The sequence below is a fragment of the Solanum stenotomum genome, chromosome 6 (genome assembly GCF_019186545.1).
Source record: "Solanum stenotomum isolate F172 chromosome 6, ASM1918654v1, whole genome shotgun sequence".
NCBI lineage: Eukaryota > Viridiplantae > Streptophyta > Magnoliopsida > Solanales > Solanaceae > Solanum > Solanum stenotomum.
In genome coordinates this window covers 52,773,928-52,845,541 of record NC_064287.1, presented here as the reverse complement: position 1 = coordinate 52,845,541, position 71,614 = coordinate 52,773,928, and the positions used below count along the sequence as shown (strand labels likewise).

Here is a 71,614-nt window from a genome sequence, read left to right as displayed (position 1 = left end):
TTCTGCTTAAATTAAACGCTATGCAAGATTATTTTATTTTTTTAAATCTACGTGTCATTTCAGTAAACCAAAACAATGGGAACCCACCATATTATTCAATCTTAATTACTGTCATTGTCAAAATGCGTCTAAAAGATCCTCAAAAGATATCACAAAAGATATATAATATTTTCTTAAAATATAAACTAAAAAAGAAACAAATAAATACGATAAGTTTTTTTTTTTTCTAAAAAGACCGAAAAATCAACTCTATATTACTTTCTACATTTATAGTAGAAAATAGCAAAAAACAAAAATATATTACAAAAAAAGTTTCTACACATTTTTTTAGTAAGCTGGTGAAGCAGTAGTTGTATGAGTAGAAGAGGATGTCGCCGGAGAATTCGAATGCACACCGCCACAGTCAGAGTGACTGTGGCTGCCATCGCGCTCAGAGGAGTGCTCTGAGCGCGACGACTTCGACTTCTTGTTGTGTTGCCTTAGGGTTCCACCCGATGCATGATCATGGAGTGGACCCTTTGGATGAGTGGCAATAGGTGCATAGATTCCATTTGAGTTGGCAACTCCCGATGCTTCGCCCGAGGCCGCTGGTGCTGCAGCGGCTATCGTGGCGTATTCTGGTGGTGGGACCCATATTCCTCCGACAACCACAAATTGTGGTGGTTGTTGGTTGTTGTGAATTGATGAAGGACTAGGTCTTCTCGTGTGTAATCGATATTTCTACATGAAAAGACATCAAACGATATTTAGGTCATGCATGTATATATATATTCATGCAAAAAAGAAATTTTACAATATCAAGTCACGTAAAAAAAAATAAAAATTGTACATTTTAATTTGTAATTAGTGGTAAATAACTTGGAAAGTTGTACATCATATATGTTGCTTGATTTGGTATCCATATAAAAGTAGATTTGTACAAAGAATTTTAGAAAGCTTACTATAGTCTAAATTCAAAGTACCTTTTGATTTTTAGCTCATATAAAGATATATATACAGCTACATTTACCAAATTTAGCTAAACCAAATCTCAAAAGTAGTAGATTTTCTATAACGAAAAAAATATATTGTTATTTAGTTGCGTAACGGCAATAATAACAACAACAGTATAATTTATAATCTTACTTCAATTCTAAGAATATAGAAAAACGATTTGAATACATATGAATTTAAAAGAAAAATATAATGTATATAGGAAGTAAAGGTGTAGTTATCCAAAATTCTTGAGTCTATCTATACAAAATAATCCAAGTTTGTACTAGAATTTGTTGATGGACCCCTAATCAATTTTGCACTACCAAACAAAAAATATAAAATATCCAATTTCCAAATTTTGATATACATCAAAGTTTATCATGTTTCACATTTGCCAAAGATAAATAAATACTTTTTTTGAAAAAGAAAGGAGCACAAAAATAAATAAATAAATATAAAGACAAAATCTAGAATATTCATTAATCATTTAAACAAACCTGCAAATGACTTTTAACTTCATCATTAGTGAGTCCATCCACCTTCATTAACTCCCTAATTTGTTTTGGTGTAGCCACTGCAAAACAAAATTAAATACAAAGGATTACGACGGATAATTATTATATAGCTAAACAGTAAAATTCGTTTCAAATTAAAAAATATTACTTATTTTAAAAAAAAATTATTACCATGAGAGCCACCTAGTTGTTGTAAGGCATGTAAGAATCTTCTATGTAACTCTGGAGACCAACACCTTCTTTGTTTTCTTTGACCATCTTTATCTTCTTTTTTACTTCCACCGCCATTCTCGACGGTGGAACTACCTGTCGCCGTCAAAACAACGCCACTAGTTGGCGTTGTTTCTACGACGGCGACGGCATTTTTCTCTTTCTTGAAAGGATGAAATGCTCCTCCACTTCCATTTTTCTTCACTTCTACAACCGACACCTTTTTAGGTGTTAATTCCTAAAATACCCCCACAAAAATAAAAATTAGACAGCAAAAAAAATAATTAAAAGAAGTGTTTAAATTATTTTTTTTCTAAAATTAATTACCTCTTTTGGGGTGGGATCTGAAGTTTGATTCCAAAGCTGAACAGATCTAAGCCAATCAGATTTTTTATTTTTTGTATCCTTAGAACTAGTAGAATTACTAGTATTATTATTATTATTATTAATAATTAAAGATTTTGATTTATGAGATTGATTTTCTTCATCATCTTCATCTTCATCTTCATGAGAAAATGTGCTTTTTAATGGAATAAATTCTTCCAAAACAGGAACATCACTAGATGTATGTTCATCATCAGAACATTCAGTAGATTGTGCATTAAGGTTGTATTCTGTTGTTGTACCAGATAATTGTTGCTTGTGAGATTCAATAGCTGCACATTAAAAACAAACAAAAAATAAAATTAATATAAGATAAAAAAAAATTAACAAATTTTAGAAATGTTGTTTTGTTATTTGTTTGAAAGGCATAAAAAGGGAAAATTAATAAATAGGGTTTCATTATTTTTGTTTGAATCACTAGTAACGCTTGCTCAAGTGGTTGAACACTAATTAGTAATTGAGTATTCGAGTCATGCTAGAGGATGAGTAGAATAAAATTTTCAATAAAATCACAAAAAATGAAGAAAATTAAGAAATGGGGTTTTGTTATTTTGATAAATAGTATAGAATCTTGATGAATAAATCCTTTGGAACACTAAATTTTATCTTTACCACATTAAACAAAAAGAAAAATCACAAAAAATGAAGAAATCAAACAAATGGGGTTTTATTATTTTGCTTGAGTAGTATAGAATCTTGAAGAAAAGAATTCACAAAAAATGAAGAAATGGGGTTTCATTTTTTATTTTTTTGAATAACACAAATCTTGAAAAAAAAAATTACAAAAATAAATGGGGTTTTGTTATATTGTATGGATTAGGATAAAAATCTAAAAAAAGTGAGTTATTGAAAAAAAAAAATTACCTTGAGTAACAAGTTCAAGACAAAGTGGAAGTTCTCTAGAGAAAACTTGAATTTTTGTTCTTTCTTGTTCAAGAGCATCAATATATTGTTGACATCTCTCCATTTTCTCTGAAAAATTGTTGTTGTTCATCATCTTCTTTGTAAAGAAAAAGGGTTTTTTCTTTGAAATTTTCCAGCTTTTGTGAGATGATTTAATTGACCTAAGAAGGAAAGTATGGAAGAAAAATAATTGTTAATTTATTTAATATTATTATGCAAATGCTATAATGAGAGAAATGAGGGGACCAAGAAGGAGGATTTTAAATGAGTGAGTTGATTTGTTTTGTTATAAACATAGAGAGATCCGAAATGGGAAATTTAAAGAATAAAGGGATCTAAGAAGAATCATAAAAGGGAATAAACTTGGTATATAAGAAATAAAAAAAGATTTTAATCTTGGTACATGTAGAAACATCTAGCTAGACCATCAAGACCTTTGCTCTTGACTAATGGTTTCGAGTTTCAGTTCGAGTTCTAAAAATGAAAAATAGTTCAGATAAGCAATGTTGTTTTGATAAGAATTTTATTCTATGTCTTGCTATTATGAATTAATATAACACGTATCACTAAATTATATTATAAAAAATGTGATAAGATGAAAGAGATTTCTAATTTGAATATGAAGATGGAGAAATATTTAGTAGGAAGGAACGTTTTTCCTATTATGAGTCATGTGTAATACGAATATGAATTACTCTAACCAATATCATAAATTACAAAGAAGTGTGATTGACGGATAAAATTCATTCACGGTTTCAAGTTTAAACCTTCAAAAGAAAGAAAATTTTGGTAAGGAGCGTTTTTTCTTAGAATTGAATTAATTAGAACAAAAATATGCACTACAAAAGTCTAAAACTAATTAGCCAAGAACATCATCACTAATTCGTTACTAAATCACTCTTTCAACTTTAAATAAGATTAGTAATGAATTTTGTTGTTTAGCTACATAAGTTATTCATCATTAATTCGCATCGTTTTAATAGTTATGTAATATCAAGTGATATGAATTAAGTTATTCATTCCTTTATCTTTAATCAAAAATCTCAAAAAAAAAAAAACTTCTGAATAGAGAACGTTTGCCTTGTTATTAGACTTATTAACGTAATTTTAATTAGTCGAAATAATAAATTTCAAATACTGAATAACTCAAATATATATATATGATATTTTATATTTTTTGGAAAGGTGGTGCGTGGGGAGAAGGGTCGAGGTCGGGGCGTCGCGTACGAAACGAATCTTTGATGGGTTAGGTTTCATGCTTTTTAGAGAGTTGTGAATATTCGAAAGAGTATATTATATGATATGATAAAATAATAAAAAAAAATGTGTGCTGGCATTGACGTTACATATTACACTATCAAAGATAATATCAAACCTTTTTTACTCTTTTGTCCTTATAGATTGTAAAAGTCATATTTAACATACCTACTACTATTTCTCATTTTCCCAACTAGAATTAGTGTTGGGGAAATGAATTACACCACGAAGAATCGAACTTTCACCAATAAGGTAAAAATTTAGATAATCGATAAATTAATGAGCTATTAAGGTCTTTAGAATTGATATTGTTGTACTCCCTTCGTTCATTTTAATCTGTTACTTTTTTCTAAAATAAATTTTCATCTTTACTTGTCACTTTTGAGATTTTAAGAAAAAATAATAGGGATATTAAGAAAAAACAATTGGGATATTTGCTACATTGATATTACTGTACTCCCTTCATTCATTTTTATCTGTTACTTTTTCCTAAAATAGATTTTCATCTTTACTTGTATCTTTTGAGATATTAAGAAAAAACAATTACATATGTTTTTTCATGTATACCGCAACATTAAAGACTTTTTTTCAAATCATTTTTCAAGACTTAATGATAAACATCATTTAATAGGAATAGTTTGGTACATACTTATATCAATAATTATTTTTTTAATAGATGTGTCAAATCAAATATGACAAGTAAAAGTGAACGGAGGGAGTATTATTTTATCACTTCTTTTCTAATGTTAACTAGCACAAATTATAACACACCAAGTAATTATGGAGTCAATTATATGAGGAACATGTGTTTTTTTACATCTATCACATGTGATAGTAAATTTACTTTAGAAAATATGAATAGAGTTTCAAGACACACATAACAAGGTAATATTACGATACAATTTGATAACTCGTTACCATTTGAACATCTTAATAACAGTATACACTACACATTTGTACAACTAACAATACCTTAACCTCATGGACTTTCAAGTTCATTTCTATTGATGAAAAAACTAAGTTTGCTACATTGATTCACTAACAAAATATACAAATTGGGTAAATGTAGAGATGAAACAAAAATTGAGGGGCTTCACTAACGCTAACAAACCAAAAAAATATAAAAAACTATAAGGTCAAAAATTCAAAATGTCCAAATATGAAGGGTCAAAATGTAATTTACCAAAAGCCACTCTAGAACTTTCTTTTTTGCTTGGAATATACTCCGTTTCTTTGGCTCAGAATAATCACGACAACAAAAACTTTCAACGAATCTTTCCAGCGCGCGTGCCTACACGCGCCATCCACCTCGACTACTATATTTTTTTTTTAAAAAAATTGAGAATAGGAAAAGAGAAATAAGACGGAATTACGAGATGAAGAATCAAATACTCATTAATAAATTGAAATTTCAATAACTAACTAATCGAGCTATTAAAATTTCGTTTAAATAATGTTGGCTTTTGATATCTCAAAGGGGCAAAACAGAATAGTGTGTTGTGTGTCCGAGACGCATGGCATAATGCGTGATGGGAACGCACTAAAGTTGATCTGACACAGCTGTCGTTGATTGGGTCCCATTACATTGGAGACCGTAGTAGGTTGTGTCCGAATATTCTTCTTACTATGGACTACTTTTTTTAAAAAAAAAATATTTTCAATTCGGAATTTGAGTATTCGATACTTACATTGAAATGCGATTATTTTGGATTCATGTCATTTAAGGCTACATTCGAAAGCAAGCACTCTCCGCTAGGGGTGTTCACGGTTTGAATAAAAACCGATCCAAACCAAAAAATCGAACCAATTAACCAATTAAATGAATCGATTTTATTTAGGGTTTGATTTGGTTTGGTTTTAGATTTTTAAAAAATCGATAGTATTTGGTTTGATTATGGTTTTATTCGAAAAAAATCAAAGAAATTACCGAACCAAACCGATAAATAATATACATAAAATTTATTATTATACATACATAATATACTATTTTATAAACAATTTTAAAAATCATATATATGTATTCATCAAAATTTTATTTATAATTTATTTACGAAAGTAAAAATGACCAAGGTAAGAACATTTATCTTATTGGTTTCATGTATATGAATGTCTATGATAATTCTTTGTGGGATTGAAAATGTCAATGTCTTTTCCTTCTAGGACAAAAGTAGTGAACTTTGAAGCTTTACTCATAGTAAATTCAATGATCGAAAGTTTCGTAATGTCAGTCATTCTAACTATTTTTTGTTTTGAATGGATTATTGTCACTTTTTTTCACGTTTTGAATGAATTATTTGTTTTAATTTTATGTATATGGTTAATAACCGAACCAAACCGAACCGAAACTGATAACAACCAAACCGATAAATGTATATTAGGTTTGGTTTGGTTTTGATAATTTTAAAACCGATTAAGTTGGTTTGGTTTTGATTTTGACAAATAACCGACCCAAATCAACCCGTGAACACCCCTACTCTCCGCTACAAATTTTTTCATTTTCAAAATTATAATCCGAGACTCTAATTAAAAGAGAAACAACCTAATTTACTGCACTGTATTAGGGTTAAGCTCCGCCTTTGAATATCAACATTACTAGAAAATATGAAATTAACTCCATAATATGTCAATAATTTCTAAACGATCCATAGCTAAGCAATAACTCCTAGGTAAATGATTTTTTCCCATTTTTTATTTATCGTTCAATAGGATTAATATGAAATTTTGACCATTGCTACTTCATTCATTGTTTTTTAAAAGTGCAATCTCTCTATCATGGTTATCTTATATGATTATTTAATTGTACTTCAACCTAATTTAAAGTTGAAAAATTAGTTATAAGAGCTAGTATTTCAGATTAAAATAATGGTTTCATTTCATAAAATTCACCCCCCCCCCCCCCCTCGTTTAGTGGAATCTATCAAACGTAAAATAAGATTAAAATCTGGGCTAAATCTACACATTTCTAACGCTAACGCTAGGTAAGGGAAATATTTTTATTAATTTAATATTTCTAATTGATAGTTGGTTGAAAGATACATGATTAGATAACAAGTTACCAACAAGATTGGGATAATATTTTATATTTAATTAGTTTTCTAATTTACTTTACTATATAGTAAATAAATGTACGAATTAATGGCATTTTGACAGCTACCTCTCACCAAAATATCATTGTTATTGACTAGCAAGAGTCTTTTATTAGCAACGTAACTTAATTAACATCTTAGTCGATGAAGATATCTAGACCATTAGGCATTAGCTAACTTTGCATGCAATTACAAGACCAAGGGTTATGGAACAAAAGATTATTCTGGACCTAGATCGAGGTATTATAGTGATTTTTTAATTTTACAGAATAACATGTAATATAATGAGATAGAATACAACAGAAAGAAAAATAGATAACAGACTAATAAACCGGCAAAGCAACCCCCCACCCCCACCCCCACCCCTTATATATTCTAAAGGTGAAATTAGTTAATTGTTGAAAGTCTTATATACTCCGTAGTACCCCTAAATATATACACTACCAAGAGAAAAAAAAATGGAACTAGTTACAATTTTCCACTAAATAGCTCGCAACTAGCAATTTCCTGATAATCCATAGCTAATTTTTTGCTAATTCAACGATGGCTATTATAAAAAAAAAAAAAAAAGATTGATACAAATGGTTGAAAACAAGATAAAATAATCGTATTCCCTGTTATGTATGTTAGACCATTGATATATTGATATAGTTCTATAGAAACATATAGTATCCTTCATGATCAATAAGTAAACAGGAGATATAATAAGAGAGTGAAAATGCTCAGCGACGTCTAATTAACAGTAAAATCAGAAATTTCGTTAAGAACAATAATAACAAAAAATTTAATGTAATTCCATAGTTGAGGTTTGAAGAGGGAGTAGAATGTACACAAACTTTATCTTCTGAGAAAGAACAAAAGTGGATTTTGAATGACCATCATCTGAAACAATAATAAGATAATATATATCAAAGCGAAACAACCAGTGGCTTAGCCACCCTTATGCCAGAGTGTCCAATTGGACACCTTTCGTCAGAAAATTATACCGTATATACAAGTAAAATAATAAACAAAGTGGCTAATAAATAACATATTTTGGACACCCTTGACACAACAATATGATGTAGCCTAGTGGTTTCGGGCGCCTTGAAGAGTAAAGACACACAAACTTAAAGTGATCGTCTGTAGCAAAAAAAAAATTCACTTTTTAAGAAGAGCAGGTTCATTTTAGCAATTGAACATCCTTTGTGAAATTTCTGACTTTGCCACTGGAAACAACATGTAGTAATATGAATCTAAATATAAAGGAAGAAAAAATAATACTCTACTAGTTAAACTCAAAAAAAGGGAACGAAATATATCCAAGGACTATTATATATATAATATATGCATACAACAATTATAATTTATCGATACAATTTAATTAATTTTTCGATGAAGCATGTTTAACCACTTAACCAACCTTCACCGGTTGTTGCTCCGCCGGCCTATGTCAAGGTATTAATGATATATGAAATGGCATATTCTTTCAAAATGCCTTCTTGTTATGTGGACAACAATGGGGTTTCCATAGAACTATAATTCTTTAAATTATTTAATCTAAATATAAGTATATCTCTTATAGTTAATGGACCTCTATTAGACTATTCTATCTGTTTTTTCTTTCTACTTAATTCTCTATTATTTTTGTCACGAACACACAAGATCATAGGATTTCGTATAGAGATAAATTCAAAATTCAAAATTTGTAGATTTTTAATGATCTCAATTTTTTTTATTATAAGTGCGCAGGGGATGAAGAGTGTAACAAAGCTTTGAGTAGTTTAGTTTCTATCGTTGGATGAAAAGCTTACTTTGCTACGGAATTTATAACAATTATTTTTTTTATATTTATTAACTTTCTGAATATAAATTCACGATCTATGCGAAATTACCGAGTTCTTGAAAATCTACACCCGATCGAATACCCTAGATAGAACCATATTTCTTTTAAATAACAAGATACAAAAAAACAATATTATCCCTAAACAAAAAAAATTAAAATAAAATACAAAAGAATTTTTGCTAAGTACTAATGAAGCTAGCACACAAAAAGGCGTGCTATATTAAAATAGTGGCATCATATCCAATAATGAATCTTTGATCTGTCTGATTTATTTTTTCCAGAAGTACTAAAATGGAATTTTTTAATAAAATAAATAGGGACACCATTTTAGGAAATGACCTTAGGTCCTTTAAGAGCCAAAAAGAAACACAATTATGGAAAGACATTTCATAAGAAGGCACTTTAATTTGTTTCTTGCATGCACAAAATATTTTATTAAGTAATATTTTTTATAATATATACTATAGTGCAAAAGTCACATTGCCACCCACAAACCCATCACCTCCACCCCAAAAAAAAGATCAATATGATGAATGGCCTTTCATATGAATGTGGGGTTGGATCTTAAAACTTGTGAGTAGTTGGCATCCTTAATTCCTTATCTCATGATGAATTTTTAGGGTTTATCTTCAAAAAAGTATGTGAGTTATTCATGCACATAGCGATTAATAAAATGAGTAGAAGTTATTAATAATCAAAATTTGAAGTTTAATATAAATAAAAATAAAATAAAATAAAATAGGTGGTTTCCTTTTTGTTTATTTAATTTTGATGGATAAAATTATTCAGTAATTGGGTTGGGTGATTGATATATAAGTGTTGTTGAGGTGATGGGTCGTCTAATGTAACTGTTCCTTTTTATAAGACATTATTTAGACGTGTCTTGATTTTATATGTTGTGCAAAAATAATCTTTGAAAAAATATTAATTAGTTCAGACAATGTTAGACTATGACTTAATGTTTTGCTCTATATTGCTTAATCTTATAAATAAAACATTTAACTATCGTCTAACGTTGACAATAATTTACAAAATTGCACTGTGGTTTAACATTTTCTTACAAAATTTCCAGCTTACTTAAAAATGAAGTGTAGTTGATTCTAAAGTTCTATATATAAGTTGACAAAGAAATTAAAAGATGGCCGTTTGCTATACAATTTTCACAAAAAAAGATACCTATATAGTAAAAACTTCACGAGAGAATAAATATCCGATGAGATAGTCACAACATTTACCAACTAGTTCTAGTCATCAGATATTAATACTATACGAGGTGATAGGTATATGAAAGAGGATTCTGATGAACCCTTTATGTTCCCAAGTTTCGTCCCCGACATATAAGCTAGAACCTAGTAGAAATATGACAAAACTACAAAATACATACTGTTGAGCTAACCCAACTCATGGTATTTTCTTTATCATTTTTTTTTTTAAAAAATAATAATAATAATAAAAATAAAAATAATAATAAAAAATATATATATATATATATATATTTTTTTTATGTTATTATTGAGTGAAAATCTAGGCTGCATTTGTTTCAAAAACTAACCAGCAAATGTTTTCTCACCATCTTTTTGAAATAAAGGCCACAAGACTCAAAGATGGATAAAAATTAAAGATTTGAGGCTAATTGAATGGGCCCAAAAGTTCAATGCTAGCATATTGGGCCAAATTTATTGGAAGCTAAAGGTGTCTTCCTTTTCTTTTCTTGAAAAATATTTTTAAAAGTTAAAGTATTTGGTTAATTTCTCAGAAAAAAAGTAAGTTATTTTGTGGGTTCATATTTTTTTTTGACACTAATTTGTCTTTTGTTTATGGAGCATACACATTGAAATAACATTTTGGTCCCTAAATTGTTTACTAGTCAATCATGCATTTTATTTTCAAAATAATAACTTAATATATTTAAAATATATAAAGCCAGTCTGTTCATGTATCGCGAGTTTGTTATAATCGATCTTAAAGGGTAAACTTTGCCTTAGCTGCTTACTCGATATATCACAATGTCCTTATACAAATTGATTCGTTTTTCGAGCTTTACTTCTCCCTCCCCTTTCCCTAATTCAAATTTAACATGTTACATAGGTAATTAAGGGATAAAACGATTAAGAACTATGTAAACTTATGAATATTTACGTACAATCATACAAATAAACATGGTTAAAAGTAAACAATTAAAAACTTAATATGATATTATCAAAGATTAAAATAAAATTAAAAAAAAAACATAATTGAGTGGCAAAAAATGCTATTAACCTTGTGATTGAATAGTTTTATTTCCTTAGTTTTTCATTTGGTGTTTGCTATACTTCTTCATCAGAAAAGGTGTAAAAACCTGAAAAAGATCTAAATCTTCGCTAATCGCTCATGGATATTGCTATGGAGTTTGATAGAACTAACCAGCGAAGGAATTTGTATTCAGTTTCTAGAATCTTCAACAAAGCAAACATGGCGGACAAACAGTTCATCGTTGTTCATTTGTGCGGCGGTGCAATTATTGGAACTTTCCGGCGAAGAGTCGATTCGAATTACGCCGGCTTAAAACCATACGGTACTCATTTAGGAGATGCAATTTCGCTCATATCAGCAACATGTTACTATACTATTTTGGTTCTGTGTTTTTTTTAAAATTGGAATTGAGTTCGGGTTGACAGTCAATTTTAGTAATATTCATATGCTATAGTGCTAATTTGTATGACGATCTCATCCAAAAGCTTAAGATGGTAGCGAGGGGAGATCCAAGGATAATTTTTAATTTCTTAATTATGTTTGCAATGTATAGGATTATATGTATTGCATTTTGTGTGATTTGATTTAATTAGTTTATATTTGAGGAACTATGCTTCATATGAGCTTATTGAACACAGAAATACATTAAAGAAACAAGAATAAAGTTGGATGTTAACCTTGAGCTTTCTTCTGGCTCAACAGAGACATTGACTGGAGCTTCTTGACGAGGGTTAGAGTGGGGGTTTTCTAGGTTTGGACTTGGGAACTTTTGAAAAAGGTAGCTTTTTGACAAATTTTGGTGCTTAATCCACAATATTTTTCGCTGTGGTTTGCGTCTTCTGTCAAGGGAGCATCAAGTGCTTATTGTATGTCAAAAGATATAAAGGGCACAAATTGATTTCTTAACCAAACTCATCAAGTATTCTCTATGTCTGTCCATGAGTGACACGGGTCCCGCTCATCACTTGGGCCTCGCAACAGGCAGTATGTTGCATTACCCAACACTAACTCATGCAAACCACTTTTCATTTTCTAAGATTCTCCGCCGTCAAAATCACCCCTCTAGTAGCCTATACCCGTGAAGCAACACACCTTCCTCGACACCTTAGGAATCCAGACCGAAGTACGTAGAAAACTAACCTCTGTCCTAACTAGGAGCTTCTAGTTCTCATAAAAGAACTCAACTAAGGTCTAAGAATGAGTTGTTATTCCTGAGATCCCAACTCAAGGGTCACACTTGTCAATTGGCTCACCTTGCTTTTGGAGTAAATTTGGAATCTTTGAAACTCGGTCACCTCTCAATCCTTGAAAGTCCTCCTAAACTTCATATCCCAAAAACTCCCATCTCCTTGTGTTCCCTAATTGCTAAATAGACGATTCCCTCTGGCAAGAGACTCTATACAACACCAAAAAATCATCCTTAAGCACCACTCCTCCACACCATATTTGCCCGCGGAATCTAATTCTACTCCCATCTCCAGCCTTAAAAAACAATGTTATCAAAGAATGCATCCCACCCTTTCATTATATTCCTCCACACACCACACCCGAAAGACATTGTGATCCCATTTGTTCTCCATCCTCCTTTGGTTACACCATATTTATCCATAATCAACTCCCTCCATAAAGATTCTTCCTCCACCAAAAATCTCCACATTTTGTTTTGATAAAGGTTACATAAATCTCCACAATTATTTACCCAAAGTACTTTGTTAAAAACCTTCAAGTCTTGGTCCCAAGCCCTCCCTACTGCTTAGGAGATGTCATGGTTTCCCAACGAACTAAGTGAAATTCCTTTGTCCCATCCATTGCATCTGAAAGGAAATTTCTTTGCAATATTTCTAGTTTACCAATCACCGTGACTGGTGCCTTGAACAGTGACATACAGTAAGTAGGGATACTCGATAATGTGCTTTTAATAAGCACTTCCGTGCCTTATTTGGATAAGTATCTTTTCTGCCAACTTGCTAACCTCTTCTTTACCCTCCAAATAATCAGATTCCAAACACCAAGATCCTTGTTCAAATCACCTAAGGTAAACCAAGGTAGGTAGTAGTGAGAACCCTACCCTACCTTGTAAAACTTCGGCAAGCATGCGAATATTACTCATTACACCAATGGGTATGATCTTACATTTTCTGAGGTTAATTTTAAGCCCTAACACCGCCTAGAACCAATTCAAGACTTGCCCAAGGATGTCTTGCTGAATCTCATTTGCATCAGAGAACACCAAAGCATCATCTCCAAACAAGAGAGGAGAAACCACCATGGTACCCGACTTCACTAATTGTAACTTTGAACGACTTGATATACTCCTAAAACCGCTTTTTCCATCATTTAGTACAAGAGGGCCTCTCAAAGAGGTTTGGAGAAATCATAAGAGTATTTTGGAGAAATCACATTCCCTCAATAGGATAAGTCTATGAAAATGTCTACAACACCTATACTACAGCAATAACAATGTTCTAGAAACTGATTTGATTGAAAAATAAAAGCAAACAATGGCTTTGAAGAACCCAAACCAACAACATATTTAGTAGTGATTCAAGCGAAAGCTACTCAGTTGACTCTTCTAGCTAAAATCACTAAAGTGAAACAGAAAGAACCCTGGAGCCATATGGACAGTAATTGTTTGCTCTGTAGCGGAGGAGAGAAAAATTGATGTGAGTTTTAAGAACCTTAGATCACCCTTACAAGAACAATTGCAAAAAAAGAAAAAAAAGAGAACGACAAAAACAAAACAGGACATAAAACATTTCAAAACAAGGAAAGAAAGTTATAAAACTATTGGATACTGTATGTCATCTAATAACCACCCTTGAAAAGAAGAGCAATAAATAATAATTTAACTAAAATTAATCGTCAACACGACTCAATTCCAATAGAACAAACAAACCAAAAAGGAAATAAGCTTCACTACATTGATAACAATAAAATAAATGACAAATCAATTTATTTCATCTTATCTATGTTTGCTTGGATCGTTTTTCTCTTGACTGATTAATGAATTTTTTAGTTTCCAAAAAATTCATTAACCAGTAAAGTGAAAACAATTATAGCAAACATAGATGAAATGAGGGGGTGTATGTGGATGAGACTGTACCGAATCATTTTCTCGAGGTAATCGGAAATGATTGTTTTCCCGAAAGGTCCTATGGCACCAGTGCCTTCAACGACAACAATTAGCTTTTTTTTTCATGTGTGCTTTGCTAATGATTCTGCAGATTGATTGTTGTTCGCCGCCTATAATTCTATTTATTAGATGGTATACAAGTTCATGGATAGGGTTTAAACTGAAAATGTATGTGTAGACATCGAAATTTTGTTGGATTTAAGATGGGCCTCTTCAAGATTTAGCCCAATCCATGTTTTTCAAACCTAGATTATATACGTTGAGGATCTCTACAAAAAGGTGTTTATGATTCTTGTAGATTTGGATGGGCCTCTATAAGAATTACAAACACGTTTTAGAGGACCTCTACAAAAATGTATTTATGATTTTTGTAGAGGCCCATCCAAATCTCCAACAACCTCTAACGGACCTCTGGTTTGAAGAACATGGATTGGGCTAAGTCTTGTAGAGGCCCATCTTAAATCCAACAAAATTTCGATGTCTATACATACATTTTCAGTTTAAACCCTATCCCTGAACTTGTATACCATCTAATAAATAGAATCATAGGCGGCGAACAACAATCAATCTGCAAAATCATTAGCAAAACAGGCATGATGAAAAAACAGCTAATCGTTGTCGTTGAAGGCACTGGTGCCATGGGACCTTTCTGGAAAATAATCATTTCCGATTACCTCGAGAAAATGATTCGGTACAGTCTCATCCACATACACCCCCTCATTTCATTTGATCTATGCTTGCTATGATTGTTTTCTCTTTACTGGTTAGTGAATTTTTTGGAAACTGAAAAATTCATTAATCAGTCAAGAGAAAACGATCCAAGCAAACATAGATAAGATGAAATGAATTGATTTGTCATTTATTTTACTGTTATCAATGTAGTGAAGCTTATTTCCTTTTTGGCGTGGTTGTTCTATTGGAATTGAGTCGTGTCGACGATTAATTTTGGTGAAAATAGTTTTTATTGCTCTCCTTTTCAAGGGTGATTATTAGATGACATATAGTATCCAATAGCTTTATAACTTTTTTTCCTTGTTTTGAAATGTTTTATGTCCTATTTTGTTTTGTTTCTCTTTTTTTTTTATGCAATTGTTCTTGTAAGGGGTGATCTTAGGTTATTAAAAAACTCACATAAGGTTTTCTCCCGTCAGCTACAGGACAAACAATTACCGTCCATTACTTTAGTGATTTTAGCTAGTGGAGTGAACTGATTAGCTTTCACTTGAATGACTACTGAATATGCTGCTGGTTTGGGGTTCTTCAAAGCCATTGTTTGTTTGGTTTTTCAATCAAACCAGCCTTTAGAACATTGTTATTGCGAGAGTATAGGCGTTGTAGACATTTTCATAGGCTTATCCCATTGGGAGAATGAGATTTTTCAAAAATACCCTTGTGATGATTGTACACTAAATTGACTGTTCTGCGACATCAACAACTGTGGTGCTTCTTGACTATTCAAAGATTTGCTTCTCCTAGATCTTTTTCATTTTGAAATCGTTTTCCCCCGATAGTATGGTTGTTTTAGATCCTTAATTGCCTGCTTCTATAACTTAAGAGAGAAAGTTGAGAGTTTTATACTGTTGGAATAGCCTTTTCTGTTTTCTTTAAATCTTAATTTGATGCTGTGAAACTATATCTTGATTTGAAATGTCAATCTATGTTGCGTTTGGCTTATAGGCTTTTGTAAATTTTTCAGGTCCTTCGCTGAAGCTGATTCAATAGAACAGGTTTGTAAATTCATATTGTTTATCTTGTAAACCTTTTTTTTTCATTTTTAGTATTCCATGACGGTGATTGTAATGTCCAAATACTATATACTTGAATAGGAGGAGATGATATTCCATTACAGCATGAGTTGAAGGCGATAATCAATTTCTTATTTTTTTTTAAGCTAATTTTACTTTTCTTCTGTTGAAATTCTAGAACCCATCTGCTGGCGATGTAGAGCTGTCGTTGGTGGTCTTTAATGTGCATGATTCCTACAGTGGTTTGTATCCGTTTTGTTCTTAATTACCTTTTATTTTGGCTGATGCCATTGCAACTTGAGTATGAACAGTAGTTGTGTCATTCACATAGAAAAGCCTTCTTCAGACCCTCTCTCAATCTCAACTAGAAAAAGGAACAAACATGTGGAGCAATTTTTAAATAGATCAGGATCTGTATATGACTGAAATTTAGTCGGTGAATCATCTTAATAGGCATGTTATGGACTGTTTTGTACAGTTGGCCACTCCACCATTATTAGAACGATCTTCTTGTTTGATCCTCGTGTGCTCCATGTTTAGAGAAACATTTCAGTATGTGATTTCTATATGTCAAATATTTGTTGCACCAGAAGAATTTGTTAAATTTGTGTTATTTGCATGAGCCATGAAAGTAGACAAAGAGCCTAGTTGAATGGGCTTATAGCTTATGGCTTATAAAACTTTGACGGGAGTAATGCGTCCTAATTTAATATTTTGAGGCTTCTTTCACCTCTCCTTGCGTAAGAACAAACAGCTTTTTCTTTTTTCTTTCTGGTTGACGTTTCATTTTTCTCCATCTTCTGTTTCACCATCTCTTACACAGCTTGCATGTTACAAAAAAGTGGCTGGACAAGAGACATAGACTTGTTTTTCCAGTGGCTATCAGCTCTACCTTTCTCAGGCGGTGGTTTCAATGATGTTGCCGCTGCAGAAGGCCTTGCTGAAGCATTGATGGTGCGTTTTACTGTTTATAATGTTTTGAAAATGAGCATTTCTGATATTATGAGCAGTAGTTTTGTTTTGCTTGGTATACACATCTCTTACTATTTTATTTTCTATCACACGCTTTCCTCTTTGTGCTTTCTTTTGCTTTCTTGGGAGTTCTGTGAGGTCCATATGATTATCAATTATATTTTTTGTATATTCTGTACCATTACTCACCAGTCTAGCTAACTTGGGATTGAGGCGTAGTAGTTGTTGCTCTTTGCTATGCTACTGCTGTTCAGAATAGTGACTAAGCCTCTTGACCTCCTATTTAAAGGTTCTTCTGTATAAACTAGTAGATATGAATTGGGGAAAGCAAAAGTTTTTTTTAAAAGAAATACCAGAAAGATCCAAGAAAAGAAGTTCACAGAAATGGGTTGAAGGGAGGATGAAGAGGGGGTGGGTTTGGGGTATAGCTAACAAGTCACAAAAGCTTCTGATTGAAACAGAAATGCCAATGTGCTGTTTTCTTTTTTGGAGTTAGTCACTGTGATTGTTTGGTATAAAAACCAGACAAATGGTTGCCAATACTTAAAGCCCCAAGTTTGTTATCGACCTATATCGTACTGTAGGAGGAATTGATTATATAGTGGATGGAATTTCTTTATGTGTTGGAGCACAATGTAACCTGAACTGCTCCTACTTTGCTCACATAGCCTTTCTCTGCAAAACAAAATTGTTTCTTCCTCATACTGCATGTATATATTCATTTGACTGATTTTTCATTCAGACGTTTTCTTCACTCAAAAATGCTGATGGGCAAAGACATTGCATTCTTGTTGCTGCAAGTAATCCTTATCCATTGCCTAGACGAGTTTATTATCCAGCTATGCTGAATCTGGAGCAGAGTGATAATGAAGCACATACCAGTCTTCGACTAGCTGATGCTGAGACAGTTGCAAGGGCATTTCCTCTGGTACTGGTTGATAACCCTTTTCTCTTCAAAACCATGGTGCTTCCCTCATATTCCTCCGCTGAATGTTTTCTTTTCTTGCAGTGCTCTGTTTCCCTCTCTGTTATATGCCCAAGGAAGCTTCCGAAATTAAGAGCAATATATAATGCGGTAATTATGGGCAATTTTTCATTGAGCTTTTCCCCTTGTTTTTAGGGTCAAAACCTGTTGATAATATGTTGAAGTGATACACGGTAATTACTGTTTGCATGTCCATTCAAACTCCTGTAGGATTAATTGCGTCACCCTCTTTCAATTAAAGAGTTGCTAAATTTGGGACTCATCTATAATAGTTCAAGGTTGAAGATTCGGACTGTAAAGTGATGGTACCATATAGTTTTTTTTCCCCCTTTCAATGAGTGCACATAGTCTTAAGTTGCATGGAATGTTGTTAGAGGAACTCTTCTTTTAAGTTTTTTGCTTGGGTGGTTATGCCATCAGGAGCATCCCAATTTTTCAAAACTATGGATTTAGGATAGCAAATCCAAATTTGATAGCAGTGGCGAAGCCAGGAATTTATACTAGGGGGTTTCAATTAAACAATAAAATGTCACATAGTACATTTTTTCAATGGAGTGGATTCAATTACTCACTTGCTCCACCATTATTTATTAGTCTACATGCCATTATCATTTGTTATTGTTTTGTCTTCAATAGAGAAAGGTGATCTATGGTAAAGTTTATAGTCACTATTATTTCGAACTCATGGTGCTTGTTTATCATAAGTAAAGATTTACCAAGTGCTAAAGTAGGTTCTTGCAAACTTTGTTGCCAATTTAAAGTTGTCACCATTTAGGGAATTTTGGATAAGTTATTGGTTTCTCTTTTGATATCTTGAAATCCCCCATGCTAATGTTCTTGCTTGACATACTAAGTCATGATTTCTGTGTTTAAATCCTTTCATCATTCAGAAGAATAAATTTAAATCCTGCTGACTTGGCATGCAAATGCTAACCTGGTTATATTTTATTGCTGCTGATTTGAAGTAGGAAACATACTGCCCCTTCATTTTAGTTACCTATACTAAGTGCAAACTTGTCTTGATCTAGGGAAAATGCGATCGACAAGCAGCTGCCCCGCCCGTTGATACGTCTAAGAATCCAAATTTTCTTGTATTAATTTCGGAAAATTTCAGTGAGGCCTGTGCTGCTTTCAGTCACACTGAAATGGAAAGTTTGGCGCCAAACCAGACCCTGGTTGAAATGGATATGTCTTCTGTGCCTCCAGTTTCCGGTCCAGCAGCAGCTTCTAATCCATCAGGTCAGGCAAATTCTGGAACTCTCTCTTGCATACATGCCTGGTATGAATGTTTTCTCTGGATAGTGTTACAGATATGACTGATTCATTTTAGATGTCCTTTTTCTGTTGAAAGAAGATTATTTTGTGAATATAAAATGAGAAGTACCCTCTAGAGGAGAAGTCCATGATTAAATGATGAATGAAAGGGAGCGATTGACAACAACTGCAGCACAGTGAAGTTAGACATACCACAGCATATCTGCCAAATCTGGAAGAAGTGTATTAGTTGGATATAATTTGGGTTTAACATAAACTTTTCATTACTCTTGATCGAATCCAGACAGAAGAAAAAGCCAAATAATAATACCAATAGTTATAGTAATAACAGTAGTATCAATAGTAGCAGCATAACAATAGATGATCATGAACGATGATGATAGTGAACCAACACAATTCAGGATTAATGTGAATGCTTTCACTCTATTTTTTCCTTGTTGTTCTTCCTTATGCTGTTGCTGATTAATTTGCTGCAACTGCTGGTGTTGGGCTAGACCTGTTAGATAGATGACTGATTGCTTAATGGATACAGTTCCTCTATTGCTAATAGTCTAATACATGTCTAATATATATATCCATCACCCTGTCTCAATTGTTTGATGCATAAAAGTAGTCGGAACTTTTCCTTTCTTCTTCTTAACCTCATCTATCATTGTCCTTTTCTGATGTTGGATTGAGTTGTATCTCTGCATGAATACTGTCTTACTTTTCACTTCAACTTAATGCAAGTCAAAATTAATGAATCTCATCTGTAACATATGTAAACTGCTTCAATGTCGATAGTTGTTGGTTCATAAATCTCCTGTAGAGCATCCTATGTTATATTAGTGATTCACTGAGTTTTGTTGAAGGAGCTCTGACTCTTTTCTGTTACCTTTCAGCTATGAATCAACAACCAATTTCAGCTGGAAATATTCCTCTTGGCAGGAATAACAGTGCAGAGGCTAACATGTCTCTATCTCAGCAGCAAACATTGGCTACAGTACCATCAGCTCCATCAGGTTATGTCGAATTCTGGGAGGTAAGGCCAACTAATAAGTAGAAAGAGCTGAAGATGGACGGCAGACTCTATGCTCCATAAGAAAATCCTCCAATAAAGTTTTTACTGTCTAAATGACAGTTATGATTTAAATTTGAACTATTTTAAAGAGTGCCGTATATTTAGTTTTTGTTGATGTTTTTATGCTGCTAGTTAATACCTTGATTTAAAAGTCAAGAAGTTTGTGATTCATTAATTGACTAGCCCTACTATCTCTGATGTCAATTCTACATTGGATGCTCCTAAACCGCTATGTAGTGGTTATTTTTTCTTCTCACTGTGATCTGGCAGGCTTATGGATTAGGCTAAGATGTCTTAACTTTTGAAAAAGAACAAAAGTTTTACAAATTATCTGTTATTTGGTGTAACCTCATGATCATTGTAGTGTAACGCCTAAGTTCTATAAGCTGAAAGATTTGTATGGTGGTAGAATTTTGTTGTTTACTGCACATGTCTGTGATTACCACTTCCGAATTCTTTTAATGGGCTTTTTCTGCAGTCACTTTAAAGGTTTCAATTGACTGCTATATCTTGCTTCGTTTCCTAGACACCAACTGTGCAAATATCGCATCCAAGTGTCATCCATCAATATCTGGGAGATTTGTTCTTGTAAAGTCTGAATTGATGCTTTACTCTGACCCTAATATCCAGTTTCTAGTTACTCAACCTTGAAATGAAGTTGCTCCATTGATAATTATTTGACCAGTAATTAACAAAAGAGAATGTTGACCAGTGATGTCGGAAATTTGTAAAAGGCAGTAAATAAATTAAACTGATGTGAATTGTGTCCTAGGTCAGTGATGTGTTCCAGTTCTTAGTCATTTTGTTGCTTTCTTTAGTGACATAGTCTCAGAGAGTTTAAAGTTAGGATTATGAACAGTATAAGATAGCAGAAAATAAAAGTGTGAAATCAGAGGATGGCTCATTGAGAGGGAGGGAGGGGGTTCGCCATGCAAAATCCTAACTGAACAATTATTGAACAATACTTAAAACATGAACTGACTAGATGAGCATTTAGCATATAATTGCAAGATGATGCTTAAGCTTGGTACGACTGGATGAGTACTGAATTTTTCTTATAAAAGATGAGTATCGAATTAATTAGTTTGTAAGAAAACACTCAAACCAAAGTAGTTAACATGGCATCTTAAGATGTCAAAGTGGAAGTACTATGAGCAGAACATGATTAACAGGCTTTTTGGCACATCAAGAAAGTTGACAGTCAGAAAGGGCCATATATTTTTTTCGTTGTTGAGCCTTAGACAATGCTTTTAGCTGAGAAGGGCAATAGTAAGAAGTCAGCTAGGTATCTTACTTTTTCTATTAAAAATATGGTGCTTTGTTTACTCTTCTACGCTTATTCTAGTGACCTAATCTTCCTTGACAATTCGGAGAAGTGCTAAGTTGCTTCATATGTATTGTGAAAAAACGACTAGTACTATTTTGTATGATGTTACTTCAGTTTTATTTACTTGAACCATAACCAAACTTTTGTGAATTACCTAACTTGTGACCTCTTTGTTATGGAGAAAAAGGGGAGAATTGGATTTTTAGGTCACTTACAATTTTTTTTTAGTTTTATGTTTTTCTTACAAGTTACAAGTGATCTTCACTTTTACACATAAGAGATCTGAAAAGGCCATTTTCTTCTATTCTTTTTAAGTCTCCAAGAGATCTTAATTCCTCGAGAAAAAAGTTATTTGTGATGCAATAGATAAATAAACCTTTGTGTGCACTGACTTTGCCAAGAAATTGTGACAAGGCCTGGTAAAGGACCAACAAAGTAGAACTTTGGAGTTCTCATAACACTACTATCAAAAGCAGAATGTGTTTAGTGTAGGTATTTCCTTATGAATTGCATGAATTCAAGTTATTGGCTATGTTGGCAAATGGGATTGGTATTGCTGATATCTTCAGATGTATTTTTCGGTGTATGTTTCTATAATGGAGATTTGGTGAACTTTTTAGTCATCCACATGCTTTATTCTTTTTTCCAATATTCGTCCTTAGAGATTTAAGTGCAGGCTACTGCATTTTGACATGATGTTGATGAAGCGTTGCTAACATTTTGATGAAAATGTTTCAGGGAAATTTATGTATGGTGAGGGGGGGTCAACCTGAACATATTTCGAAACTACAGGTGTGTTTAAATTTGTCTTGTGTGGGAAGTTTTATTTAGAATTTTGTTCCTTTCAATAGTTTTCATTGTTAGGTGCTAAAACCCACAGGATGGTGCTCCAATTTTCATTTGATAGATAAAGTAGCATGTTGAGGTATTATGTAGTTATGATCCTAGAGCTTTGGTCTAATGGTAAGAGCACAATCCATGATGTGTAGGTTAAGCACACATCACGGGTCGAACCTTTTCTCTAGAAGAATTCCTGTTATTTAAGTGGAGAAGGACAGAGGGTCCGACTCCTTATCTACCGAGTTTTGAATCATGAGCCAGTGACCCTCGGGGATTTCTCGCTTTTTTGAAAAAACTATTGTGTAATTCCTTTTTCTTGTTTTAAAATGTCTATTTAATTCTTTGATGATTGAGTAAGATCTTGTGGTTTATTTTCTCTCGTGACAGGGGTACAAGAAATCTTCAGCTTCTGAATCGTAAGTACATTTTCATTAATGCTTGTTTCAACTGTCCAACATTTACAATTCAAGTTGATTGCAATGGTAGTAACCCTCTGTTGAATGAAGCTACAGAATTCTTTCTCCTCGTGTGTAGGAGAGTGTATCATTATGTTTCAAGGTTAAGATGGTACAGATATGGCAACATTTATCACGTAAAACTAAAGAACTGTTGTTGAGGACTCAACTCAAAAATAAGATAGATTTCATTTCTCGTGAACTTAACCTCTCAAGTTCTTCCAACAGCAGCGAACTAAAAATTGGCGAAGAGACGAAAGACCTCATTGTTAAGTTTCAAAACTTGTTACTTTGGGAGAGATGGGTGATTTTAGTCTGATGATCCTTCACAATATTCTTTTACTAGAGCTCATCCAATTTCCTCTTTTAGTAATGAAAAGGAGAAAGTGTAAGGCCTCATTTGTTTGCAGTCAATGAAGGTTTTACTCTTATTTAGATTTCAGATCTTAGTCATCAAGTCTTTTGTTTTTTAGGTCTAAATCTATTCAGATATTAAACTTTAACAGTGTTTGTTCTTTAATTTTACAATCACTTAATGGATCTGAATGATTAAGATCTATAACTGGTAACTTGGTATTTCACAAAAAAATACATTTGCTGAAAGTACTTACAGAAGTCCTATAAAGTCCCATTCCTCTGCATTGCTCTTTAATTTTACAATCACTTGATGCCTTTTTCCTCCTCTTTGTTTATCTTGATGTCTTCTTTGATCAACCATAAAAGTTTCAAAGTGTTGGACTACGTTAATACTTTGAACTGTTTTTTATTTTTCTCAGGCCTGCTGCAAATTTGCCCCAAACATTGCAAATTCACCACTTTATGCTCAAAGATCATATGTTTCAACAGTAATTTTCTGAGACAAAACTTCTTATCTTGTTGGATCTTCTTCATTTATCAGATATTGATTCCTGTTCAGTCATGCAAAGTACAAGTTACAGCTCCTGATATTTTGTGACATTTATGCTAGAGTTAGACAGTGCACCACTGGAAAGGCAGATATTCTAGCTTTTTGGGCAATTGACAGGCATGGAGTTCTTAACAATCTGCAAGAAAGGAACTTAGTAAGTTTTCTCAAGTCTTAAAGATTTTGCGAGTAGAGCAGAGTTCAGTTATAATTCATTATGCTAGAATATTAGAGTTGTAAAAAGAAAAAAAGAGATTCGAGAATGAATTGCTTGCTTATTCCCTCAAGTATGTTCTTAAGTTGCCATAAATATTCTCAATTTTGGAGCCACAAAGTAATTTGTAAGAATATTTACCAGTTGATCATTTGAGTTGACGAAACATGCCACGTTGCAATCCGGTTCAATCAGTGGCTCAGATGGTTTGACTTGGGACATCCATAATGGAGATCTCAAGTTTGAAACCCCTTGCTTGCGACAACAAGGGGTTGACCTTTTGGGTCAAGCTCATTGCACAGGGTTTGCCTAGTGTGGTTTACCTCTGTGTGGTTTGCGAGCTACTGCATAGGAGTGGGGTCTTACCTCTCCTGTGTGGTTTGCGAGCTATAGCAGTCGCGGGTTCCCTTGTCATCAAAATAAAATAAGATGGCAATCTATGACATGCTTTGTTCTTTCAAGAAACACTAGATTCGAAGCAATGGGTAATGGAATATGTGTTCTACCCTTGCATCCGGTGAAGGTAGGATTCCAGTTCCATTGGTCTGAACCGCCTTTTTTGGTGAATAAATAGAAGAAATTATTTTGGTTTATTGGTGAATAAGAAGAAGAAAAAGATTTCCTTTTTTTTTCCGGGAAAGGAAATAGTCCTTTATTATGGAACTTTTGGACAAGAGAGAGAAGGTTCTTTTAAGAAGAAAAAGAATTAGAGGAAGAGGTATTGGAAGAGGGAGAGGCCGTGAGGGAAGTTTTTAGGGTAGGGAGAAAAAATTTCTAGAGTAGAGCTTTCAGCGAAATGGGGAAAGAACTTTTAGAGTAGGGACTCATTCCCTCGGCTCTTATAGAAGAATTTTCAGAGTAGGGATTCAAATCCTTGGCTATGATAATTTCAAGATCATGGGAGGACACCAGTCGCATAGGAAGTAGCATGGTCGGTCGTCAAAATAGTGCGCTATAACCATCGCCTGAGAGATAGAACTGTGCTAGATGCAAAAAGGAATAAGATAATCATAGGGACGGACACTTTCGCTGGCACGGCTGCCAATAGCAGAAGCTATTTGAGTCTCTACCAAGATCATAGAGGCTTCATACCAGGCAAAGTAAGAAAAGATTTGAGAATGAATTGCTTGCTTATTCCCTCAAGCATGTTGGGGTTTATATAATTTTTACAAGTATCCCAAAAAGGAAAGGAGTAAATCTATTCTTATTTACATAATTAAAGGGATTTTACACATTTCATAGATTTACAAGGAATAGGCTCTTGCCATATTGATTATTTTTTGATTCTTAACAAAGTTTAAGAATCCTACTATGAATTGTGGCATCTCCGTTACACGGTCATATGATTTGCACCCATACAGGCCGAGAATGGCATAGGTGTGATATTCTTGTTTATGATGTATCATCTGAAGTTGGTAGTCTTACTCTAAGTAGTGTATATTATAACTTCCAGAAGCATTATTGATTTATCATGAAGATGTGTATTACATTTCCATGTAATGAATATAATTATGTGCATAAACATAGACGTACAATCCATTTAAAGAGGCTTTTAAAAGTAGATATAGTGTTCTACTGTAGTGGAATGTAATACCTTATACACTACCAATTCACCTGGAGTTGATACACCCCTTTACAAGGATCTCACCACATAGTTAGCTGTTGGGTTAAGTTGAATACAAGGTTCATTTTCTTTTTCTTTCTAAAATAAGGGTTTAGGGTGGGGGTACTAAGAGCATGTTGATGCAGAAACTGTTCAAATTTCACAGCATCAGTGAGTATCAGAAGAAAGGAAACACATGGATATTTGACACTATATATACAGAATCTGCAGACAACTCGAGATGTTTATAAAATGAAGTCACATTAGTGGTTGAATTTTTGCTTGCTTAACACCTTACATAGTAGAGCAGTTTTAGTATCAGCATACTGGCAATTGTGAGTCAGATCATTAAGACATTCATCTGCGTCGTCAATTTCTCACTCCTTGAGAAAGCTACAGAAATTGGCAACTTAACCTGGTTCCAGTAGTATTTGTGGCAGTCGATATCCTCCATACAGTCGTTAGGCCTTGCACAACGGCACCGAAGCCCATATTTGATCTGGAACTTGAGAAACCTTCTCGGGCCAGGTTGACTACAAAAGGAGTGGCGACTGAGGACCATCCACCTCTTTTAGATCTTTCACCGCGTCACTGAGATTTAGCGATTCCCCCTTTTTTATTCTGACTAGTAGTATTTATCTGATGAAATGATCTTCTTTTCCCCTGTGGCAATTCTAATTTACAATGTATACAAATTGAATTCAATCACTATTGAAATTTGCAAGGTCTAATGACTGTTCTCTGAACTATCTACTGAAAAATTGTGCTCCTCTGCCCTTTACCATATTTCTTTTTTATTTCCTTTGCGGAGAGGGTGGGCGATCCACAAACCTCTCTCTCTTTTACGTATATGCATTACTTTATAAGGAGCTCTTATGCAGTTTTTTTAGTCTGAAATCTCAACTGACATTTTTCTCTTTATATTTGTTTAGTCTGCAGTAATTAATCTACCATCACAGACATTGTTCGTCTATGTTACTGATATAAGTTTCCGCTTAATTGGATTGCTCTTATCTAATGAGGTAAGAAACCTTGACATACTTTGAATCTTTTGATTACATTACCATTTAAATGGAGCTATATTTTTTGTGATATCTCAAATTCATGGATGTTTGATTTTTTTCAGAACATGAGGTTTAGGCCAACGATACCCAACCAGCAGTTGCAAGCACAACCACCTCCCGGAGTGCAGCAGCTGCAGCACAACCAATAACTGAGGCGGACTCGGATAACCAGGACTGGCTAGAATTTTTGAGTTTTGATGATTAAATGTAACAATGAATTTGACTACCAGCCATTGCAGAAATTTTCATCAAGCTAAAGCAGCAGAAATTTCTACTACTTAGCTATTGAATTTTGAACTCTTTTTTCATGCACTGTTGGAGAAATTGGCTTGCCCAATATGACTATTGTTCTTCATCCCCAAACCCAAACCTCACATTGTGGAATGGTTGTTAGTTATTCCTGTTGAAACTATTGGATTTACAGGTTGAGGAAACAAAAGTTTCATTTTTGTTATATTTACCTTTTTATCTTTCAACTTTTTTCGAGATCATAGATTTCTCTCTAGATTACATAGGATCTACTGGTGTGATCCAGTGGTCAATGACGTTGGTTGAGCACCATGAGATCTCAGGTTTAATTCTTAAGATAAAAAACATAATTTTTCCTAGACATCCAAGGTGCCCCCAACCTAACAAGAAGAAAGACAAAAAATACTTGGTGCATCTTCTTTCTAGCTTTGGTGAACAAAGTTACCTAGTGGGAGGGGTGGGTATTCCACGGAATTAATTGGGCTTCTTACACAAATATATCGTTTGGCTAACTAATTTATAAATATACACAATAAATACATGTATGTATATTATATGTACATATTTTGTAAATTAGATAGCTTAGATTCCTGCGTTCAACGAGACTTTCTTAGCTTGTCAAACTTGCTTCTTCACCAGGAAAATTATCTGATAAGTAAGATCTTTGATTGATGTATCTATCGAATGGCCTTTAGACACATAATTATCCCATTTGAAATCTTCAAATTCAAATTTGTTGGAACAAAAAAGTACTGATTAAATAAGGCCATTAAAATAAGAGGGCCCTTTCGAACAAAATCAATACAAGAAAAAAGATGTTTTCTCTTTATTTTGTGGAAACTTTGAATATGATGAATGTAAATGCCCCACCTTTCTTCTTAAGACAAATCACAAACACAACTCCTTTCACATGTTGGATTCTTATACCCCAAAACAATTAAAAATGATCAACTAAATTAAGTGTCCATCTAGTGCAGCTTTTATGGTCAATTTCATTTCTCTAGGCACAAGTTCCCAAAATAAACATTATTGCATTTTACTAGTATAGACTATAGTATGGCTGATTAAGCTTTATGAAAGTTAAAAAGTGTCTAATTTCTTTAAAATATTTTTTGGTAAAGAGTGTAGGTAGTAGAATTTATTCCCAATTTTTTCTTTACAAACCTTTTGAAAAATTATAAATAAAAAGAATATTTTTATTAATTTCATTCGAAAAGTGATATAATAAAATTATCATTTTACTTTATAAAGAGTGTTGAAGTTAAACATGAACAAGTAAAGATGGATAGAAGATGTAGATGACATTGTCATGGGCGGAGCCACCTTAGGCAAAGAATGATCCTATGCAACACTCTTTGTTGAAAAATTATAACAAAACTAGCATATTCTGCGTCAAATTTCTGACTCTGTTATCAAACATTGTCATTAAATATTAATGTATGTGAGTTTAATACACCAACTTTCAATACACTGGAATTTGACACTTCATTGGAACAAGTGCATCATAATAAATTTGTGAGTTATGACTAAGAAAATATAAAGAGAGAAAAAGGTCCTCAAAAAAGCTGAAGAAAAATTCAATTGAACATATTTACTCACTGTGTTCTTTATTGCAATGGACTCAACTGCTCAAGAAAACTATCTGACATTGTCAAAGGTTGTTAATTACTACTTTATATCCATATGTCTTATTTATTTTTTTCTTGTTTTTTTTTATTTTAGAGTGATAGGTAAGTAAATTTGCGCATACTTCGATTATTTGGACAGTATTAGCTATATAGTATGTCCTACAAGTAGGGGCGGAGCTAAAGGGACACAATGAGATTCATTCGAAATGTTTTTACTAAAAGTTGTATTGTATGTATAAGTTTTTTTTTTTTAATGTACATATAATAACATGTTGAATCTTTTTAACTTATTTGTATGTTTACTTTTCTGTATTTTGTATTCCTTTAGTAAAAATTACGCCTCCTCACTACCCACTAACATAGATATCGGGCACCGAGTGAGGATGAACAATATAAGCTAGGTTTGGTTTAGTAATTATTCTGTATAAAGATATTTATTAAATACGTACAAATATTAAAGTTTGATCAAATGGACATCTCCAATCTAACTTAGTCAAATTAGAACAAATTGCCTAATATTTTTATTCCTAATGAGAGTTGATTGGTAACATCTTGTAAATTTTATTCACTTTATTAACCGCTAAATCACATAGTTACGTCATATCTTAATCGGTTGTTTTTGTTCTCCCTTTTGTTTCTTTTTTGCATGCGAGCTGTGTTTTCTTTATTTGATTTTTTTGAAAAAAAAATCTTTTGTGATTCTTACTTTGTGAGTTATAATGACTTTTTAAAATTTGTAACCAATGGTTCTTTTTCATGATAAACTACTGTCAATCAATTTTTTATATTCTATAGTTTTGAGAATCTCTGTCTTTATTCCTTGTTTTTACTTTTATGTATATCTATTTTATTCCCTCCTAGTTTTGTCTAAGGATATTGATTTGGTGGGAAGTTTATATATTACTCCCTCCGTCTCATTTTATGTGAGCTGATTAGGAGTATAGGAGTCAAATTATCTAAAAAAAAAATTGTGTGAATTCGAATTTTAAAATATTTACATATTTAAAAATTATATATAAAAAAATATTATAGTTACAATAATTCACAACTTAAAATATTAAATTTTTTTAATGTAAAACCTCTTTTTGTCTAAATGATAAAACTACATCATATAAAGTGAGTGAGACTAATTTCTTTCTATTTTATGTTTTGTGCATCTGTTTTATTCTATTCTAATTTTGTCTAAGGATATTGATGTATATGGTGGGAGTTTTATATATTAATTTTTTTCCCTAGCCTCTAATAGTGCAAATTCTTTGCTTTTTCCTTTTTTTTGCTAGTGTGGGGTTTGTGGTTGAATATATACTTTACATACCCTAATAATTTATACTCAAATTAATCCCCCCAATGCTATTTGATTTTATGTCATGATTGATTTTGTAGAATCCCTAGTAAATGGGACACTTCACAAAAAATGCAATACCCTTTAATGAACATACATCTTCAATCTTTTTAATAGATTATGTGGTGGTACAAAATTGCTTCTCTATAAAGTTAACCATTATAATGATGCCAAGATAAGTACAAATCACCTACCAACTAAAAAACTTTTTTTTTACTATCATTAGTCAAGTCATGAAATATTGAAATTCTTTACTTTCAAGTCTTTACATGAAAATGACCATATTTGGAGCTTATAGTTTTTGTTCCCACAAAAAAAAAAGGGATAATAGTATTTTTGGTCTCTTAATTATTATTGATAGATTTTGATTTTAATCCTTCCAAAATATGTGTTTTGATCTCTTTTGTAGAGACTATGTTATATTAAAATTTTAAAATTGTTTTTAGAACTATGAAGTAACAATAATTAAGTGATAAGACAATTGATATCTATATAGATTAATAAAATATTCATAAGCAAATGGATCGAGAATATTTGCATGTTTCAAAGGCATATAATGTACTTAACAGATATCAGAAAGATTAAAATTAGGAGTAATCAATTATGAACCAAAAGTGATATTAACACAAATTAAAGGGGGTTCAAGAATCTTAGACCTCCAATTAATTAAAGAATTTTATATGAACTTAAAGAAACAAAAGTGTTAAGTCATTGGCTCTCATAGCATATGCTGCTTGAAAAAGAACTTTTCCTCTCTTTTTGTTGTTGGTAGTTCACTAATACTCCCTCCGTCCCTATTTACTTGTCCATATTTCCTTTTTTAGTTGTCCCTATTTAGTTGTCCATTTTGACAAATCAAGAAAGGACAACAAATTTTTTCCTATTATACCCTTATTTACACTTCTTGAAAATTGTAAAAGTGTATGTTGTTTCCCTCCAATTTATTTCACTTGAATTCAAATAAGTGGTTGTAATTTTGAAGTGAAAAGTTGTCATAAGGGTAAAATTGTAACTTCACTGTACTAATTATTGTTGTCTTAATCTGTGTGTCATTTCTAAAGTGGACAACTAAAAAGGGACGGAGGGAGTATTAGGTAGACATAACTTGAATGTTGTAATATATTTCTGACATTTTCTTTATGGATTTACAAGTACTGTAACTACATTATTTTCTATGTTGTTCGATTTCTTCAAATATATTATTTGGTGTGTGTTTGGATCCTTTAATTATTTTTTTTTGCATCTTTTAGAAATCCAACATGGATGCAGTAATATTTTTGAAGAGTTTGAACAATGCAGTCTATCTGATATGGATGTAATANTTGTTTTTAGAACTATGAAGTAACAATAATTAAGTGATAAGACAATTGATATCTATATAGATTAATAAAATATTCATAAGCAAATGGATCGAGAATATTTGCATGTTTCAAAGGCATATAATGTACTTAACAGATATCAGAAAGATTAAAATTAGGGTTAATCAATAATGAACCAAAAGTGATATTAGCACAAATTAAAGGGTGTTCAAGAATCTTGACCTCCAATTAATTAAAGAATTTTATATGAACTTAAAGAAACAAAAGTGTTAAAGTCATTGGCTCTCATAGCATATGCTGCTTGAAAAAGAACTTTTCCTCTCTTTTTTGTAGTTGGTAGTTCACTAATATTAGGTAGACATAACTTGAATGTTGTAATATATTTCTGACATTTTCTATATGGATTTACAAGTACTGTAATTTGATTTCTTCAAATATATTATTTGGTGTGTGTTTGGATCCTTAAATATTTCTTTTTTTTGCATCTTTTAGGAATTTAACATGGATGCAGTAATATTTTTGAAGAGTTTGAACAGTACAGTTTATCCGATCGACATGGAGGCAATAACATTTATAGTTATGATATATTTCAATATCAAAGTAATAACATTACAATAAAAATAGTTTTTAGCGACAATAAATATGCACATTAACAAGAGTGTTAAAGTCTATATTGAAACTAATAAAATATTTAAATTATTATATTAATTAACTATCGCTAAAGATGATTTTTATTGTAATGTGAACCAAGCAAATCATAAGTACTAAATTGTCCATAGATTACTAATCTCAGAATTATGATCTACACATTATAATTTAAGGACAAATATTTGAAATTACTTGACAATAAAAGTGTGTGAGAGCTGAATACCCCATAAAAGTGGGTCCACCTGATGTCTCTAAGATCTAATAGTACTAATATGAATTTAATGAAAATATTGGATAGTTAGAGATATAAAATTCATAAATTTGTGATAACTAATTTAGGTGGACACCCTATTTTAACAAAATTAGTGTGTACATTGCGTACCATTAACTACTCAATGAAGTGTGTTTTAATACATTAATATTGATACATAGTTTACGTAGGTAAAAAGAATAACTTATAGTTGAGGTGTAACAACAATAACAATAATAATATATTCAGTGAAATTTCATTAAGTGGGGTCTGAAAAAGGTAGAGTATACACAGACTTTATCAGTACCTCGTGGAGAGACTGTTTTCGAAACACCCTCAACTCAAGTGTATCAAACCCGAGTAAAGGAAGAAGATAACAATGAAAAAAGCATAACAGTTAAATGTGTTTTTGATCATTAACACGTAGTACTTTCGATATAATTTTGTATTCAAACCAAACGACTCATTCGTAACTCTTTGGTGATTTAAAGAATTAGAAATAGGAAAAGTGACTTCTTTAATCTTTATTCCACTCAAGCATTAGTGACAAGAACTAGTACAAATACCTGTTGTTGTTTGCTCAAACAAACTCACACATTCTTTGTCTCTTTTTCTTATTTCATTTGCAAACATGGTTTCATCTTCTCCTCCACCAGCTCCAAAGGTGAACTTATTGCAATTTTTCTTGAAATTACAACCTTAGCTTGTTTCTTGAATGGACATAAAAAAAAACTTGTTTTTATGTTCATGAATATCTTGATTTTGCAGGAAGTTCCTTCAGATGAGAAATGGGCAGAAGATGGTCCCCCTCGCGAAGCGAAATGGTGGTATTCGACGTTTCATACTGTCACTGCCATGGTTGGTGCTGGTGTTCTTAGCCTACCTTATGCCATGGCTTACTTAGGATGGTATGTATATACTAAACATGCAGAGTTTTTTCACTATGATGTTCTTGTTGTATTGATCCTTGAAAAAAATGTTTGATTTTGTTGAACTGTATGATCATTTCGTCTAAAAGCTTAAGTTGTGACACAAAACATATTTTTTTGTTTTATTACGTCTTCAGCATGTCTGCTCTGATTACCATGTTGAATTGTGTGATCATCTCGTTTTGAGAAAAAAAATATGCTTTAATGCTTCTCTCACTTGTTAGTCTGATTCTTTCCCTAGGCACTTCTGATAGCTCTGATACCATGTTGAAGTTCATCTGAAAACTTAAAACTGTTAGAGAGAACGTGTTTTTATATATTATTGAATCATGTTTTCGTTGGATTTATTTTGATTATATGTTCATCAGGGGTCCAGGGACAGTAGTGATGATCTTATCATGGTGTATAACTTTGAACACAATGTGGCAAATGATTCAACTCCATGAATGTGTGCCCGGGGTTCGTTTTGATCGATACAAGGACCTTGGAAAACATGTTTTTGGACCAAAACTTGGGGCATGGATTGTGCTTCCACAACAACTGATAGTTCAGGTTGGTTGTGACATAGTGTACATGGTTACTGGAGGAAAATGTTTGATGAAATTCATGGAGATTGCTTGTACTAATTGCACTCGAATTCGACAATCTTATTGGATTTGCATCTTTGGTGCCATTCATTTCTTTCTTTCACAATTGCCAAATTTCAATGCTGTTTCTGGTGTTTCATTAGCTGCTGCAATCATGTCTCTAAGGTAACTTATTTTCTTGATTATATAAATTTCTAGCTCCGCCACTTCTTATTTCTTTCTAGACAGTTATTTTAGCTTTTCTGAACTTGTTTACATTCGTAGATGCTCTTATACTGGTGTCACCAGGTCTTGGGGTAGTTTGGTTTGACTCGTTTATTCCACACTAATAAAAGTTGGTTGCTTAATTTTATATTATTTCCGCATTAGTTAAGTTGTTAATAAAGGAATGGAGTTCGCCTACTGGGATAGTGGATGCCCTCACGGCCTAATGAGATTTTGGGTCGTGACAACTGAACAACTTTTAAGAAAAAGTTGTGCACTAACTTTATAGCAGGCTATTTTTATCTACTTTTTGGTACAAAAGAAGTTGAAACTCATGGTAGCAGAGTATCTCTGTTCAATATTCTTATGATGTATTAGATTTTATGTGGTTTTGATAGCTGTTATTAAAATTATGATTATTTTTGACGGAATCTTAGTAGCTCAGATGGTTGACTACCTAAACTTTTTTTCAGACTCTTAAAAGATGTGGATGTGTGTGTGTTGGATCCTCTAGAAAAATAATGCATTTTTGGAGGATCTGACACGAGTGTAGAAACATTTTTAAAGAGTCAGAGTAACATAGATTAGACTAGATGTTACAAACTTTCATCTCAATCTGTTGTGCTGCAGCTATTCAACTATAGCATGGGTGGGTTGTGTGGGCAAAGGCAGAGTCCCTAATGTGAGCTACGCGTACAAGGCAACAAGTCCAGTGGACTACATGTTCCGTGTCTTCAACGCGTTAGGCCAAGTTTCGTTTGCTTATGCAGGCCACGCGGTTGTCCTTGAGATACAAGCTACAATTCCATCAACACCTGAAAAGCCTTCCAAAGTACCAATGTGGAAAGGTGCTGTATGGGCATATTTTGTCAATGCCCTGTGTTATTTCCCTGTTGCATTCATCGGGTACTGGGCGTTTGGTCAAGATGTCGATGACAACGTGCTCGTGGGACTTGAAAGGCCATCTTGGCTTATTGCAGCTGCTAACTTAATGGTGGTTGTCCATGTCATAGGCAGCTATCAGGTACTCGAATACACGAGCCAATGAAAGCTCATTTCGTTATGCATTGTTCTTACTAGACGCGATGAATGTTGTAGCTCGAGGTATATAACAAGGAAAATGCTTGTTGCAGGTTTATGCTATGCCAGTGTTTGATCTGATGGAGCAAAAATTGGTGAAAACATGGAATTTCCCACCTGGAGTACTGCTGAGATTCATCGTTCGTACTACATACGTTGGTGAGGGGATTTTTCGATACATATTTTCTAGTCCAATCGTCCCAAAATCAAGTTTTAACGAGTTGTTTGCCCTTCGTTTCACTATACTATGAATTCAGGGGCGGATGTAGCCTTTTGGGCTACGAGTTCATTTGAACGCGTAACTTAGACATAATGTGTGAAACCTTATAAGATAATATCAAGAAATATTAGATCTGAACTCATAATTTTAACGTTTACAATAAGTACATGAATGCTAAGAATCTTGAAAGTCGAACTCATTAAATTTAAATTTTGAATCCGCATCTGATTATGATCTCAGCTGAAAAGGCATTGTCTTGTTAATATTGCAGCTTTCACTTTGTTTCTTGGTGTAACATTCCCTTTCTTTGGTGATCTTCTTGGTTTCTTTGGAGGATTTGGTTTTGCTCCTACTTCTTACTTTGTAAGTCAACTTTCCAAATCTTTTATTATGTTGTTCGGACTCTCCTAAAATATTGCGGCATTCGTGTCGGATTATGCAAATATACACTACTTTTTAAGGATCTGACATGCACTTGTCAACATATTTGAAGAGTCCGAGCAACATAGATAGCTTTTTTAGATCAACTTTAATAATCAAAATGTCTTTGACTTTTTTTAATTTTAATATTTGTTGTAGCTCCCAAGCATAATGTGGCTTAAGGTCAAGAAACCAAGAAGATTCAGTACCTCATGGTGGATAAATTGGGTAAGTCCAAAAAAATTTCTCATTTTCTTCCTCTGCTTCAATGATTTTAAAGTAAATCAATAAGTTTCATATCACATACACTGACAGTGTAAAGAATTTTTATATTATCAATATATTTTAACGTGTTGTATCAAGTAAATAGTCATACTTTCCGTGTTCTTACACACTGACCAAAAAAAGAATTTATAATGTCAAGTCACTTAGAAGATAATTACTATCGTCCATAAAAAGTCAGGGAACCACAATAGGTTAGAATACACATGTTGTATAAAAATTATTTTACACTATCAATGCATACATGTTAAATTTATCAATCATGTATGCCGTTAATGACATGAGTTAAACTCGAATCAATTATAATTGGACCTTTGAATTATTTTCAATCTAATTTTTTTTTCTAAAGTTGTACTAATATAATGTTTGTCATTTTTATTAATTTTCAGGCATGCATATTTATTGGAGTATTTATTATGATAGCCTCCACAGTTGGTGGATTGAGAAATATTGTTGCTGATTCATCCTCCTATGAGTTCTATTCATGAAGAATACATTAGAAATTTAATTTAAAATAAATCTATTATTGGATGGAATCTAATCCAGAAAAAAAATCAGTTAAAATTCCAATATGTAGTAGGGCCTTTGCCCGAATCCTGATTAAATACGAGATACTTTATGTACCGAGCTAGCTGCTTTTTGTAGCAGTAGTTTGTTAAGATTTCTGATTTTAGCAAATTTCCTTTTTATCCGTTTTAGTTAAATATATCATGTTGTCTTATGCATCACTTTCTTTTACTCTTTTATTGTTTTTATTTTTTTGGTTAATCAAAGCATCTAATATTCTAAATTTACTAGCTCAATTAATTTGTATTCGCGTTGATTAGACTGATTAAGTGGATATAGCGCTTTTTACCAAGAGAAATATCCATTTTCAGGGCCTGAACTGACAGCTTAGGATCTCGACTAGTGTCGGAGCGAGAATTTTTTTTGGAGATTTAAGATATGACAGAATAAACACATCAAAAGGTAAATGAAATGCAACATCTACTAGTATATAAAAATTAAAAATAATGTCCACCTTATATGTTAGTTATATAAGAAAACAAATCTTAGACCATAATGATGGTTTAAAGTTGTGCGTATTGAGTATATAATTAAATGATAAAAATGTGTTCTCCTTAACAACTTAACATTTTAAATTAGACAATTACACATTTCAACATCGCAAACTTAATTTCAAACAAATAATATCACTAGTGGATCACGTTACCACAAATGGTATCAGAATCACCCCGGGTGCACCTTGAATAGTGTTGGGCAATACAAGGAGTTTAATTGAGTTATCATGGTGAGTCAAAACTATATATATGTCATGGTCTAAGAGTGCCAAAAAAAAATCATGGGGGACAAAAAATAACATTTTTTTCTTACATTCAATAATGATCTCAAAATGAATAAAAATATAAACCTAAGATTTATTTCATTTGGCCTACCATTATATTTTTGCTTCATTTTCTCTATTGAACTTTAAGGAGCATCTTGTAAAAGTTGGAAAACTGAAATCACAACCATGCAAGTATATTGCTTTTGTATGAGCTGAACAGATAATTAACCGAGGAAATGAGATCTATTGCCCTCTTTAATTTAAATAAAAGAAAATAATCTTTTTAATTTTTTTATTTATATAAATAAAGATCTATTGTGTGCAGATATAGAAATCTCTTACAAAAATATCATAAATAAAGAACTAGAAAATTATTTCTAACATTTATGATAATCCATTAAAATAAGGGATGAGGCACAAGTACCCCCTAGTTTATGACTTATATTTCAGAGATACTTTAACTAAACTAAGGTCTTATTACTTCCCCCCTCCCCAACTCTTTTTTTTTTGTAATTTTATACGCCTTTTGGCTTATGTAGCACACTTTGTGACTCCACGCAGTTGAGGTGCGTGGGAGATGTTTGGATGCCACGTAAGTCAAAAAGGTGTACAAAATTACAAAGGTTCGGAGGGGGGGTGGGGATAATAGAACCTTAGTTTAGTTAAGGTGTGTCTCTGAGATTTCGATCATAGTCTAGGGATACTTATGACTTATCCATTAAAATAACCTTGTACAACTTTGAACAATAAAGGGCAAACATTTACACCGTTGATATTTACAGAAGATAAATAAATACTTTATTCGATGTTTTAATTTACATGAACCTTTTTTTTAGTTCGTCTACAAAAAGAATTATCTCTTTCTAAGTTCGAAAATAGTTTAATTTGAACTTCTCATTTTACTCTTAATATATGAGACCTAGAGAACCAACATTTAATTATCTAACGCAGAAGAGAAAGAACATATATTTGGACATTATATATTAAAAAGATTCTGATTTTTTTTCCACATATATTATAGAAGAATAAAATCATTGACAAATCTTTCCTTTTTCATCTCTTATTTTAAACTAAAGTTTTTGTCTTGCTTTGTGGACTACAAAAGAATCCCTTTACAAATGCCAAAAGGTGATAATTAAAAGCTAAATGAAAAATCAAGGATTAGAATTAGTAGGATATAATTAATAATTTATGTCCATAATTACTTAAAATCCATATTCATTAAGAATATGAAATGGTTCTTTGTCCACTAAAAATTCATCATTGAAAAATAGAAAAATAACACTAGAAATTAAACATGCGTGTAACTTTGTAGTGCAAAGTGCAAACTCCATTAAATGAAATGCCACTAATGCTAATATTACCACTTTAATTACTAGAGGGGACATTATCAAATTTTATTTTCAAAGTGTGTTCTTTGACAAAATCCTGGATATTGTCATGGAGCTAATTCATTTTTTTTTAACTTTAAAATTCATGACGGTATTCTAGTTTTTTCATTTATTTAAGTTCGAGATTCATGACATTATAGACGGTGTTTTCACATAAAAAGTGATTAATTCTCGATTATGTTTGCAAAAATTGATATGAAAAGTAACTATATAACTTTCTCATATAAATTTTCATTCACTTCATTAATCGTAAACGATGTGATACGTTTCACCTTCCTATCTCTTCTTCTCTTGCACCAAAATAAAAACTTTACGTGGTCCATTATTAATAAAATATAGATGAAAATCCCAATTTTCCAAAGAACTACTTTTGTATTGTTTTCAACTTTATACCCCCAAAAGTATATTTGTTTAATTAAAAGGGAAAGAAAGTTAAAGAAAATTAAAGAAGGTTAAAAAATAAAGTCCTAGTTATAAATACTTAAATCACATGTTGTGCCGCAAAAAAGGGCCTAGTTTATGTGTTACTATAATGCAAAAGGCACTAAAAAAATGTGTTTTCTTGATGTGACACAATATAAAATTTGCTTTATTCATGGCTGCTACACAAAATAGGGAACAAAAAATTAAAGGTTTAGAATTGATTGGACAAGTTGAAAAGTGACTAGATAAATAATACATTATTTTTAATATTTCTCAATCTAATGTTCGGTACTATCACGCATTGAATTTTAACTATTTAAAATTTAATTTATACCGCATAAAAGGAAATAGTCTCGATCAAAAAAAATTCATATCTATAATTTAAACTTGAGATCTTTAATTAAAGATGGAACAAGCCATCTAATACATATGATCCCTCAATGGTAGATAAATAATATTTATGGAGTATGTATTATCTATTGATGAAAGAAAATAGTGACAAGAAATGAAGTTTGATGACTCGCAATATTATATGAACCTAATTAAGGATAATGATTTTATCCTAATTTCAAATTTATACCAAATTTCAAATTTAAGTCATCAGTATATAATAATGTCTAGCAGTGACCTATTTTTTTGGTTTCCTATCCGGTGTCCGGTATCCACATTGGAGCCCGACTAAATTTGGATTCGCGCCGGAAAGTTCCACGTTGGGGTAAAGCACTCCCTAACAAAGGCGACTCCATACCCAAGGGGCTCGAACTCGAGACCTCTTGGTTAAGGATGAAAGAGTACTTTCCACTCCACTGACCTATTGCTTAACTGATAAACTCAATTATTCGTCCTTCGAAATGGCTCTGTTAGTTTGAATTAAGGATGGTCTTCCACATAAGTGATTCGGGATCAATCCCCTTCAATGCCTATTATAGCAGCTATAGGTTATTTGTCAATGGTATTACATACATCATTTTAATGACTCAACGTCTTAGAATCGATTAGTCATAATTCTGATTGAAAATATTTTTTAGTAATTTTTTTTTTACCTAGTAATCTATGTCCTTCTCCCTAGTTTCTGAACTAGTGATATTATTCGTTTTATGCCTAGATCCATACGCCTTTAAATATGTTATTAGAATCTAAAATTTATTATGTTATGTACTCAGCATCTCTCTCATGCTTTGTTGACGTGGAATTTGTCTAGAACATGACAATACTAACAAAACCTAGTGGGAAGGAAAAATTGCCAAAATGATTAAAACAGATACTAAACTCAATATGGATAGCTAGTACCTAGACATTATTTGTTGCAAAATATTCAAGGTGGTCTTTTTTAAAAAATTCAGACTTGTCATCATCATATAGAAAGATTAACAGTAGAACATTGTCATCCAAACATTCAACAAAATGAGTGATTGCTAATTACCAATGACTAGCTAGCTTGTAGTGTACAATAACGATAATAAATTCGGTGTAATTTTTCAAACGAAATTTGAAGAGTGAAAAGAATAAAGTATACACAGATCATAGTCTATTTTTATTTTTATGGAATGGAAAGGATGTTTCTGATTAATCCTCGACAGTTCTTCTCTTTTTTATCTGAGTTTGGAACTGATAATATGAACGAGCTCGCAACACTATCTCAATATTATTATTAGTTTGGTGTTAAAATAGGAGATGCATATAAAGATTTAGGTACATTGTATCTTGTACATATAATCACTATTTAAGCCTTTTAACTTCTTTTCTGGAACTGTTTTATCTTTTATTTAACAGTATCATCCACTTTATGCAAATTAACAACTAGTACTCACTGTCTCATTTTAACCGTTGTTTTAATCTGTTTCAGGCTTATTTTTAAAAAAATGTGAAATATAAGAAATAGTTTACTAAGTTGCTTTTATTTAATTAGTGAATATAAACTGATTTTTTCAATATTATGAATATAGTTTGAACATAATTGTCAATTTTAATCTTAAATTTTGAAAGTGCTAATTATTTACGGAGTACTTGATATCCCTATATTTGCTTGGACCCTCCTAAATGTTGTTGCACTCATATCGAATTCTTAAAGAACGCATAGATAGCCTCAAGATCATATGGAGTCATTACTCAGAAGGTTGCTCAACTATCTAAAATTTGAGTATTTGTTTCTTTTTGGATTCTCAACTTATGTCTACTTGTCTAGTATAGATGCATTATGGCTCGACTAAATCCTTTGTGTCAGAAAGTTTCACATTCGAAGGCGAAAGGAAACTCCATATCCAAGAGCTCGAACTTCAAACCTTTGATAAAGGATGAAAGAGTACTCTCTACTCCCGCACAACACTTAGGTAATTTGAGTATTTATTCTACTTTTTTCTTTCAATCTCATTGTTACTCAAATTATATCAACCATTGTATCACCTGAGGTTCCCTCCAGGTAGTAGTCAAAAAATAGAAAGCAGAAAAAAGAAATGCACAGATACTGAAGAACGAAAAACCGTAGTCCATAAAAATGGTGAAATGCGCTCAATGAGAACAAGCTTATCATAAGCAAATAGAGTCTACATATATGCCTTTCAACGAAAAGGTTAAAAATAGTGGCTGCCTGCCTTGGACCAGACGCGGAGCCGTCATCTAAATTAAGGGAACAAATATCTAATTGGATAGTGTTTCTCCGATTTGCTTGCTTTTATGTAATCGTTGTACCTTTCATACCGAGGACTGCAGCAAACGAAATGTGCATCTAGACTATCATTCACTTCCTGCATGAAAGTAGTGACCCAATGTCAATCCACTCATCATCAAACACAGGCAATTTTTTTCGAAACGTTTTAGCTACTAATTGTTCTATGTGAGCACGCAGTAATTCTTCTGCCCTGTTTCTTTTTAATGATGGCAGAGATAAGCCTTGTATCTTATCCAGCAAATGTGTAACATAGCATTTACTTTGGTATTCTAACGTCAAATATAAAACTGTTTCATGCATAGAAGAAGGGAGAACCAGTCAGGACTAACCGGAGAACAGGGATATTCGTAAGATAAACGACATGGTTACTCGACTGTTGAAAGGTAGGACTGAATTCCGAAAACGATGAATAGAGATCCACCAGCAAGTCCCACCTACATCAAGAAATAACTCTGCTCTAATGAAAATGGACAAAAGAAACATAGGGGTAAGCAAGAGCAGATGTAAAGTAAATCACTCACTATTCTTTCAGATATTGAAGATGCAAGACTTTTCCCTCCTAGGACGGCAGCTGTAGTACATAAGGCTTGTCCCCTGAGAAAGATTAATGACATCATAAAACTGTGCATCTAACTGATTCTCAACCGCAATTGTGACTACTTATATTGAGAGTGCTTGTATTAATGTCTTTGACTCTCTTTTTTTTTTTTGGTCAACCATAAATCCTAATCAGTAAAAAGATTATTTGACTTCAGAGTTCAGACGAGGCACAGGAGCCACAAAGCAATATTAGAATGGCATTCATAGTAGAGAACATAAGAAGTCAACAACATAAGGCTTTAGGTCAAGAAACCTACAGTATTCCTCCAAGAACAACTCCTAGTGGATTCTCATCGGCAGCCAAACCAATGGTAGCAAGCTGAAAAGTTGTTACAACTGCTAAAATTAGGAGCAATTTCAGAAGTTTATGCAGATTTTACACTACAACACTTAATGTGCAGTTGCATACCTGGCTCTTGTCACCCCATTCACCAAAGAAGGTAATTGAAAATGCCTGCAAAATTAAGGCATTATATATAGTTGTTTCTTAACAGTGACCTTCACATTCCTGGTAGCTATTTAACAGATATTAACCTTCAGAAGGATCGGTGAGAAGAATTGAGCGAGAAGAGGCTGCCTCTGCTTCTTTAAATCATCAGAATCCTAGAAAAAGATAAACTTTGGTAAGGCTAATGACAAAGGTATGTGTTTTTCTTAATAAAATTGCAGCAACTTTACACCTGTTATTATGAGAACTAGAAAATCGGAAAGATAAGAATCTGATAGCAGACATCAGGAGAGAGCAAACACATCTTAAAGAGTCTTCATCTTAGGACATATTTAATGGTTTAATTCATGAACAAGGGACTTGTATATATCAAATAGGAACCTGTATATATCAAATAGGCTGTAATTTAAAAAACACGATCCTTCACCCAAGCTGAAATCCATTATTTTTTTTGATAACCAACTGAAATCCATTATAATGACTAGGAAGGAGGATTATAGAGATAAGTAGTACGTATAATACAAAGGTCTAGAAATCAGCATTCGGGACAGACGAATTAGAGTTAGTCAGAAAGAGAATGTAAGATTCCTCTCTTTTGAGTTCAGTTAACATAAATGCCCAATGGTGTTGAATATGTCAGAATCCTCAGTAGAAAACTCAGATGGAAATGGTGTTTGTATACATTCATCAGAAGAAGAAAGCTAACTAACAAAGGTGTTTTTGTTGTTTATATTGCTTTTTCTTCTTCTTATTTTTGTCTACTTAAGGCATTTTAGTCAAGTTTTCAAGGACAACACCTACTTCTCACAGTCAGCCGATAAAAATTTATCAGCATGCATACTACCCTCTCAAACAGAGAGGTGCTAGAGGATTAACATTCATAACTGGAAAAAATCTTAATCAATGTAGCCCACACTAGCATTTGAGTCGAGCAATAAGATAGTAAATTGCTGATATGGAGATTGGCGAGGGGTTAATAGTTTCCTTCTCATAACAGAACCGTCATTTTCATTTATCGTAACAACAACAAAGTCTTAAGACTTACTTTTAAAAAAGAAAAAGGAAAGAAAGGATATGCAAATGTATAGTATGTATACTATGAGCAGGAATGCTACCTGATTCTTCTCCTTGGTTTCTCCACCATTAGCTTTTAGATCAGCGTCCTACTTACACCATGTAAGTTAAAAATAAGAAAAGCTAAATTCATGTATGGTAATATGTAATTAGAAAAATACAGACCAGCTGGGCTTCAACTTCATCCAAATCCTCAGCTTCCCTGTGGATGAAATTAAAATTAAATTAATAAAAAAGTTATTGAGGCATACAGATTTTAGAGATCGGCAGCAGAAGTAAGCTGGAACCAAATGATTACCCATCATGAAATGCATCCCACAAAGACCATACTCCAAATCCCAAGAACAGCAGTGTTGTAATATGATGGGTCCATTTGCGCGACACCTGTGGAGAATATGTATGAACTTTTAAATTTTGTGCAAATAAAACTGAGATAATTAAAAGCAGAGTATGAAGTGCTTTGTACAGTAACCAAGGTAGTGAAATTCAACGGAGCTGTAATGATAGACTGCTAGATCATAACAATAGTGAACTCAAATAAACCAGAATACATGTTCTTCATCTGATTAACTCTAAATGCACTCGATACATATCTAACGCATGACAAGATCCTCTATTTGTTTGTACGAATTATGACATACCAACATAAATAATGGATGCATAAGTTAACTTGGATACATTGCAAGTTTTTACCATTATTTTCAGATTTCACTTAGCAATATACACCACGTGCTATTTTTTGAGAGGTACATACAGCTTATCACATTTGATAGACAGTAAGAAAGCAAGATGACTAATCTAGTTGCCCGCGACTGATCACTAGCATGAGGCACAGACCTTGAGATAAATTATAGCAGCAGTGTTTTTGTTATCATACATAATGCCTCTGTTATCCAGACTAGTAGGATGTACAAACTATTTCTATAAGAACATGATAAATATATATATTTCAAGTTCTGCTTATGACTTTATATAAAAAATGATAGCGCAAGTGAGATACAAGATTACCAGTTCATCACCAATGTACTCAAAGGGATTGCAATTAGATGAAACATACCAAATTGGGAGCAGCCCAACCAACAACGGCAGACAGAATGGTCATTACCTACAGCCACCAACATTTCAAGGGAGACTGTTATCACCCACAATATAAAGAAGGAAACGTCAAATAATGGAAAAACTGGTGAAGGAAAGGTGTATGCAGTCTTACAATTAAAGCCCCAAGGCAGCCTGACAAGACGAGTCTCCTAGGATGACGCATCGCCAAGATCTTAAAATGAAAGAAAATTTGTGAAAAACTTTTCAGAGAATATTCTGAAAAACATAAGAAACATAGGTGCTTAAGATGAGGACATCAGAATAAATTAGAATTCTAACATATAACCAAAACCTTTTAGTGAACAAAGCAGCAGCTAAATGATTAGATGTCCAAATCAAAGAGGTACTAATCTGAAAGTTCAGCGATATGGAACTCAACATATTGCAAGAGAAGTGATGAACCACAAGTTAAGTCTCACAGTTAACAACACTAGTTTGTGTTATATGATTCTGTCTTTCTATTAAAGGATAAAGAAGCATTACAATGAGCTGCACATTCAGGAAATGCAATATTATGGCCTTCATCATCATTGGTAGACTTTTTCATTTCTAATTAATAGTTGCTGGTTTAGTTTATGCGCAACTTAAGTAAGTAATGCTACAGCCATAGCTCTAAGTTGAATACTAGTCTAAGCTCGAACAGAGCCAAACTAATAAGGTCCAGCAGCAAGCAAAATAATACAACTTTTTGGTATACAAAAATCGCATAGAATTGGGTGAAGATGAAAATTGTAACAGGACTGAAAGAGTATCTTCTGCTGATGTACAAAAGCGATGAACTGAGCAGACTTTTTGGGAGTGTGTGATGGTCAGTAAGGATACAAATAAGAAGTATATCTTCTTCTGCTTTTGGCATTTGTTCTTCTGAAGTGGAATTACTTTTTGCAATTAATAATTGTTATCTACAAACTAAAAGAATAATTGGGAGAAGAATAACACAGCATATTAGAATTTGTCCTCATTCCATTGTACTGTTTAGAATCCCATTGCCAGTCAGCTATAAGAATCTCAGGTTCCAAAATATAAATAAAGATAATAGGCTACCTGATACACCCACTTTAAATACTGCTAATATAGAAACAATATCAAAAGGAATGGAATGAAGGGTAGATAACTTAACCATGCAGCAATTAAGAACAGTTCTCAACAATCTCTCCACCCCAACCCAACCCTCCCCCCCCTCCCAAAAAAAAAAACTAAAATATTTAATCAAGAATAATTTTTTTTTTTTTTTTTTGATGACAAGGGAAACCCGCAGCCGCTACCCTTTGGGTGCGCACAGGGTAAAACCCCCGCTCCTATGCAATAGCTCGCAAACCACATAGGAGAGGTAACCCGCACTAGGCAAGCCTGGTGCGACGAGCTCGACCCAGAAGGCAAACCCCTTGCTTTCGCTGGCAAGGGGTTTCGAACTTGAGACCTCCAACATGGAAGTCCCAAGCTCAAACCACTGGGCCACCCCGAAGGGTAACCAAGAATAAATTTAAAAAGACCACAATAAGAGACGAAGCAATCACTGGGAGTTACTAAAACCAAAGAACCTAAAAAGTTTCTACCTTTGCAAAGTATTAACAGAAACGCTCTGCTATTCACTTGGATATTAGGTGAGTTGAGCAGTTAACACAACTTATTAAGTAATATCTAAAACTCAGAATCAAAAACAGCAGCAATTCAATCCAGCTTCTGAACTAGTTTGAGCTTAAATATTAACCTGACCAAAAAGACTTCCTTTCTGGCATATACAAACTCTGTGATTTACTCATCAAATAAAACAAAATAATAACTCCATGATTCGTCTTGCATAGATCAAACCTTAAACTGCATTCAATTTTAACTCACTCTTGAGCTCCCAGCTACCATCCATAATCACACACATATTCAATTAATCAATCTGTTAGGCCTCAATCTCAAACGAATTGAGTTTGGCAATACAAATCCTCTATTCCACCACATTTTATTCAAAGTAACGCTAATTAATCATTCTTTTAATACAAATAAGAATTCTCTTAATCAACTCTCCAAAAAACTACAACTAGCAGTCAAAACAAACACAAAAATCCAGCTCATTTCCAATAACCGTGGTGTCCAAGTTAGCTACCACACACCTCAACCTAATTCTACTGGTACCTACTACCTCCCAGCGGCACAACACACCACAGGTATCGAATAATTCTATCCACCAAACATAATTCCAATTTAATCACAATAAATCTAATACAAACTCACCGCAGCGGCGAAGAAAGTCTTGTCTCCGATCTCAGACAGCACTGTCATCGCCAGAGACTTCGTAAACCCCTAATAAATCCCCGAAAAAATTAAAAACAAATCAAATTGATTTACTCAAAGCATATATAAATATAAATGCATACAATAACAGCGAAAGAGGAGAAGAAAGGATTACCTGCGCCACTGAAAGACTCATTTTCAATTGCTCTTCGAAGTCAAGCTTGAGAGAGCAATTTATATATATAGTGGAGAATATTGAAGGGGGATCGACTTCTTCGAGGTCTCTCTCAGTTGAAAAATGGCGAGGCGCGTGGTATTAATGGTATATAAGAAAGGGTTTTTCAGGGATGTGAAAGTGACATGGCAGGATACGTATCAAATTCTCTATGGAATCTCTAATATTATTTGGTATTCAATATGGTATTTTTATAAATTGATATTCTATATGGTATTTAATATTTATTAAAAAAAATTATTGAAATATTGAATATTGTATGTTATTCATATAATTTCTATTGATTATACTAATATTGATAAATATATAAGTTAGGATTAGTATAAAATTAATTGTTTAGTGATTAAAATTGTGACATTATATTATGATTAAATATTTTTTTATGTAATTGATTATAACAACAATAGTATATTCAATGGAATATCACAAATGGGTTTTGGAGAGGGTAGAGTGGATGTATATCTTATCACTATTCAGTGAGGAGTGAGGACAAAGAGGTTGTTTTCAAAAGACTATTGGCTCAAGTGCAACAAATCTAAGTAAAAAGAAGAAAAAATAGTGAAGGGATCACAACAACTAATAAGGAAAACATTGCAGAGCCCATGCGAAATGAATAATAGTAAACAAAATAATGTGATGATCGAAACACAATAAAAATAGCATATGATAATAAATATTAAAAGCAAGAATTACATGAATACGACTAGTACTACCACACACCTGAACAAGGATAAACCTTCGAGCAGCAAAATAACACTCCACTACCTCCTAACCTTTTATCTTGATACGCGACCTCCATACCTTCCTATCTAAAGTCGTGTCTTAGGTAATATGAAGTTGAGTCATGTCATGTCTAATCATCTCTCCCCATTACTTTTTCGGCTTATTTCTACCTTTCCTCGTACCCCTATGTCCAATCTTTCGCACCTCTTCACTGGAGGTTTTGTGTATCTCCTCTTTACATGGTCAAACCATCTCAGTCTCAATTCCCTCGTCTTTTCTTGTCAGCCACAAAGGTCATTCTCACCTTATCTCGAATATCCTCATTCTTAATCCTTATTGCTCCTAGTATCCCCATTTTTATATAATTGATTAATGAAGAAAATAATTTATACTTTGTTTTAAATATTTTTACATATCTGGTGTATTAGTATGATAGAATTCAGATATTTCTTTAAAAAAAAAAAATCTTAATTCTCTTTTATATGGATATATGTAAATCAAAATAGAATAAACTATAATTACTTATTTATCATATTGTAAAGTGTCAGAATCAAACTTAATAATATTAAATCATATCGAATTAATTTGACATATATATTCAAATATTAAAAATTTCAATATCGTATCATACCATGCTGACCCCGAGAAGTGAACTAGTGTGATTGGATGAAGCTAAAAATATGAATATTTCCACACGCGCATTAAATTACGTGAAGTTTCTTAAGTATATAAATACATTATTATTATTATTTTTGTAGGAATTTAGGGAAATTTCCTTCGATTTTGTACTGTCAATTCATGTACTTGATAACTCACAAATTTGTGAACAAAATGCCAAATCTCAAGAAGCTTCGTGGTGTTATAATTGTTGTTTGATTGCGTTTATATAAGTTCCATTAGATATTTGTCATATTTGTTTTTTTCTACGCACATTAAAATATAACTTTTTCTTATTCAAATAGTAACAAATTAGGTGGAGCAAGATCAGAAATAATGAACTCTTTTAATAATAAATGAATCTATTTTTATAAATCTTGAACTTTTGCAAAGAACAAAGTTATCATTTTTAATATATTTTGGAAAATACATCATACATAATAAATTGGTGGTCCAATAATTTCATTATTTCACGTTTTTCGTTGTTTTATTTTATTTTTCTTACGAAAAGTCAAAGGATAGTGCAAGCATCATGTTTTCTAAACAATTAGAAAATAATTAGTACTCCTGATTTGTTATAAATTGTTTGGTTTGATTTGTAATAAGATCAAATTGATTAATGTTTAGTGATTTCGAATATATATTTTTTATTATATTTAAAAAATAATATATACATCTGTAAACCTAAATAAAAATATAATAGCTAAATAATTTAAAATATTTTTACAATTAAAAAATATTATATTGTCAAAAATAGTAACTAAACAAAAAAAACTTAAGTGGAGGAAGAATATTGTATGATAACTTGTAACGTGTTGAACATACGTACTACTATTAATTAATTTCAATTAAGCTCCAACAAATAAGAGATAGAAAACAACAAACAAAACAGACAAATTAAGCTTTAACAAAACTTAATTATGCCAAAAAGAAAATATTCCCTTTTGGGTTTGCTAACATGTTAATACTAAACATTTTAATGGTCATCTCAATTTATAATCGAGGTCCATTTCTTAGGGCAGTGTTCTTGATAACATTTTTTCAGTTTCTGGAGACTCGAACTCGAAAATTACAATTAAGAATGAAGAATCTCAATCATCTCCACTACCATCCATGTTGATAGCTCTATCAAGAATCAGGGCTAAGACTTGATCTATTGTAATGATATATGTATAATTATCCATCAACACTAATTAACAACTTAAATTATAGTTGTATTAATCAATAATAGTAATCCCTATCGATGATTTTAAAAATAGATACGAAGCAAGTGTTATGGAAAGATTTTTTAAAAAACTCCTTATGAGTTCTTATCCTTTTAATTTTACTCTATTGATGACTCAGGCTCACAATCTTAGAGTTGCGGGTAGAAGGTGCTTACGACTTTACCATCTAAGCAATCACCTCTTGTTTTATGGAAGGGTTTTTGTTGATTTCAAATGTATTTTATGTTAACATATATATTTGTCACCATCTATAAACTTTCAAAATATGGCTAAGGGAATTGTTAATAATTAGCAATAATATTAATTATATGGTGTTTACTTGTTCAAGTTTCTAACCCCATTCAAAATATGGCTAAGGGAATCGTTAATAATTAGCAATAATATTAATTATATGGTGTTTACTTGTTCAAGTTTCTAACCCCATTCAAAATATGGCTAAGGAAATTGCTAATAATTAGCAATAATATTAATTATATGGTGTTTACTTGTTCAAGTTTCTAACCCCATTTGAAATGGTTTTGTTCCATTAAAGTGAAAATCATTAGTTAAACAATATCAATTGTGTATGGATAAAATTGTCTCAATCGTAGTCTAGTCAAAAAGACATTGTAATTATCTTTGAAATTTAGTAAAAAGTTTCAATGATTATTTTTGAAACACTTGTAATTTTTTAATTAAATTAATTGTGTTGTCTCGATCAATAATTATAATTTTCAGTAAAAATATATCAAATAGGTAATTATGTTACATTAACTATATCTTGAATAATAAAAATTATTGTTGCAAATCTGAATCTTGAATTTGAAGCTTAGTTATTAGTGCTTCATGAAAACGTCATTTTAAAATTTAAAACTCATAAACTTAAAATTACTCCCTCTGTTCGATAATAGTTGTCCGAACCATTAGGAAGGTCACTCAAATGAAGGAGTGACTGCTTACGCCGAGACCTCTTAACCCTAGCTTAGATGTTTCAACCTAACATTGCGGTCACCTATTTTTCTACCTTGACTTGTTAGAATTCAAATTCATTAAACTATTCAACTTTCAAATTTCCACCTAGTGTTTTTTTATTAAATTATATTTTCAATCAATAATTTACTTGTCTTCTTCAGTATCATTACTAGAATAGCTTAATCAAATTAAAATTTTAAAATCTATACTAGATCAAATATCGTTATATAAAATGATTCGACGATAAATAATTTATGAAAAAATTATCTAACTATACAACTTATTTTATCATATCCTCTAAAATTTTCTATCATTTAAAAAAATTATAAAAATCCCTACTCTCCTATTCTTGGATACATCACTTTACGCGATGTATCAACCGGATACATCACTTTACATGATGTATCTATTGGATACATCATTTCGTGTGATGTATCGGAGTGTACGCGATGTATCAGGACATTGAGTGATGTATCCAAAACTGAGACGCGATGTATCAGGACGTATCCGAAGGAACACGATGTCTCGGGACGTTTTGGGATGTATCCGGATTCCACCAAATTTAAGCGATTTTTGTAATTTTTAAAAAAGTAGTAATATAATGTAGTTAACTCTTAACACTATGAGATTTGTGTAAAATTCTCATAATTTATTGCCACGAGGAACTTCTCATTTTCTATGTCCATGATGGACCTTAAAATTAAGTCTCTATCCTTTATGGGCTGCTGGCCCTTTCTAATGTCAAATAGATTTGGCCCAATATTAAAATTTTCAAGATCGGCCCAATTGTTATAACCATTTGGTCCTTCATTTAGAGCCCGTTGGGATTGGCCTAAAAAAATGTAGTTTTTAAGTCAGAAAATAAAAAGTTGAACTTAAATGATTTTTAAGATAAAAAGTAAAAAGTAGAGGGAGACCTACTTTAATTTTTAACTTTTTTAAATTCATTTTAAACTTATCTTAAGTTATTTTTTTACCTTGTTAAATACTTTCAAAAGCTAAAAATGACTTAAAAGTATGTTTGACCAACTTTTAAGTCAATCCAAACAGGTTCTTAGTTTACCATACTGAAATGATACCAAATAGGCCTCAAGGTTGGATAAATCGACGGGTAAAATTCACAAATCACCACTTTTAGTCTTTATAATTGAAAAATAATCATAATCGTGAAATTACAAATTCTACAAGTTAAGCTCCAAAATTGGTTATGGAGTTTTATTTGTAAAATTTGAAACTCCATTATTGTGATTACCTTTCAAAGATAATGCTGAAAAGTGTTCAATTAACTCTGTTTCTACCAAATCAACATCAAAAGTAGACTCATTTTAGCATTTCAAAGAGCCATTTTGGCAATAAAGTAGGAGGCCCTATAATATAAGAGAGAGCATAGGCCTAAGTGCCACAAATAGCAATTTACAACTATTTAAGTGTGCATAAAAAATTGCAAGTTTACACTTTGGAACAACTTCAAACACATATTGTTAGAGTATTTTTGTTTGAACTTCAGCATTTGTGGATGAATTCTTATTCAATAATTATTGTTTTCCTACACTTCTAATTGTCTTGGCTATTTCTAATGACTACTAACTTGAGCATTGGAACAAATATTGTGTGTTTGAACACTAAGGGGTGTGATGATAATTATAGTACAAATTTCTCACTCTTAATTAAAAGTTTCAAGTTTGAATTCGTACAATAGGTAGAGTAATTTTTAGATAGAATAGATAATTGATCTTAAGAAGATCACTATTGTTTATTCCAGAATAGCTTATATGAATCAGATGGCTATTGATATGCTTAGTTGGACGATAAATAGGGGTGTTGATAAAGGCATAAGCGGAGGCTATCAGAGTTATTTACATCTATTTTTCGATTGAAAGAAGAAAAAAGACACTCTAATACTAATATGTTAATAGAGAGAGTCATGCTTGAAACTAAAATTCTAATAACCAATATCTATTGAAAGATAATGACAATAATGATAGTTAGTAGTAGTAATAAAGTTACTTAGCATCTCTTTTTCAAGTGCAATCCTTAAAAGAGTTTAAAGCCTCGTGAACTTACTTTTTTCTAATTATATATCTTATCTTATTAACAAAGAAAAGAGCAAAAGGGACCAAAGTGTGTATTTTTTTCATCTGGTGTTTGAAGTCTACATTGGAGCTTTCACTAAATTCAGATCACGCATTATAAGATCTGTTTAGGAATAACGCTTTCAACATAATTTTCTCCATACTTAGAATTTAAACTCGAAACTTGTACTTAAGATTGAAATAGTCTCATCACTGCACTACAATCCGTATGTGTGTACCAAAGTGCTACTTATATATAAGAAACAAAACCCCAAAGATTCTTGGGAACATTGACAGATGGGATTTACCTTTACTTCTTTAAATCTAATCAAATACTTTAAGTACGTTGAATGAAGGAATTTTGGTAGCTTTATCTTTTTTGAATATTTTTAAAAGAAAAAAAGAAATAATGAGACGATATCCACATTAAAATTTGATTAAATTTAAATTTATACAATTTATTTCTCGGGTAACACTTTCAATAGAATTTATTTTATTTCGAATGATTCAAATTTGAGATCTTTAATTGAGGTGGAAGGATCCCAAACAATTTCATCACAACATAACCATGTTGTAGATAGGAAACACTTGAAAAAAAAGGGAAGAATATCTGATTTCACGGATCAATTTCAAACTATTGATAGAGTTTTTTACGAAAATAAGCTATTGTGAGAACGCAAGAGTGCAACACAAAACTAAAAAGTTATCGAGGATAATGTTATGCACTAAATAGCAAAAAAAATCATTATCAATCTAATTTAGTGACCAATTAATAATGAATTTTTACAAATCCTACTAGATACGAAGTATCGAATTATATATTGTACAAGTCTATAGACATATAAAATCATCTTTCAATATCAAAGTTTAAAGTTAAACAAAATTTTGATTTTTCACACAAATTTGGAGAGACACTTTTTTTTATTATATTATTTTTAAATGTCAAAGTGGTTACTATTGTCAAAAAAATTCTCCTCCAATCACGTCTATTTTTACTTTTTTACTTTTGTGATGAATGATGATGACAAAAAGAGACCAATAGAGATATTTTAATGTGTGCTCATGCCTCATTATTTTTAATAAGTTTTACTAACATTATATTATATGATTGTGTATGTAAATGCTAATACAATCTTATGAAGGAAGACATGAAAAAAAAAAACTCACGTCAAAAAAGTTAGTATCACTTCAAGTCTTTTTGACCAATCATCAAACAACATAAAATTAGTTAGACAATCAAAATCATTATTCACATTGACAAAATTATTATAGTATATCAATTATCATTTTAAAGTCTAAATAGAGCCTAACTCACATCATTTCTACACTTTTTTAGGTGCACACAAATCATTGTTTGGTTTACCAACAAAAGGACTTTCATCTATTTGTTACACCTGCTTTAAAATTTCGATTAATTTAAATTTGTATCACATAAAGTCTATTAAATAACATAATGACGACTAATTTATGCAAAATGCCACTTTTTGGCCCTATTTATGTTTAGTTCCTTTTTTAAAAAATTAAGTAAATATAAGCCTTAGAAATTATCTTTTCGGATAGTGTTAGATTCAAGTCTAATTTGCTCATATATTTTTCTAACCTACATATAAAATATTAAATTGTCTTCTAATGTTTGTAATAACTTGTAAAATTTAACACTGTCATCTAACAATTCTTTTATAGGATTTGAAGTTTGATCAAGAGAAATTCTTAGACAGTGACACAAAAGTCCATATGTTACAAGAAAAAAAAACCATTTACTAAATAATTATATCCTAACAAAAAATTTCTGAATCAAAATTTCTTCTTCGCATTTTTTCATTTCTAAAACTCGAACCCGAGACATCCCATGTGTGTGGTAATAACAAAAGGCCTTTGCTTCACCTTCACCACATCTTTGATAATTGCCATCATTCCAATGCACCATCTTTTGACCTCCTAAATCTCCTACATCTTGGCCCCATTTCATTCATCAATCCGCCTTAATATGCTCAACTAAATCAAACCAACCCCCCTAGCCAAAATCATAATAATCAAATAAAATAACCTAATTCTAATACTAATGTCATCCCCTTTTGGTGGAGTGAAGGGTGGGGAAATTGTTATAACCTTTTTATCAGCTACAATATTGCCTAGTCAACTTGTTTAACATGGTTATTTAGAAGAAATTTCAACTTACAGAATTCAAACAAGTAATATTGCTAATTTGCTAATTTTGATTGCTAAGTTAAGCATATGATTAGCTGAAACCGTTTAACTCTTATTGAAGAACACGTGGCCGGATGTGAAAGGTTTTAGTTAGCGATCAACCGAAGCTGATAGCTACAACTCAAACCTTATATATGTGTTAAAAATTTCACTAACGAAACTTCAACGCACTAATTGAGCTAGCTAGAGCAGAAAAAACTCCAATTAAAGTAAGGACAATTATAAACACAAAAAGGTTATACTAATACCAACTGACAATAAGGAATCAATTTCTTACTATTTACCTATTGATCCATAAAAGCGAGTACCGCAAATATAGGAATTCACTCTAGAACACCACTCTTGATTTCTTTTTAACTAGAAGAAAGTTGCTCAAAATTTTAACTAAATGATTTAACCCCACTCACTAATCATGTCTTATAATTTAAGTAAGTTACTCAAAAAATACAAGACATGATTAGTGAGTGGGGTTAAGCCACTATCTAATTAATGGTCAATAAAGGTTCACAAGCTATGGTAACAACTACCAAAGTACAATGCATTAATTTCTTTGATTAAACTCCTTTAGATTCTTCTTTAAATTCAACACACCATAAAACATGCAATGAAAAAGTTTTCTCCATTAATTATGCTTATAAAGAACAACATTAATTGAAATATTAAAACCCCCTATTCAAAGCTTGTTTTCTCCTCATTGTCCATTCTTTGTCTCCTCCAATAAGTCCAACGTGACCTTTTTAAAGTCTATTTTTATTCTCCGTCCAATTTTTTATTGAAATTTGATTAAATTTGAATTTATATATATATATATATATATATATCCACTATAAAACGTTTGTTAATAAATTAAAAACAACATCATATTCAAAAGTTTAAAATCGAAATCTCTTATTTGAAATAAAAGAACACTTGCCACTAGATTGCGACCCTTTTTTCGTTGAAAACTAAAATACAACTTCTATGTATTCTATTCATTTCAAATACACATCATGTTATGCTTTTCGACCGTCAAGCCATTTAAATTTCAATCAATATTTTAAAATGTATTTATTTCAAAATAAGCTTTCGATAAGTGAATTGTAACAACTATTTTGGGACGGGAGAAACTAATTATCTACCACCATATATTTTCTCTTTGAACTCTGTAATATATAAATCCAAGCTCAGTCTTCATCAGTATCACAGTCGCACTCTGTTTTTTTCTTCTTCCAAGTCCTTCAACAATGGCGACTTCCATTTTCTTCTTTGTTCTGTTATTCACCACAGTTCTTTCACGAACAACTCCAGATAATGCCTCAAGAACAAAAATCCTCGACGTTTCTTCCTCCATTCAGAAAACCCATAATCCGTTCTCACTTGATTCGTCTCTGAATTCTCTGAAACATGAAGAAAATCAAATTTCTTCATCATTGCTGAGTTTTCAACTGCATTCTCGAGTAGCAGTTCGTGGGACTTCACATAAGGACTACAATTCATTGATGCTAGCTCGACTTGAACGTGACTCAGCTCGAGCTAAATCACTTCAAACTCGTGTAGATCTGGTTGTACAAGGAATTGGAAAATCGGATCTCAAACCGATGGAAACTGAGTTTCGAGAGATTCAAGCTGAGGAAATTGAAGGACCAATTATCTCCGGGACTAGTCAAGGAAGCGGTGAGTATTTCTCACGCATCGGAATCGGTCATCCGCCGAGTCAAGTTTATATGGTGTTAGATACCGGAAGTGATGTTAACTGGGTTCAATGTTCTCCTTGTGCTGATTGTTACCAACAAGCTGATCCAATTTTTGAACCTGCTTTGTCTTCGACGTTCTCTCCGCTCACTTGTGAAACGCAACAGTGTAAATCGCTTGATGTTTCTGAATGTAGGAATGATACTTGTTTATACGAAGTATCTTACGGAGATGGCTCGTATACAGTTGGAGATTTTGTGACGGAGAGTATCACATTTTCCGGTTCGTCTTCCGTTGAGAATGTAGCTATCGGCTGTGGACATAATAACGAAGGTTTATTCGTCGGAGCAGCAGGATTATTAGGTCTCGGCGGCGGCGCTTTATCATTTCCTTCACAGATAAATGCATCTTCCTTCTCATACTGCTTAGTCGACCGTGACTCCGACTCTACCTCAACTCTCGATTTCGGCGGCGCAACTCCGCCGAACGCCGTCACAGCTCCGATAATCAAAAACTCAAAACTCGACACATTCTACTACGTAGACTTAACCGGAATCAGCGTCGCCGGGAACATGCTTTCAGTTAATCCATCAGATTTCGAAATAGCCGACAACGGCGACGGCGGAGTAATCGTCGATTCAGGTACGGCGGTGACGAGATTGAAGACGGACGTGTACAACACGCTCCGTGATGAGTTCGTGAAAGGGACGAGACACCTGCCGTCAACTAACGGCGTTGCGTTATTTGACACGTGTTATGATTTGAAATCGATGAAAAGCGTTGAGGTACCAACGGTGTCGTTTCATTTTTCTAACGGGAATGAATTAGCTTTACCGGCTAAGAATTACCTGATACCTGTTGATTCATCGAGTACATTTTGTTTTGCCTTCGCTCCATCGTCGTCGTCGCTATCGATAATCGGTAACGTTCAACAGCAAGGGACACGTGTCAGTTTCGACCTGGTAAATTCTCTCATTGGATTCTCATCCAATCAATGCTAGTAGTAAAATTGTTTACTTCCCGTTTTACCCCTCAGTTAGGAAGTTATTTTCAATTTTGGTCAGGGCCTACTTAAAATAACTGTAACGTGATGAAGTGGGACCTGGTTCAGTATGCGTGTGTGTGTGTTATTATTGCAATTTCAGTATGTTTTTTTGTATAGTAATTTATTGATAGTGTGAGGGGTATTATGGGCAAACCATTGGAAAAACAATTGGAGTTGTTACGTACGGGTAGCAAAATTAGCCTATTAGGTGATTGACTCTCTGGGTTATCGGCTCAGTTCATTTTGATTCAGGTCATGTTGGACACGTGGTAATTGATTAATTCGATTATTGGCTCAGTTCATTTTGATTCGGGTCATACTGGACATGTGGCTAAGTGAATGACTTTTAAAGAAATTTTATGCTATTACAATGTTGGGTTTATATAACTTTTTTTTTCCTTTTAAGTTGGTGCTTTGTGTTTTCTTTCTCATTTCAATGAGAAATTCAACTAAGATATCTCATGCATCTCTTCGTATTTATTTTTTAAAAAATAACCTAATAGGTCTCTAGTTCTTTTATGTGATTCATCCTTGTTGGCTTGCTCTCTATCGGTCTACCACATTTTTTTATTTTTATTTTTCCTTGAATGATAGTTCATAATAGAAGGAAAGATATAAAATATCTACATCCAAGGACATATAAAATATATATATATATTATTTTTTAAAAAGGTGAAGCAAAATTTGACTTGAACTTAGCACCCTTATGAATAATACTTTTAATCAAATCAGACAGATAATAGTCTCTACAGACATAAATAGTACATTTTTTTAGTATAAATAAAAGCTTCTAGAATTTGTTGTTATATGCATGTTCCGGTCATAACACGTCTAGTATGATACTATTGGCATAATGCATAAACCTGATCCTTAATTTAACGTTAATGGATATCTATGATTTTTAACTTTGGGTGTAGACAAACAGACACTTAAACTTGAATTAATTGACACATCGTTCTACATGGCACCATACATGGCAATTTTGTGTCCTACGTGTATTATGACATGTGTGTCTACTTGTTCAATTTTATACAAATTTAAATGTTTACTTGTGCACATTCAAAGTTAGAAGAAATAGTTGTCCGTTGAAGTCAAGTTAATGGTCATGTTTATGTATTATGTCAATACTATACTGCTCCTTCCCCTTCAATTTATATACTCGTACTTTTTACCGATCTTTATTTATTCACATCTAATTTAACATATACTTCAAATAAATTTTCGACTTCATTACTAATTTAAATTCAACAGGTTCAATAGTAAAACTTTAACATCTTTGACGACTTATAATTCTTGTTCTATAAAATAAATGTATTAGTTACTAATATTTTTTTATCAGTTACGAAGCTATATAGTATATCATTTGATGAGGATAACATAACTGATACCTTAAAATTAATTATTGACATAACAGGATGGTATTTTATCGTGCTTTATGATTCTAATACAACGTATCTATAATTAGAATGAATTTATTGAACCATTACTATTGCATTCTTGAATGGTCAATCTTACTAAATTTAAATTTTGAAATTAACTCTTTACGAAAAGAGTAAAACTTTATCTCATTAAAGTTTGTGGTACAAAAGTCATGTAAAAAGAAAAAAAATGCTACACCTTTTGTTTTTTCCCTTTGGACCAAACAGAGAAGCTAGAAAGAAGAATTCTTTTTTTACCTTATTATAAGAGGGAACCATTTTCATTTTCCACTTAAACCAAACATAGGACAAGTCAAAGTATTGAAAAAATCAAACATTACCGATAAAAACAGTGGTAAAATAGTAAGTACTTTTTTTTTTTTTAATGAGAGATTTCAAATACAATTTCTGGTAGGTCCAAAATTATATTTACAGCGCTTTATAACCTCTTAATAAGAGATTTTTCACTATAAAACTGATTTAATCATGCCAATATAAATAACTAACATCGAATGAAAATCTATTTTTTTTAGAATACTAAAGAGTAGCTAGGACGATTTAATTAGAGTATAAAGTCCCTATATATTATATAATAGGATGTAGTGTTGCTATCAATCTAATTCCCTCACACTACAAACTTTTATTAATTGGATCATAAATTAGAATAATTTAAAGAAGAACATGAACCTTTTTTACATCAAAGAATTGGAGAAAAAAACTCTATAAAACTTCAAAGTACATTTGGGGCAAGTAAGTATTCTTACTTTAATTTTAAACTGTAAAAACAAATTGATTGATTTAATATAAATATTTATTAAGTCGTTGTCATCATATCTTATCCTATGAAAATGAACCATAACCACCATATATGCGACCAAAATAATAATACTATAAAAATGATTGCTGTCCTGTCCATCTTATTATTGGCTTTATTAGGGAAAAGAAAACACAATTTTATCAACCTAATGTTGAATTTTCTTTGTTTATTCATATATTTACGTTTTCATATTTTGAATCGTCATTATAATAGTTTTTATTCTTATTATTGTAATAGTAAGAAATGCTTTACCTCTTAAAAGAATAAGAATAAATAGAGTTATGGGATAAGTTTGATTCATCTATTTCGAATTGAAAATTTAATCAATTATTATAAAGCAAATACAAAACGAGAATTAAGTTAGAAATTAGTAGAAAGTCGAGTGGTATAACATTTTGTGTTCTCTTCTCTTATTAGTGGTACTATCTAGTAATCACATAGTTTCTTTTCTTCAACGTATATTACTACTATATGTTGCGTGTTTCAATCCATTTGTCGTTTAACTCTTGTTATTTTGTTGTCGTATTTTTATGTTATAATATGTGTTTCAAATTTTTCTCTCTTTTTTCTCGAATCGAGAGTCTATTAGATTCTATTACAGAACAAGTGTAAATAGGATCTCAATACATTTTGTTCTTCTTAAACCCCACTTATAAAATCACATCGATATATTATTATTATTATTTAATTATATAAATAGTTGGTTAAAATAGAAAATAAATATCAAATAATACAACACCTTCGCCACTTATTGAGAGTAAAATAAGTAGTAAACGAACAAAAGGAAAAAGGTTCTTTGGTCCCAATAATTTAGATTTAATATTTTAATCATTAAAATTTTTAAAAGATTATCCAACGAAGAAACGTTGGCATTTTGCAAAAATATTCCCATTTTTTCCTTATCGTTATCCGCTACTCATATAAAAGTCCATTAAATTTAAATTTACGGCGAAAATCAATCTCATATAGTCATATTAAAAAGACATTTCATATCGAGAATATTTACCGCTCCACCATAATAGTGTTTGTATTTCCCATTTTGTTAACCGTTACCTATCAGTTTCATTTCTAATAACCCATATGTAACTAGTCAATTTTCATAATTCCTAAATTAAACTTCCATTGACTCTTATCCTCTTTAATTCTCAATTAACTTAATTTTAATTTATAAACTAAATCTTTTTCTCTATGAAGAATTTATACCACCAATGTTACTTCTTCTCTCTGTTATAGTCGTCCAGATCAACGAATTTTCTCCATGAATGATTCTCAGTTTTATTCACTTTCGTCCTCCTCATGCGACGGCTCCGGTTCTCCCTCCGGCGCTGCTCCGGCGCCGGTAAACATTTCACTACTTGCTCTTTTTTTCTTCAATTTTTGTAATTAACTATTGATTGTTTATTAGTGTAATTTTATGCTTATTTGTGTGAATATTGCGGTTGTTGTAGTTTAAATCGATGTTTAACAGTGAGCTTGTGAGGTAAATTGTGTTGAATTTACAACTTTATAAAGTATGTTTAGTTAAAATAAGACAAATTTTTTTGTTAATTAGTGTAATTTTACCGTTATTTGTGTGAATGTGTGGTTACTGTTTGTTTAATTTGATGTATTTACTAGTGTGCTTGTGGTTTTAAGTGGTTGAAGTATGTGTTGAATTTGCTAAAAAAAAGTTTGAATTTTATGTTGCGGCTGTGGATTTTTAGTGTTAGATAAATTTGTAATGTTAAATTGCTTTGATTTTGTTGAATTTATGATATTTAATTTGATACTTAATTTATTGTATTCTCATGGATATGATGGTGTTGACTGGATAAATATGTTGATTTGACTTGTTAATTACTGGTAGTGGAAGAAATTGGTGTTTGTAAAATTAGTTTAGTAGAGAAATGATCTCATGAAAAGTTTATTTTTGAATAGTTAAAAGTGAATTTAAGTTCGTGAAAGTTGTATAAAAAATTTTGGAATGGCTCAAGAATTTTGGACATTTTGGAAAGGAAGTATGTATAAATTGGGACGACGGAAATATAAAAGATTAGTGTGTTTATCAGTACTCAAGATTTTAGTACTGATTATTCATTGTTTTGTGCTTTCTATGAATGTTAAGTTGTTTGTCAATCTAAATTCATTGTTGTGCTTATGATGTCTAACTCATGTTCAAATCCTACTTTAATATTTTCTTCTCCGAGCACTAATATATTACTTAAATGAATTCAGCATCTTAAACCACACAAAAACCACCATATAAAATGGAATCAGGCAGGGAGTACCGAGTACCAACTGAGTCCTACTTGTGCTATGCAGACATTGAGAAGTTTCAGATTTTAATTATTATTTATTTGTCTATTTGACTGCAGAATATGGTGGGGAGTAGTGCGAGTGGAGATGATATTAGATCTCGACCACTCACTTCACAAGTTTCACGGCATTGGCGAGATGTGTTTTGGATGGGGGTATTCATGCTGCATCTAGTGTTGATAGGTGTGGCACTTGCGGTATTGGGATTTAACAGGTTCAGGGAAAAGGATAGGCTCAAAATTGATAGGTTCACGAAGATGATCCTTGAGAATCAGCCTGGTTTGACCGAAGATTTTTGGCCTTTCTATACCGTAGCTGGTACAGTGGGAACAGTTCTGGCATGGGCTTGGTTGGTTTTGCTTGGTTCAAGTGCTAGTAACATGATGAAGTTATCGGTTCACATCTTGACAACATATCTTGCTGTGATCAGTGTGCTGTGTTTCTGGCAGAAACAATTTTTCTGGGGTGTTGCATTTGCTGTTGGTGCAGCATTGCAGTTTTTGTACGTAATATCAGTCATAGACAGGTATAGCTGAAAAGGATCATGATTTTTAAAAAATAAGAAAACAGAAAAGAATCTTGCTTTTATATGTTTATCGGTTTCTATCTGAGTTCAATTCTCTTTTACAAGATATTTAATCTTTATCCATCTGTTGGCCTAGTATTTTGTTTTTATTTCTTAATGAATATGCAACCTGTTACCCAAATTCTCCTTTCTGGAAAGTCAGCTTGGAGAAAGTTGTGTTGTTAGTGAGATTGTATAAAGTGAGAATTTTTCTAATATTTGCTTTGTAATTTACATGTCTGTCTTCTGCTGGAGCATCATCAGATTAACTTTCTTGAAAGAAATCTTATCTGGAGTCAGCCCTGTCATCCTGATTTCAAATGAAACAGGTTTCAAAGTCTATACTAATACAGCAATCATGAAGTTCTTAGGATAGAAAGTCATCCTGCCATTTGTAAGGAGGTTGCTCTCCCTGATTATAAGAATTTGGGGTAGTTTTACGGATAGTTACTAAACTTTCACTTTATTGTGCCAAAGAAAAGTCAACTCAACTTTGTCTAAGTATAATAAAAAATGTTTCGTTTGTTTCCTTCTAATGGCTTTTAGTGTTATACTGTACTTAGGATATGTTGAATGGCTTTATTGTTACAAAAAGTAGTTTAGTAATTTTTGTGACATTTTGGTAAAGTTGAGTAACTTTCGTTACCGAAAAATAGTTCAGTAATTTTGGTACTATAAACTGAAAGTTGATTGACCATCCATGAGATTGACCCTTAATTAAGAAGTCTGAAGGAGACCTAGAAGTAAAAGAATTTAGTATTCGATTCCTTTACTTCATATTTCCTCTTAGTAACTTCTAGGATATAGTTTAGATTGACATTGAAAAACTTTATGGGTTTGACCTGAGGCAAATAAAAGCCTATCATAAGTGGAAGAATCCTCCAAGTTTTGAGCCATACAACATTGGCCCTTGAAGATTCTCAGTTATCAAACAAAAATTGATGGCCTCATAAGCTCTAAACACAAAGCTATGGAGAGGTTTGTGTAAATTTTTTCGTAACTCTGGAACCGTAGTGTATAAAGAGGAGATTAAAGCTCAGAAAGCATATAAATAGATAGGTCGAGATAATCTTTACCAAATAAGGAACTGTTGTATAAGTTTCAGTTTTGTGAAAATATTTCTTTTCCCAATTTCGCAGACTTCCATTTACCATGTTGGTTTTACAAAGAAGTGTGAAGATGGTGTGCAGCCTTCCTGAAGTTATAGGAGTTTCATGTGCATTCATGCTGGTCATGCTTTCATGGCTAGTTCTTTGGTCTTTTGGAGTAGCTGGTGTTGTAGCACTTAGTATCGGCGATGGTGGTCGCTGGTGGCTTCTTGTGGTGAGCTGGCAAGTTTTTGCTCTTTATTTAATCTGGTTTTAGGGTTTAGTCTCTATCAAGTATATATTGGTTATTTTGCCAAGCACATGAGCCATCAATCACATGTGTTTTGTACAGGTATTCTGTGTGAGTTTGTTTTGGACTGGTGCAGTTCTGTGTAACATTATTCATGTAATAGTGTCGGGCATGGTGTTTCTCGTTCTCATTCATGGTGATCGGCAAGCAACCTCAATGCCTCCCAAACCATTGAAGAAATCCTTACGCTATGCTGTTACAACCTCGTTTGGAAGCATCTGCTATGGATCACTTTTTACAGCCGCTATCCGGACATTACGGTGGAAGGTTGGTCAGCCTGTTCTTGTCTAATTGTCCATTATATTAACTTCTCACATGAAGAGTAAGATTTTCTCTTACATATTGCTTAACTGCATGTATGAACAGTTTTGACTGATTAGTGGTTTCGTGCAATGCAGATTAGAGGAGTCAGATCAAAGATTGGCAAGAATGAGTGTTTGCTTTGCTGTGTCGATTTCCTCTTTCATTTGGTTGAGACCTTAGTCCGTTTCTTCAATAAGTATGCTTATGTCCAGGTAGGTTGTTAATAGTTTTAGTGCCATATTTTTGTCTATTCTTGAAGTCATGGTTGATTTTTCAATATATCTGTAAAATATGTCCCTTCTCTTCATGTGAAGGTGTTACTTCACCCTCCAACTTCTGACCACCATTCAGGGATATCTCTTGTCCAGACAACTAAACTCCAGATTCACGTAATCCCTTTTCCTCCTTGATTGTCCATCTATGCTTCCAGCTTTGGTACCCTCCATGCATAGTCACTACTTACTAAAACATGTAGTAGTTCCTTATCTACAACTAAGCAAGTTGCAGTTCAGCACCTTGCCAGTTCCCAGAAAGTAGTTTTCGGTAATTCCTTATAACATTTAAAATGAAGAAGATAACGACAATCGAATTTAACGATATACTTTAACAGACTTGGATTCACTTTTTCCAGTTGCTGAGCCATGTTTTTCAATGGGCTTCAATATAGAAAGAAGCTAAGGAATTCAATCTCTACTAATTTACTTTAGAAAATAATTTTGACCTTGTACACATAACATAATTTTCCAGCTAAGGGGATTCAAATGAACCCCCTTAACTCCGCCCCTGCTTATTCTCCTTTATATCTTACCTAGTGATACTTTCCTTTTCACTCATATTGAAAGAGACTGAGTGGAAATCCTCTCTTAATCATAGAGATCAATAGTCTCCGATTGGGTAGAGGGTAGCTGCTGCTTTGATATTGATGTCTCCAGTGAGGTTGACTTTGTTTTTTTTCTGTAGTATTCATTGTAATATCATTCATGTGAGTTATCTCCAAAGGGATGACTGAGTGGTTGAGGCACAGGGGTAATTAACCTGCAGATCCAACGTTCACTTCCTAGCTACAACACTCATCATAAGCCTATCTGCTCTAATCCTTGAGGATCAGGGCCAACACCTGTACCTGTGGATTATAGCAGGCTGCCCCGTATTAGTTGAGATGTGCGCAAATTTGCTTTGATACTGCCTTAATAAAACAACATTCATTAAGTTATAGTATTTGGTTGTTCTAGGATTTGTGAAATAGACAACATATTTTGCCAGATGTATGCCAACTCTTCATTAATCTTCTTTTCAGCGCAATGCACTTACATGTGTTCAATTTAACACATGACAAGTTAGTGATGAAATTTTGAGTATGTGCTATATTCTGGCAATTAGGTGTGTAAGTATTGCATGCATGGATAGTAATTAATCACTGGAGTAGCTAGAAAGTGTCACGGTTTAGAAGTTACAGCTCAAGTCTTTGTCCCGCTTAGGGGTGAGACAAGGATTTTAAGGAAAGATGTGATGTAAAGTGGCACATCCCTAATCAGTTATTTCTTTATGAGTAGTAATTCATGTTGGCTTTGGTCCATTGCTCCCCATAACAGATAAGAAATTATGCATTGTAGTGAATTTTTTAAAAAATTCAGCAGAAGCAGATGTCATTTTGTTAGTGAATTTGATGTCATTTCAAACATACTCCTTGCAGATTGCAGTTTATGGTAAAAACTTTAATCACTCTGCACGAGATGCGTGGGAGTTGTTCCAATCAACTGGAGTTGAAGCACTTATTGCCTATGATTGCTCAGGTGCTGTTATATTTATGGGAACTGTTGTGAGTGGGCTGGTAGCCGGAACTTGTGCAGGAATTTGGACAAGGATCAAGCATCCTGACAGAGTGATGATGGTCGGTTCCACTTCCATGTTGATGGGAATGATCTTGGTAAGTCATAGTCAGCGGCCTTACCTCTCGTATTACTTTTAGTGCTTGGCTGTGAGTGCCTTAGAAAGTTTAGTGTTTAAATGGTCCTCAAGTTCTGCAATGATCTGATGTTAAATAAAGATAAATGGAAGATCAAAGAAATAAGAATGGTGCTTAACTTTTATTTCCAAATGATAACCTTCATCAGCCTTCCTCATTTACTCCTACAAATCTACCACGTTCTTCCTTACAGGCTTATTACACACTTGCGTTCCCTCTAATGTGCTGCCAAAGTCGGAGTTCAATCTGAATATGCTTGAGCACCAATGAAATTTAACTTACTTTTACTGAGGTTTTAACACAGTAATAGGTGATACAGAGATGTTGCACCTAAGGTCACACTTATATGAACCAAATATTAATCTAGTGAAATACACATCAAATTTTATTTCGGTACACAGTTAGATACTGTTAAAGAGTCCCACATCGGATGAAAAATGATGGATGGTCTCCTTATATGGATTTGGGCAATCCTCCCGTCAAGAGCTAGCTTTTGGGTAGAGTTAGGCCTTAAGATCCATTTCTTTACAGAAACTTTGGCTGAACCTTGTGATATGTGATCAATGAATGATCTATATCATAAAACGCAATCTATTCTTTCCTGATTATTAAAGTTCTTGTTGTGGGATGTAGTACTCGACAAGATAAACAATGATTATTAGTTGCCTTTTAGATCACCACTACACACCATGGCTCTTAATCTTCCCTATTATTTATGTCACTATGATATTGGTTTTCAGGTCGGGCTGGCTACAGTTGTGGTGGAAAGCGCGGTTACATCCATATATATCTGTTACGCTGAAGATCCTGTGTTAATACAGAGATGGGATGCGGAGTTTTTCAACAAGATGTCGGAGATGCTGCACCAGCGATTACAACACAGAAGTTCACGGGCAACTCAAGTATTCACCAGCAGATTCGACAGCCAAACGCCAGAAAATTCCGTCTGAATTTCCACCACTTTTAGAACATTCATGTCTTAGCTCCTTGTCTTCATGTATTAGTATTTGATTTTGTCAATAGGTCTGTAGATTGATCTGGTCTATTTCCCATCTCAAAGGGAAGGGAAATAGAGTACTTTTGAAGTTTGTCCTCTATCTTGAGAGAGAGAGAGAACACTTCACATCCCATTTGGGAAATTGTATTTGTGTTTATAACTAATGTATCGTTTGTTTCTTTTTAAGATTAAGATGTTTGAACGTGAATACACGAGATTATTTAATATGGTGTAATAGAAATTATTTGTTTGATGAAGCACAATCTTAAAGCTAACAATGGTGGTAGACTGGTAGTCAATGATTCTCACCATGAGATAATAGGGAAGGTCGATTTGACTCGGGAGACAAAGTTAAAACACAATATTCTTTTACCCTATACTTTGAGATTCTCCTCCATACTTATCAACAAGCTTGCTCCTTAATTGGCAATTTGGTTTGGCAATTATACATCAATTAATATGAATATTGTGGTAGTAGTAAAGTTAGAAATTTCGTTAAAGGGTGTTTGCCTGTCCATCCTGAGTTATATGTGGCTATACCACTGGTGGTAAAATATGCATATTAATTATTGTTTTTTATTTAACATGCAAAGTCTAAAATGGACAAGTAAAAATGAACGGAGGCGGGATATGATACTCCCTCCGTCCCTTTTTAGTTGTCCACTTTAGAAATGGCACACAGATTAAGGCAACAATGATTAGCACAGTGAAGTTACAATTTTACCCTTATGACAACTTTTCACTTCAAAATTACAACCACTTATTTGAATTAAAGTGAAATAAATTGGAGGGAAACAACATACACTTTTACAATTTTCAAGAAGTGTAAATAAGGGTATAATAGGAAAAAATTTGTTGTCCTTTCTTGATTTGTCAAAATGGACAACTAAATAGGGACAACCAAAAAAGGAAATATGGACAAGTAAATAGGGACGGAGGGAGTATTAGTGTTTGTATCAATCAATGACACAAGACCAATCCATAGCCACAAACATCAACAATTTTGTCTAATCTATGGCCACGTAGTTATAAACAAATCCTCAAAATGTCTTCTATATTAATTAGGCATTTATATAACTGTCAGAACATCAGCAATAAGGACAGTAAAATTGTTGGATTTATCGTTTTTTGTAAAGAAATATATATATTTTTGTGGGGACTTAAATTAGTTAAAAATTGAATCCTCTTAATTTTCTCAACCAAAAATATGCTTTAAATTAAATAAATAAATTGTTATTCGAATCTGTGAACTTGCTTGGATCTTCCTATCAAATATGGACCACAATGGAATTCAACCTAGGAATTATGAAAATGTAAGTTTGGATAAGGACACATTCATTAACAATATTACATTAGTTTTTTAATTTATTTATAGAACCATCAAAATTCGAGTCCGCTAATCTGACTAATTCAAGTTTGACATCGCGTATGACTCAGTAAAAGAGAAGCATTCTTCTTAGAATTTCTTGATTTTCGATGTTTGAAAGTTCTTTCAATTTGTTATGTATTTGAATAAGCATTACAATCAAGCCATATTCATCTAACATATTTCATATGGAAAAGTATGCATCTTTAATGTTGGGTATTCTTCCATAGTGTGACCTTACGGTTTATGTGCGATCGGTGGCCTACGCACCAAGATAAGCGATGTAAATTTTGATTCAATCGAAATATTCAATTTCATCATTGAGATGCTCAGTTGACTCCTTAACCCTAATAAAAAAATGACTCATGCCCAATGTAATTTCATAGATATATAATATCTGAGAACATATTTTATCCTTTTATCTCATAAGAGTAGAGAAACAATTTTAAAAAAACTCCATTCAAATAACACATTCCAATTAAGGCAAATAACAATACATTATACACTCTTATCATTTTCTTTTAACTATTTGAGGAAAAAACAAAAACATTTTATTAACATTTTTCTCAATAAAATAAAAGAAATAGTATTGCTATTATGAAGAAAAATGGAGAGGTCATGTGATAGATAGATAGAGAAATAAAGACATGATAAAGCCAAAGTAGAGAAAAGATTCACAATCCAGAAAAAGGCATTATGTCAGTAAAGAAGGGCCTCTACTTATTATCCAATTTATTACACATCCTATCTTATATTTAATTCTCCAACTCCCACACTTCCAAGGAATAATGAACATGTTTCGTGTTCGAGATCTGAAAATAAAGAAATTAAATTCTCGATAGATTGTGAATATCGTGTCTTAGATCATAAGTTTGAGATATGCGTGAAGTGAACTATGTCGAGATTTGCGTAAAGAAAGATATATAAAAGACTTTTATGAGTTTTTAATTTCAAATTCAAGACGAGCACGACCGTCCCTAACTTAAAAATATAACTAAAAAGGAAAAGAAATTCCATCACCTTCAAATTCCCCACCTCCAAAAGCTTTTCACTCACATTACCATCACATCATCTTTTGTGCCCTAAATATCTGATAATATTATTTAATCACTTCTCCCTATATTATAAAAATAAATTATAAACTTTTCAACTCACTATTTAATGGAGTAATACTAACACAAACACAACTTTCCAAGGACCTAGTGGTACTAGTAATCTAACAAATTTCAATTATATGAATGAATATTTAAGTAACTGCATTAAAAAGTACTAATATTTAGTTTGAATAATACAATATATTGCACTACTCATGTGTAGTCTCCAATAACTAATACTATAATAGAATTTCAATTCATGAGTTCTAAATTTTATAATGACAATTTTAAGTGATGATAAAAAAAAATTTAAAAAAATAAATACACTAATTAAGTAAAATCTATTGAGATTTGCCGAATTTATGTGAAGGCAACTAGCTTCAATCTGCCCCTAATTATAAAATTATTTTTTAAGGGGTGAAAAAATAGAATGAAATACAAAAAATAACTTATATACGATATATATGTATAGTCGACTATACATATTCTCGCTCTAATATAACCATTTGAAATGTGTATAATTTAGTATAAACATCGACGTAGATAAATTTTTAACCTAATAAAAGGTCATGAATTAACTTTGTAGCTCTATATTACTTTATTTTTCTTATAAAAATAATTATATTCATCCATTTTTTCTAATAGGGAAAAATAGAAAGTAAGAATAATCTGATACTCATTTGTTTCTTATCAGAAAATGACAATCACTTTTATTTTTATTTTTATTTTTTTAACCATTTAGTAGGAAGAAAACCATACTTTTTGTTTGTTAGTAAAAACAGAAAGTGAATTTTCCAGTTTTACTTTCTCAACGTGCAATATTGTCATAATATCTATTATTGGTAAATTTACGGACTTACACTTGCAGTTTTACTCACAGTAAAAAACCATTATAACACGTAAGAAACAATTTTCAAGAAAAGCCTGCAAATATATATATTTACACAGTCTCTGCAAAACACTGCAAACATAAGAAACCTTTTTCTACACACAATAATAATAGTAATAACAATAATATTAATAATCATAATGAAATACTCACAGACAGAACAAAAGCATCTGTACTGAACAACGTTCTGTAGTTTTATTTTATTTTAATTATTTATATTAAAGTTCGATTAAATTTAAGTTGTGGTGAGAAGTGTTATACTAGAGGTGTGTGTGCTATGAACAAAGATATTTGTCATTTTCTCGGAAAATAAGTAAGGGATTGTTTGTCAGTTGGTTAAA

General features: G+C 32.4%; 6 protein-coding genes across 7 annotated transcripts; 4 read left to right on the top strand and 2 right to left on the bottom strand.

The window, feature by feature from the left end:
- Positions 1-91: 91 nt before the first annotated feature.
- Positions 92-3,299, bottom strand: LOC125869210 (transcription factor HHO2). The gene is made up of 5 exons (XM_049549773.1): positions 2,949-3,299; positions 2,028-2,356; positions 1,662-1,938; positions 1,473-1,549; positions 92-720 (listed from the first exon to the last, which is right to left on the bottom strand). The coding sequence occupies exons 1-5, from the start codon at positions 3,079-3,081 to the stop codon at positions 328-330; spliced, it is 1,209 nt and encodes a 402-aa protein (XP_049405730.1). The 5' UTR covers positions 3,082-3,299; the 3' UTR covers positions 92-327.
- Positions 3,300-11,458: 8,159 nt separating this feature from the next.
- LOC125868170 (mediator of RNA polymerase II transcription subunit 25) lies at positions 11,459-27,418 on the top strand. Of its 2 annotated transcripts, XM_049548786.1 has the most exons (14): positions 11,459-11,709; positions 16,217-16,247; positions 16,444-16,507; positions 17,089-17,219; positions 17,980-18,165; positions 18,247-18,312; positions 19,251-19,461; positions 20,379-20,518; positions 22,623-22,676; positions 23,112-23,140; positions 23,956-24,024; positions 24,147-24,240; positions 26,833-26,922; positions 27,027-27,418. In XM_049548786.1, the coding sequence occupies exons 4-14, from the start codon at positions 17,094-17,096 to the stop codon at positions 27,111-27,113; spliced, it is 1,152 nt and encodes a 383-aa protein (XP_049404743.1). In that variant the 5' UTR covers positions 11,459-11,709; positions 16,217-16,247; positions 16,444-16,507; positions 17,089-17,093; the 3' UTR covers positions 27,114-27,418. The 2 variants fall into 2 exon arrangements, with proteins under 2 accessions (XP_049404743.1, XP_049404744.1); XM_049548787.1 differs by lacking the exon at positions 22,623-22,676.
- A 5,483-nt stretch (positions 27,419-32,901) lies between these two features.
- Positions 32,902-36,781, top strand: LOC125869117 (lysine histidine transporter-like 6). Its single transcript, XM_049549673.1, has 8 exons — positions 32,902-33,064; positions 33,169-33,308; positions 33,698-34,081; positions 34,751-35,144; positions 35,254-35,359; positions 35,692-35,783; positions 36,000-36,068; positions 36,512-36,781. The coding sequence occupies exons 1-8, from the start codon at positions 33,032-33,034 to the stop codon at positions 36,608-36,610; spliced, it is 1,317 nt and encodes a 438-aa protein (XP_049405630.1). The 5' UTR covers positions 32,902-33,031; the 3' UTR covers positions 36,611-36,781.
- Positions 36,782-41,728: 4,947 nt separating this feature from the next.
- Positions 41,729-47,768, bottom strand: LOC125867997 (GDT1-like protein 4). Its single transcript, XM_049548591.1, has 13 exons — positions 47,553-47,768; positions 47,378-47,446; positions 45,264-45,323; positions 45,111-45,158; positions 44,352-44,437; positions 44,219-44,255; positions 44,095-44,142; positions 43,066-43,134; positions 42,941-42,985; positions 42,789-42,850; positions 42,453-42,525; positions 42,261-42,365; positions 41,729-42,007 (listed from the first exon to the last, which is right to left on the bottom strand). The coding sequence occupies exons 1-12, from the start codon at positions 47,571-47,573 to the stop codon at positions 42,297-42,299; spliced, it is 687 nt and encodes a 228-aa protein (XP_049404548.1). The 5' UTR covers positions 47,574-47,768; the 3' UTR covers positions 41,729-42,007; positions 42,261-42,296.
- An 8,815-nt stretch (positions 47,769-56,583) lies between these two features.
- Positions 56,584-58,329, top strand: LOC125867363 (protein ASPARTIC PROTEASE IN GUARD CELL 1). Its single transcript, XM_049547833.1, has one exon. The coding sequence runs from the start codon at positions 56,673-56,675 to the stop codon at positions 58,119-58,121; it is 1,449 nt and encodes a 482-aa protein (XP_049403790.1). The 5' UTR covers positions 56,584-56,672; the 3' UTR covers positions 58,122-58,329.
- A 3,192-nt stretch (positions 58,330-61,521) lies between these two features.
- On the top strand, positions 61,522-68,137 carry LOC125868077 (uncharacterized). The gene is made up of 7 exons (XM_049548678.1): positions 61,522-61,739; positions 62,755-63,221; positions 64,400-64,583; positions 64,701-64,925; positions 65,057-65,173; positions 66,655-66,888; positions 67,668-68,137. Exons 1-7 carry the CDS (start codon positions 61,659-61,661, stop codon positions 67,875-67,877), a joined length of 1,518 nt encoding a protein of 505 aa, XP_049404635.1. The 5' UTR covers positions 61,522-61,658; the 3' UTR covers positions 67,878-68,137.
- The last annotated feature ends 3,477 nt before the right edge of the window (positions 68,138-71,614 follow it).

What these genes read in the sequence shown, in the direction of transcription:
- LOC125868077 (XM_049548678.1), top strand. Translation starts at nt 61,659, where the DNA reads ATGAATGATTCTCAGTTTTATTCACTTTCGTCCTCCTCATGCGACGGC. An exon ending in TCCGGACATTACGGTGGAAG is followed by an intron (nt 64,926 to 65,056) that starts GTTGGTCAGCCT and finishes CGTGCAATGCAG; the next exon opens with ATTAGAGGAGTCAGATCAAA. An exon ending in ATAAGTATGCTTATGTCCAG is followed by an intron (nt 65,174 to 66,654) that starts GTAGGTTGTTAA and finishes TACTCCTTGCAG; the next exon opens with ATTGCAGTTTATGGTAAAAA.
- LOC125869210 (XM_049549773.1), bottom strand. Translation starts at nt 3,081, where the DNA reads ATGATGAACAACAACAATTTTTCAGAGAAAATGGAGAGATGTCAACAA. An exon ending in CAGATCCCACCCCAAAAGAG is followed by an intron (nt 1,939 to 2,027) that starts GTAATTAATTTT and finishes GGGGTATTTTAG; the next exon opens with GAATTAACACCTAAAAAGGT. An exon ending in AAGTTAAAAGTCATTTGCAG is followed by an intron (nt 721 to 1,472) that starts GTTTGTTTAAAT and finishes CTTTTCATGTAG; the next exon opens with AAATATCGATTACACACGAG.
- LOC125869117 (XM_049549673.1), top strand. Translation starts at nt 33,032, where the DNA reads ATGGTTTCATCTTCTCCTCCACCAGCTCCAAAG. An exon ending in CTCCTCCACCAGCTCCAAAG is followed by an intron (nt 33,065 to 33,168) that starts GTGAACTTATTG and finishes TTGATTTTGCAG; the next exon opens with GAAGTTCCTTCAGATGAGAA. An exon ending in CCTCATGGTGGATAAATTGG is followed by an intron (nt 36,069 to 36,511) that starts GTAAGTCCAAAA and finishes ATTAATTTTCAG; the next exon opens with GCATGCATATTTATTGGAGT.
- LOC125868170 (XM_049548786.1), top strand. Translation starts at nt 17,094, where the DNA reads ATGTTACAAAAAAGTGGCTGGACAAGAGACATAGACTTGTTTTTCCAG. An exon ending in TTGCAAGGGCATTTCCTCTG is followed by an intron (nt 18,166 to 18,246) that starts GTACTGGTTGAT and finishes CTTTTCTTGCAG; the next exon opens with TGCTCTGTTTCCCTCTCTGT. An exon ending in TAAGAGCAATATATAATGCG is followed by an intron (nt 18,313 to 19,250) that starts GTAATTATGGGC and finishes GTCTTGATCTAG; the next exon opens with GGAAAATGCGATCGACAAGC.
- LOC125867997 (XM_049548591.1), bottom strand. Translation starts at nt 47,573, where the DNA reads ATGAGTCTTTCAGTGGCGCAG. An exon ending in AGACTTTCTTCGCCGCTGCG is followed by an intron (nt 45,324 to 47,377) that starts GTGAGTTTGTAT and finishes TTTCATTTTAAG; the next exon opens with ATCTTGGCGATGCGTCATCC. An exon ending in AAACCAAGGAGAAGAATCAG is followed by an intron (nt 43,135 to 44,094) that starts GTAGCATTCCTG and finishes ATCTTTTTCTAG; the next exon opens with GATTCTGATGATTTAAAGAA.
- LOC125867363 (XM_049547833.1), top strand. Translation starts at nt 56,673, where the DNA reads ATGGCGACTTCCATTTTCTTCTTTGTTCTGTTATTCACCACAGTTCTT.